The 72,089-nt window shown below is 38.6% G+C and overlaps 2 protein-coding genes and 1 pseudogene across 2 annotated transcripts; 1 reads left to right on the top strand and 2 right to left on the bottom strand.

Annotated features, from left to right (window-relative positions):
- Positions 1–13,674: 13,674 nt before the first annotated feature.
- Positions 13,675–51,083, top strand: LOC141396859 (uncharacterized). The gene is made up of 4 exons (XM_073972537.1): positions 13,675–14,500; positions 46,328–46,726; positions 46,791–47,715; positions 50,235–51,083. Exons 1-4 carry the CDS (start codon positions 14,222–14,224, stop codon positions 50,324–50,326), a joined length of 1,695 nt encoding a protein of 564 aa, XP_073828638.1. The 5' UTR covers positions 13,675–14,221; the 3' UTR covers positions 50,327–51,083.
- LOC141396847 (V-type proton ATPase catalytic subunit A) lies at positions 25,495–43,876 on the bottom strand. Its single transcript, XM_073972526.1, has 6 exons — positions 43,314–43,876; positions 32,288–32,382; positions 31,503–32,200; positions 30,451–31,428; positions 30,131–30,378; positions 25,495–26,093 (listed from the first exon to the last, which is right to left on the bottom strand). The coding sequence occupies exons 2-5, from the start codon at positions 32,361–32,363 to the stop codon at positions 30,286–30,288; spliced, it is 1,845 nt and encodes a 614-aa protein (XP_073828627.1). The 5' UTR covers positions 32,364–32,382; positions 43,314–43,876; the 3' UTR covers positions 25,495–26,093; positions 30,131–30,285.
- A 4,909-nt stretch (positions 51,084–55,992) lies between the features above and the next one.
- On the bottom strand, positions 55,993–70,893 carry LOC141390337 (sodium-coupled monocarboxylate transporter 1-like; annotated as a pseudogene).
- Positions 70,894–72,089: the final 1,196 nt, after the last annotated feature.

Genomic DNA, 72,089 nt, shown 5'->3' with positions numbered 1-72,089 from the left:
AGTATATTATCTGCTATCAATGGAGCAGTACAAGCGTATTTTGCCGCCGTATCCGCACAAACATTTCCGGTTAAACCAACGTGACCTGGGATCCATACCAGCTGGATATTGCTTTTATTTTCCATTAGAATATCACGTATTCTATTTATCGATGTCCATTTGTTGTTGGAAATACTACAAACCGCTTTTACTACAGATAAACTGTCGGTAAAAACCACAGTTTTTTTATTCGATTCCAAAGCAAAGTTAAGGCCATGTAGAATTCCGGCTGCTTCAGCTGTAAAAATTGATGCACTGTTTCTTAAACATTTTGCTCCAATTGTTGTACCATATTCATTAACAACCGCATAAGCAGAAGAAGAATTGTTTTTTGACGCATCTGTATATAAGAACATCCAATCAGGATGATTTGATACATATTCAGCAACAAGCTTAAGATATACCTCATTTGGAGTGTCTTTTTTCGAAAATTGTGTAAAATTAAGTATACAACTTAAATTTGTGTACTTCCATGTTGGGAATTTAGAACTATAATGTGTTAGTTTTTCCTTAAAAACCAAAATGTTGTTATGAACGCAATTATATATTATAGATTCCATTTTAGGGTTTCTTTTCGCAGAAATCACCTTTCTCACTATTTCATCCAAAATTGAAGAATTTGCAGCCATAATTTTCGGTAAGAGCATGTTCCTACATTCTATAAATCGATTTTCAATTGACGGTAATCCAGATTCGATATAGATGATACTTATAGGTGTAGTCCGAAAAGCGTAGATACTAGCTCGGATACTGTTATGATATACAGTTTTTATGTGCCGCAATGTTGATTTTGGACTGTTTCCGAAGAGGAATAACCCATAGTCGATTTTGCTCAACACTAATGTCCTGACAAGGTATTTTAAGGTGCTTACGTGGGTAAAACTGCGCCCGGATAAATATTTAATAATGTTTGACCTGGGGACAAGGTTTCTTTTCAGGTTAAGAATGTGTTCATTCCAGCGATAATTTTTTTCGAAAACAACTCCCAAAATTTTTAATTTGTTGACACGGGGAAAGACTGTGTTGTTAATTGAAAGTTCAGGAAGTATACAATTGTGTTTCCTGCAAATGTGCAATATAGAGGATTTGGAAGGCGATATTTTTGCTCCTGATTTGTTGGCCCAATTATTGATTTCATGTATTATTCTGGAAAAGAGATCATTGGTTTCAATGTTGTTTTTATTTAGACTTATGATATATAAATCGTCTGCGTATAGACAATGGTGAATTTTGTTGTGCTTGTTAACGATAACACTTATTTCGTTAAATGCAATTTGGAAAAGAATCACAGAAAGTGGCGAACCTTGGGGTATTCCGTTGTGTATTTGGAAGTTTTGGGAATATTGATTGTTTATCCTCACTCTAAAACTTCTATTTGTGAGAAAGGATTTTACGTAGTTTAAAATTTTTGATCCGATTCCCCAAGATTTTAGTGCTTCTAAGATAACGTGCATACCTATCCGGTCAAAAGCCTTTTCAAAGTCAATTGCTAAAATTGACGCATGATTTCTTGATGATAACGCTTTCGTAACGAAGTAGTCGATGTATAACAATGCTTCTGTACATCCTTGGTTTTCTTTAAATGCTACTTGGTTTATTGCAATTAATTTTCGGCTTTTTAAAAACCATGAAATTCTTTTGGAGATGATTCGTTCCAATAATTTAGATAAACACGATAACAATGATATCGGTCGATACCCTGAGAAGTCTGTTTTACATTTATTGGGCTTCGGTATTGCTGATACAACAGCAGATTTCCATGAGTGGGGAATTACTCCTGTGTTAAGAGTTAGATTAAATAATTTTTGTAGCACAGATAATCCGTAATCTGACAGATTTTGAATCATTATGTATGAGATACGATCGTGTCCTGGAGTACTTCCCGTAACTTTTTTCAAGACTTGATTAATCTCTATTAGCGAAATATTTTGTTCAATTATAGATGCATGCCGATTTCCAGGTTGATTTGTAAATTCTGCTATAAAATTGTTTTTTGCGTTGCAGAAGTCAGGATGGAAGTTTCTGTCTAGCGAGTCTTCCGACCAACGACGGCCAAAATAGTTTCCAATATCGATTGCATCAGTTAGAATTTCATTGTTTGCTTCTATTGCTGCAATACAATGTTTAGTATTATTGCTAGAGATCCTGTTAATTTTTTGCCAGACAATGGATAGAGGTGTATCTCGACTGATAGTGTTGGTAAATTTTTCAAAACAGATCATTTTTTCCTTTTTGTTCTCATACCTGAATTTGGCGTTACTTATTTTATATGAGAGATAATTTTCCATTGTGGATCGCTTTCGATAAATTCGCCATTTTTTTACTTTATCATTTCGAAGAACTGTAAGTTTATGGTTCCACCAAGGGACAGAAAGCCTTTTTTTGTTGTGTTTTAAGGGAATGCTTTGGTTTGCAGCATTTCGTATGCTTTTAGTTACTATAGCATTGACCTTATTTACATTTCCATCCAAGCACTTGTTTTTGAGTTGTTCATCAACTAATTGTTTATACAAAATCCAATTAGCAGTTTTGTAGTTATATTTAGCAATCTGTTTACCATGAGAGATATTTGTGGGAGTGGTGATATTAGTGATTATGGGGAAGTGGTCACTATGGTATAAGTCTGATAAAGTAAAACAGGATATAAATGGTAGCAGTGATGGCGAACAGCAAGCAATGTCGATGTTGGAAAATGTTTGAAAAGTAGAAAAGTGAGTGGGTTTTCCGTCGTTTAGAATGCACAAATTTTGTGCGTTTAGCGCATTTTCTAAAATAACACCCCTTGTGTTGTTTTTGTTGGAGCCCCACAGAGTGTTCCAACTGTTTACGTCTCCAATCAGAATGGTAGGCGTATTTATGTTTTCGAAGAGGTCAAGTACATCGTTTTCATCAAATGTCTCATTCGGATGGATGTAAATCGATATAATTGTAATTTTAATATGTAAAGTAACTTCTATAACAATATTTAAAATTTTTGATGAATTGAAAATTCGTTTGTGTGCAATACTGTTTTTTAAGAATACAGCTATTCCTCCTTTGGCGATTGTGTTTGCGATGTGGTTGGATGAGTATGAGGTAAAAGTGTTTGGGGATATTGAATTTGAATTGTGTGGTATATGTGTCTCCTGAAGAGATATGAAGTCTGGATTATGGTCTTTTATCAGTAATTGAAGGTCTATGTAATTGTTAATTAAGCCCTTTATATTCCACTGTGCAATCCTAAAATTGGACATGAGAATATAAAAAAAGATATAAAGTTAAGGCCGAAGACACAAACAACGCCTGAGCGAAGTCCCGCGCCACCCCCGGCAGAAGAATATTCTTCTACCAGAAATCATGCAGAACCCCACCCAAGCGTTGATCGTGCCTTCGGCCTAACAGGAAGCTTAATTATTCATCTGACATATCTACGTGGTGTGAATCAATTTCTGATCTTCTTGTTGTTATTCTTGCTGGTAGTGTTTTGCTTTCAGATGTGTTTGAATTGTGTGTGATGTTTTTAGATACATTTGGAGCATTTGAATTACTCCGAGAGAGAGACTCAATTCTTGAGTGAAAATTTTCTAGTAGTTTCTCTCTATCTATTTTGTTTTGCTCTGCTCTTGGAGATGTTGTTCCTTTAGCGTTTGAAGTTGTACTTTGAGTGTTTTGTTCTTTGTTAGTTGTTGTTGTTGTGTTTTGGGTGGCGGTTGTGGGTATTGATGATGAATTGTTATTGGTTTGGTTTTCTGTATTTATTTCTGCTTCTTTGGTTAGGCTTAGATTGTTGCTTGTAGGTGATGATGATTGGTTCTCATTAACGGTATTATGTCTTTGAATTTTGTTAATTCTCATTTTTCGTTCTGCTATTGCATTTTCAAGAGTCTCAGTTGGTATTTCAAATGTGTCTGATTTAGGAGTACATTGGATTGCCTCTTTGAAAGAGCATTTCTTTATTGTTTTGATTTTTAGAATTTCTTTTCTTTGTTGAAAGACTGGACATTTTTTGTTGTTGGATCTATGTGCATGGTTACAATTAGTGCATTCAATTTTTAAGCAAGGTGTTGGATCGTGTACAAGAGCAGAACATACTTCACAAATGGGACTGTTTTTGCAGAATTTTTTAGTGTGACCTAACTTAAAACAATTTTTACATTGTATAGGATCCGGAACATATTCGCGCACTTTGCAATTTATCATGCCAATTTCTATGCTATCTGGTAGATCATAAAGATCAAAACTCAGAATACATGAGGGAGTATTTAAAACTTTTCCATCGCGGTATGAAGTGATTTTCTTACATCCAACTACGCCTTGCATTTTTAATCCATCTACAATTTCTTGTTCAGTGAGTTCTGTTAGTAACTCGCACCTTACGAATCCTTGTATGGTATTTAACTTGGGATGCAAACTGCATTCAATTTGGCATATTCCAGCTAAGTTTTTGGCTTTGACAAATCTGGTAGCCTGTGCTTCATTTTTAGTTAATATCAGTAGATTCCCGTCTCTTGTAAGTGTTGTTTTTAAGGTAGGCTCACTTGAAATTCCTTTTATAGCTTTTGAAATCAAGAATATGTTGTACGATTTAATTGGTTTATCTGGATCTGTTGTTTTTAGTATAACATATTTAGGACACGATTTTCTTAGTCTCGGCTGTGCAAGTTGTGGGTAATCCATCGAATTACCCAAACTGTAGGTTGTCTGGTTCTTAGGTTTTTTCCTTTTGGGGGAAGACCCTCCGGGATCGAGAATCCCATAATAATTTCCTCCGGAGGAGGAAGACATGGTAAACGTATTTATTACCAAAAGATATTAGGTACTCTTTATGATGACAAAAGAGAATAAATGAGAGTTAATAGCAGTCAAATTTATTAGTAGATACGCGCGTAACACAAATCGACCGTTCACAATGAATGCTGAAGGTAGACTCTGAATTGCATTTTAATTTTGATATTTCCACTTATTTCGAATTGTTTTTGCTTAAAAATAGTTTTTCCTCCAAATGGTTTTTTTCAATTGTCTCCGCTGTTGTTTGTTTCTCGACAGAGAAAATAAAATGAAAGAAAATACAAAAACAAATCTGCAGCCAACTTCAGGTTGTATACGAAGAAAAACGAAACAAAACAGAATTTGCCAGTACGGAGGTGTGTGTACCCCCTCTTATTCCTCTCTACTCCCTCGCCCATAAACTCAATTTTCTTTCCCATCAACTTTCCCTGTATAAACAGGGACTAAAATAAATCATACGCAAACGAACTATGGTACTGAACTAGTTCAGTAGATTTAACAACTCTATAGGGCTGGCAAAAAATCGATGGCACTATCGATAATATCGATTATTATTTAAAAATTCAATATCGATAGATAGTTTTGCCTATCGTTAATATCGGAATAAAAACCCCTAACCTGAAATCCATTGAAATAAATAGAAATTTCGCTGCTTTTCGGTTATGTGTGTGTAAGAAAGTAAGTAGGTAGTCACACGTACACATTTTTTTGATAAAATAAAATGTATTTTTTTTACATTTTTTATAAAATAAAAGCAGTCGTTTATTCTCCTTTACATTTCTGTGAACTACTTTTGCATAATTTCAAGAAAATCATTGACATTTCCGCCATTATCATCTCCAAATTAATGGCGATGACAACTTAACGATAATATCGATAGCAATCGATATTTTAAAACATTATATCGAAAATATCTAATGTTGGGAATATCGATGGTTTGCCAGCTCTACTGATGCGTCGGTTGGACTCTCCTCCACACGGTGTGGAGTGTTTAACATAACTCATAACCAAAAATTTCTCTTCAAGTTGGACATAAAATCTTCGTCAACATTCGGCAACTTTATGCTATCAGAAAGGCGCTAGATATTGCGACAGAGGATGGCTATGACAGATGTGTCATATTCACAGACAGCCTTGCGACCTGTAAGGCTCTTGACTCTGCGAAAATGGACTTCTTAGTAGCAGAATGTCACCAGAAAATAAGAGAATCGTGTATAGAGAAGTGTCACGTGGTTTGGACCCCAGGTCATTGTGGCATCAGCTTCAATGAAGAAGTGGATTATTTGGCGAAGCAAGCTGTGGAATTTGGTGCTCCTGTGGATTTTAACCTCACTCCTGCAGAGGCTCTGATTCAAATTGTTTGCAGGATTAAAAGCAGCTGGAATGATGAGTTCGTTAAACTTTCCCAGGACAAGGGAAAGACCTTTTACGAAATTTGTGATAATGTTTTTGATAAACACTGGTTTAAGAACTTTAGGCTAATAGTACGGTTACACTAGAGTTTTTTGCCGGGTTAACCCACTTCGAGAGGATTTATTTGACGTTTGCGCTATGGAATTGACATTTTAAATCCAAACCCACTGGGTTAATCCGGTTAAGTGTAACCGGGGTATAAGCCCGGCCGATACTAAATTGTACAACAGGTTGTTACTCTTATGTTACACGCCAAAACTTTCATACGAAACTTTCCCATTATTTTGGCGTTCATAGATCGAGTTCCATACAAAAGTAATTTTATGAAATTACTGTAATGGGGAACTCGACCTAAGAACGCCAAAATAATGGGAAAGTTCGTATGAAAGTTTTAGCGTGTAACATAAGAGTTAGTGGGGCATACGTATAACAAAGTATTCCTTCATCGTATTGGATTATTAGTTCTGCGAACTAATAATGTCGATTTGATTCGAGACATCATTGGTTTTATTAAAGAAACCAACCTGAATCTATGATCCTTTGAATCCTCTCCTTTCCTGTGATACCCATACAATTTTACCCTATCTGTTATACCTAAATCCTTAACCCATCTGTGATATTAATTTTAAGTTTTAAATCTGATTTGAACATATACTTATTATACTTTCCAATCCCCTTCCCCAGTTTTGGCCTTTTATATTTTCTCAACAGCCACCTGGAAGTACGAGTACTATACATGGATTTTTGTCCCTTCGATTCGAAGTTTGGATCTTTGCCCATTTAAACGTCGTTGGAGCGAACGATTGAAATTTTATCCTGTTCATGGACGGACGTACGATATTTAACCTGCACTTATCAAACTTGCTCAGCGGATGCTCAACCAGTAGTGGGATTCTGTAACTCATTTTTGCTGTTACCGACAAAAATCGGTAAAATTAAATCTCAAAATTATGACTAAAAACATAAAGAAAAGTTGGCATCACTGTTTGTGTCGGTAGAGGCTAGCGACTACTTTTTATTCATCATTAACATACCGAAAAATTTCGTTAATTATCGAAATTATAAGCATTTTAATTTTACCGACAATTATCGATAACAGCAAAAATGAGTTACAGAATCCCACTACAGGAGTTCGTGAGTCGGTTAAAGTTTTTTGTTAATTTTTTATCATGGTAGAATAAGAAAAGGTAGCAGCAATACACAGCTGACTGAACTGGGTTGTAACGTTAGTGTCAAATTTCATATGACATTTTATACATTTATTTTTATTTCGATGTACATTATTTATTTATTTTATTTATTCAATTCATTTTTAATACTAAAGCCTCCAAGGCCATTAACAAACATTTTTACAACCTAAGTAGAAACTTATAATAATTAAGAGCAAATCTCAATAAAAACAGTAATAAATGGTTCCCCAACCAAAACTACAAAAATCATAAGGAATAGAAGACCATAACAAGCAACAATAAGCAAGTTACAAAACTGTCGACAGTAGTATGTCCAAAACCAATCTCCATAAATCAAACATAGAAAAAATAAACATAGCAATTAACTAAAATGCAAGTATCTTTATGAGATATTGCATGCCAGCATCATAACAGAAAGTAAAGACTACAAACTACAGGAAATCGATATGAAAAAGGGATCATAATGTGTGATTATTATTAGGATTCCGAAAATGGTGCAAGAGTTTTAACCTAAAAGCATTATTAGATTGAGAAAAAACCTTCAATTCAATAGGTAGATAGTTCCACAATCTTGCGACGCGTATGACAAATGAGTTTTCAAAGGTAGCATTGTTTATCCTGGGTATAGTTATCTGCGTATTCCTCCTAAACATAGAAAAACTAAACATATTAGCTAAAAAAGCAGGCACACCCTCTTTAATAATCTTATGAAAAGAACACACAATTCTAAGAGAAACATTTTGCTCAAAACTAGATCCCAGAAAACTTACGACATAATCAGAGATATGTTCACGAGTTCTAATACCATAGGTAAAACGAACAATAGAATTAACTATTTGCTTATACCTTAAAAAAATTGCATTAATCGTACCAGACACAAGTTCTAATCCATAATTAACTTGAGGCATCAGAAGAGCATAGGCCATACGTCTTTTAACCCATGACGGAAGAAACAAATTAGTCGAGTAAAGTCTACGAATCACAGAAAACACTTTTCTTTGAATTGAATCAACATGCATTTCAAAGGAAAGTTTGTTGTCTACCAAAACACCCAATATTTTATGGCAGTTTACAAAGCTAATTAGATTACCATCTAGATAAATATTTGGATTATAAACACGGCAGCCGAAGTTAATAGCTTTTGTTTTCGAGGGATTGAAAGTCAAAAAGTTGTCTATAGACCATTGTTTAAAACGTGTAAGACAGCTGTTTATTTCACTTTCAAAAGTAACAGGACTTGCATAAGAGTCCGAAAATACAAGAAACACATCATCAGCAAATAAAAGTGGGGTACAGTCGACACCACGACAACACTCCGTGAGGCTATTAACATACAGGATAAAAAGTAACGGCCCCAATACAGAGCCCTGTGGTACACCACACGTAAGTAAGTCCCAATTTACATTGGGCGAGTTTACTTGCGGCAATTGTCATTTTGTAGGAGAGAGAGGTGAGGCATGTGGTAACCCTTTGCCTCTCAGCACCCTCTCTCACCAACAAACTGACAATTGCCGCAAGTAAACTCGCCTAATGTAAATTGGGACTAAAGTCGTTTCAGAAGAGTTGCCTTTATAAACAACAAACTGAGACCTGCCAGATAGATAAGATAGGATGAGTTTACATGCTGTCGCTGAAAAACTGAATTCATTCATTAGTTTTCTTATTAGTATTGGATGCGAAATAGAATCAAAGGCCTTAGTCAAATCCAATGATACAACTACAGTATTACTATTCCGATTTGCATTATGCCATATATTTTTTGAGAAAAAAAATATATCATTCGGAAAAAACCATTTCCCAGAAAGACTTCTTCATATCAATGATATGTAACCTCCTCCAAGTTCGAACGATAATACCCCGGTTACACTATTGAAGGTTAACCCACTGGGTTTAATAGATCCAGTGGGTTAATCTTTGCTGGTTACACTTAGCTTTTCGAGGATATAAACTGTCAGCTGATGTTTGTTTACGTATACATACAAAATAACTAATAAAGTCGTGTTTAACACTTTTACAATTTCTCGCATGAGATATCGTCCCCTCTTTGCTCATATTGGTATATTTTACACACAGGGATAAATTTTTGTATCAAGGTATCAAGCGTACTTTTTGTTAAAAAAGTGTCTAATGTAAAAAAAATAAATAATTTTATGATTTTCAAATAACTTTAGATTTGTTAACTCCATAAAATCTCATGCGACCAATCGTAAACGTGTAAAACACGACAAACTCTGATGCAAAAACAGTTGCAACTTTTGGTACTTTTTGAGTAGAGTTGGATTTTTTTGCACAAATACCGAATACAACACTGTATTTTTGGTGGATTTATGCCGGATTTAAAATAAACCCAGTCGTGAGAGGATTTAATTTTTGTATGGCAAATCTGGTCAGATTTGACCAGATTAAGCAATAAATCGTCATAAAGTGGGTTAACCCGGCAAAAAACTGTAGTGTAACCGCACTATAAGCCGCGCAGTAAATCACCGCTTGAAGAGGCGATACAACGTTTGTTAATATGTGAGGTATTTTGTTAAAATTTAAAAAAATAAAGCCCTAATAAACATGTGCTTCTTTGATTTCTAAAACAAAACATTGAAACAGCTTCTCCATTTTCTATGAGTTTCCAGCGACCCCAAACTTTTCTGCAAGAATTCTACTTTCTGCGAGAATTTATGCATTTAGTGGAATGATGTGGAACCATAAAAATTGAAAATGTAACGAATTTTCATTCATGTTTTCCAAAATATTCAACCAAATGTGAATAATTATTAGTTTTTTAAATTCCAATAATTTATAGACATTTCCTTGTTTTGTTTACAAATACAACTGGCAGTAACGTTACAAACAAAAACAAATTCCTTTGTGGTTGTTGTTCGAGTTGTATTTGTTGTAGTATTAACTTTACCTTATATTTGTTCTACCATGACGGAGAGTAATGTTTTTCAAAACGAACTAACAGTGTTGCAAAATTTTACTGATCGCTACCAATATCATGATTTCATCCCGTCGAAGGGAATTATCAATTGGCTTTCAGTTTTTCAAATGATGACTTTTTAGCGAAAAACCGAACTCTTTAAGTGTCTAGTATTCTCATATGAATGAGAATCACACTCAATGTTCGGCTTTTCCAAAGAAATACCAAAATCAAAAGGTATCATTTCAAAAATGTTGTAGATGTGAAATTATTGATGTGCCGACGTTGATGAAGTACGAACGAAAAAATGAGAATAAGCGGAGAACAAACTTGGTTTATGCTAAGTTTACATTTCCGAAATCCACTCGATTTCATCTGTCAATTCTATAGCTCAAACGTCAAATGAAATCTTAAGGGTTGTTTACACCATCTATCAATGTCGTATGAGATGCCAAATTTTCTACCTGCGAATGTTGTACACATAGTGTAACCACTATGAAAATTTTCATCTATCAAAATGATTTGGCAACTCATATGTAAATTTTTCATTTAGGGAGCGCTCTATTTGATACGGCATTCTCGTATGTAAACATAAATTTATCAGCTGTTTTCTGACATTCTCAAACAAAAAATGAAAAACAAAATCTTTTAAAAAAGAAAATGGAAAGTTATGTATATTTAAATATAGTATATTTATATATATACAGTAAAGTAAATAAATGGCGTTAATAATGTTATTTTCAGATCGATTGGTCGAAAGAAGCAGTCTTTGAAATGATTGTTTGGTGGCAAAAACATGAATGCCTCTATAACTCCAAACACCAATTCTATCAATTTCAATTTCCTTCAACCAAAATTTAAATTTGCGCAAAATTGCAACTCAACAATAAATGTAAATAATGACAAAAACAGCTGTTTTTATATTTTTAGGTTATGTCATACGAAAATAACACTTGCAGGTATGAACGCACAAATTGAAAGTTGTATGGATGACGTCAATTTTGACAAACATAGAGAATGTCGAATGGGTGAAAGAAATGGCAGCTCATATGACATTGATAGATGGTGTAAACAGCCCTTTATCTGAAATCCATTGGATTTCATTTGACGTTTAACCTATGGATTTGACAGATGAAATCGAGTGGATTTCGTAAATGTAAACATAGCATTATTTTTGCTATGCGTGTTGATGCATGATAGTGTTTAAAGCGGAGTACACACGATCAGTTTTGACTGTCGATTTTTCGCAATTATCGATAACTGTCCAGCAACCACAAAATATTTTGTGGTTGCCTGATGACTAACAAAAATGAAAGGCCACACTGGCAAGCAACCGATTATTGGTCTGTTCCTTTACTTCTGAAAATGGTAAAACCGGCAAAAGTTGAAAAGTGCTCCCATATGAATTGTATTGTGTCTGAAGTAAGGGAACGCCTTTCGAGTAAAAAGTAGTAAAACTTGAAGATTCTTAACGTAAAGGAACAAAACTGACAGTCAAAATTGATCGTGTGTACCCCACATAAAGATCATTCATAAGCTGGGTACACATTGTCAGTTTTGAATGTCGATATTTCACAATTATCGATAACTGTCAAACCGTCCAGCAACCACAAAACATTTTGCGGTTGCATGATGAATGACAAAAATTAACGGCCACACTAGCAAGCAACAACAAAGCTGTCATTCAAAACTGACAATGTGTACCCAGCTTATGAATGATCTTTAAGTGGGGTACACACGATCAGTTTTGACTGTCAAAACTATATATCCATGGTACAATAATTCTTAGGTAGGCCACAGCTAACAGCTGATTACAATTTTTTTTTGTTATGGCTTAATCTGTCAAAACCGTGTTGACATGCAGAGTTGATATTTATTATTGATCAAAAAATTCAACTCTGTTTTGTTTTCAGTTCAACATTTCGTTCTTCTTCTTCTTTGTTTACTCATCCGTTATCATTCATCAAAACAATTTTGACGTTTTACGCCATAGCGACAGGGTTGTATTTTTTGGCGATTCTCATACCTGGCCTACCTATGAATTATTGTACCATGTATATTGGTCTGTTTCAGTACTGCCAGAATCTACTAATTTTTACTATTTTTTCCGATAACATAAAGGAAAAAATGTTATCGTAGTAAAAAATAGTAGCTTCTTGCAGGTTCTGGAACAGAGCATATATCAATATTGAATTTTTAAAAATAATCGATATTATCGATAGTGTCATTGATTTTTTTGCCAGCTCTACTAGGCAGGAGTTTTTGTTGTCCGTTAAAACTGCCATGGCACAATCATACAGGTACCCACATCAGCCCAGCTGATGTACTGTGAGCTGTCAAAAAAGTTGTTGTAATTGAAAACACAAAATTAAAAAACAACTGCTCTGTTCAAGAACCTGCAAGAAGCTACTACTTTTTACTACGATAACATTTTTTCCTTTATGTTATCGAAAGAAATAGTAAAAATTAGTAGATTCTTGCAGTACTGGAACAGACCAAACAATTTAAAAGAAAAATTGTGATTTTTTGATGGATTTTTGTAATAATAGGTCTGTACGATAACCCAAAAGTTTGTGCAAATTTGCACAAACTTTTACAAAATGCTGTTCGATAACAAACTTGCAAAGTAAAAGAGAGAGAATTTGGAGACAATTGTGAGAGAATATTGGAGAGTTTTGGAGACTTTTGTTTACAAGTTTTTGCAAGGGAAATTTTTCTTGTAAGAACTTGCAAGTTTGATCAGCTGATTTAAATTCGAATGTTTTGTGGCGGACGTCTTGCCAAAAACATAAACAAACGTTTGGCTATTAAAATAAATAGATATAAAAAAGGGAACAAATATCAAATAAATTTTGGAAAACGATAATGTAAGTAAAATAACTTATTTTGTAGCTTGTGGTGACTATTTTATTATTTATTTTATTTAATCTTTTTTCGCCAACTTCTTCTTGTTTATCAAATCAGCTGACTTCTTGCAAGTTTTTACAAATTGCTGTTCGATAACAATCTGCAATTTTTTTGCTTCGAGAGAGTAAAAATGGTGGAGAGAGGTTACTGAGAACTTGCTGAGTACTTGCAAGTACTTTTTACTTGCGAAGTTATCGTACACACCTAATGTGTTTATTAATAACTGTCTAACAAAATTTTGTTGAACAAATTGTGTGAATCGCTTTATTTTTGGAAATAATTTTTGACATTTCACAGTACTGAACTGGTTTTTGTTGTAGTTGTTAGCTGATGCATCTACCTGGTAATTGTGCCATGAAAACGGCTTTTTGAATACCAATTTTTAAAAAAATATTGCTGCGTGGCCTTTCCACTTGCATTCGATTCTAAGTAATCGATAACATTCCACACCGATAAGTAACCTGTAATGGGTACAATGTATAGAGTACGAATACCATTTAACTACCGACTACTCTACAGTTTGGCATTAAAACTTTTTAGTTGGCGTTTTGTTCGGCTGTTGTGCATTAACTTCTATTCAAAATAAGAGATTTTTGTTAATTATTTGTTTCAATACCAACAAATACGTATTTATTGATACAAATATCATTGTTATTGAATTAGCAACAAAAACTACGTGACGGGTGACAAGAGTAAAGCAAAAAAGTGAACCAACAACCTAAAACGAGAATAATTCCGTGCCTGTAGTTGTGTTTGTGCATGAGAAGTTTCAATACAATCATACTACCTACATACGTTCTTTTTTTCTTCTCGTCGCGTGAATACTAAAAAAACAGAAGTGTGGTGTAGAGTGAGTGCGCTTTGACTATTGAAAGCAAACGACGACGAAAAAGTAAAGAAAACGACGAAATTGTTATTCTCTGTCGTGTTGTTTGAACAAAGTTTTAAAGAAATTGAGAAATTGTTAGTGAAATAAAAACAAGAAGAAAACATGTCTGAAATTGTTGAAAATATCGATGAACAACAGCAAAATAGCGCGCCATCAACAGAAGCTGCAGCGCAGTCAACAGAGGCGGCGTCATCGCCAGAAGTTACAAAACAAGTTGAAGCTGAGACTCCCGCTCAAAACGAGGAGACCACCACCACGGCCGCCAAGGAGGAGGATGCCACCACAAAATCAGCACCAGATGCTGATGTGGAAACTGCTGCATCCACTGCAAAACCGGCCGAGTCATCATCATCGCCCGTTGTGGAGAACAAAAAGACACCCGTAAGTTTTGTGTTTGTGTGTTTGTATATTTGTTGATGTCGTCGTCGTTGTTCGTTCTTCCTGCGTTTGTGTGTTCAGTTCGATAAGTACGATAGAAAAAAAGCGCATACAAAAAATAATGATTCGTATTGTCCAATTAACAAGGTTGCGCGATAAAGCTTACCTCGTTTTTTTGTATAGGTCTCCTCGTCATTTACTCGTGTTACTTGTTTTTTTATTTCAAAAATATTTTATTTGCAAAGATTGTGCGATTAATATACGAATATGAGGAAAAAAGCAGCAAATTACTGAGCGAGATTAGCCAAGTTCTCAGAGAAGTTATAGAGCAGCCTCCAGCGCTGTCACTGGGGGCAGAATTTTTTCCCGCGTGTTTTTTCCCCAATAGGAATGGAACAGTCTGGAAATGAAAGCATGCAATGGATTTCATTACATATTGACATAATGCCAACCGACGAAATGGGGATTGTGCAAAATTTGTAATAGTTTTGCACAAAAAGATTACCCAATATAAGGCTACAGAGAAGTCATTGCCGTGGCAGCGCAAACACAGTATTGTCATAGTAATTGATTGCCATAATGGGCTTAGCAGCTACTGGCTAATGTTGCCGTTTTTCATTACATATTTTGAAATTTACATTGAATCTTTGCTTGTGGTCTATCTAGCTAGCTTTCCACATGTAACATTTATAACCAATACGTTCGCATCTTTGTATGAAACACCCGCCATAGCAGCAATCCAACCATACCACACATCATTTAGCCATACATCCATCCATCGTGACTGTATTTTTTTCATGTTTCTGGTTTGGTATATTTGAAGTTTGTGTGTTTGTACAACATTATATTTACATTTTTAGTTCGATTCGTCGTTCGTTGCCGGCCCAAATGTGTTCGATTTACGTTTTGTTGTTGTGTTTGTTTTTTATTTTTTCCCTTTTTTATTATTTCTGTTGTTTTATGCCGCCAACGTTGCGGTCCGTCGTTATCAGTCAGAGCGTCAGAGCTAGCCTATTTTTTCAAAGTTATTTGTTTTTATTTCGTTGTTTTGTTCCATTTCTTGTTTCAATTCGTTATATTTTTTCTTCGTCTTCTTTATTATTATATGTGTGTTGCGTGTATTGTTTTCCTATGTGTTTTGTGTTTGCTGTACTTTGTTTTTACATGTTGCTCGTTTTTTGTTGTTGTTATGTTGTTTGTTTTTATTTCATTCGTTGAGGAATACAATTTGAGAGAATGAGAGAAATATGTAATGGTAGCCGTTATAATTTAAAATGCAGTGACAGACACTTTACACAAGAGATGCCACATGCATGGGAGAGTATTTGACATTAACCACCGAATGACACATGACGGGCATGCAATGCAAAATGGCCGGCCTTTGCTAAAAACACTTTTTGCAATGGATTAATTAATTGAAAAATGTAACGAAATATTTGTGGATGAGATAATTGTCGAGTAATTGCATATTTTCAATTGTATTTCTATTTAACCAATAATTTTACTTCACACTGAGAGTGAGAGAGTTAAAATGAACTAATTTCTTGGTGGAGAGAGTTGCCATATGAATGCGCTATCATTCGACATTGGCGCCAAATTTACAACATGCTTGTCAGACAGAGACATGCAGTGCCAAAGTGTGAAATAATAGAAGTTGTAACTTTTTGCAAGTTTTTTTTTGGTTAAACCATAGACAAAACAAAGTATAGACGGCGAAATGTTCTCACCGAGTATTTTCGAATTACATTATTGTGATTTGAGTTTCTTTGTATTTTAAATCACAATGTTTTTGACAACAAACATAATAGTCAGGTGGGCTTAGTGTCCAACTGCATAAACAACCTAAAGGTGTGAAAGTACGAAATTTCCGAAATGTGAAGACCCATATCTCGGGAAGTATAGACTTCCCCCGGAAAATTATATATCGTTATATTCAGGATGCCAAGGGCTATCTACTGCCCGATCCGAGAGGTGCCCCTAATCGACATTTAAGCCTAAACTGTGGTCTATGGTTAAACTTGATTGGAAAATCATAAGAAATGTTTGCGTAGATATTATTGCCGACTAATTGTATTTTAATGCTCATTTTAGTGAAAACATGTTGCCTAGTTTTCTATCAGCAGATCATTGACGTGACATCGTTTAAAATTCCTTTTCAACTTACATCAGAGATGTTGGAACAGAATGTAAGATGATCAACATTCGTGTTGAAAAACTCGTTGAGTAAAGTTGTTCCCGGCTAAGCATTATTAAAAAGCGCATCACAGTGAAAAAATCAACCTCATCAAATCATCAAACATTTACGCATTGATTCATCTCATTAATTATAACATATTTTAACAAATAAAATCAGTTTGGACATAATAAAAATTGTGAAATCTGTGCTAGCGCCCTTTGTGGTGCAAATGCCTAACAAAATACTTTTTTGTGCCTTAGTGGTGTTCCCATATGACAGTGCCTTATCTTAATACAATTGACTAAAACTAATCTGGTGGTTTCTTTGCATTCATAACTTTTTCATACAAATTAAATGATTAAAAACTGATTCCTACTTTTTCCTCTTAATCACAAATAACAAAAAAATTCAATACAAACTGCAGTCGCAGAAAGCGTTATAACGGTACGTCAGTACTACAGTTATCCCCTTCTAGCTTTTCTAGTTTGATCGTGCATAGTTGTGCTGGCGTCGTTTCTCTCTAATCGTTTGTAACCGTCCTCTTCGAAATGGCGGAGGAGGGAGAAAATCCCCCTCCCCAAACCATGCCTGGTATCAGGTCTAGCAGCAGGCCTGAAACTAGGCAAACAAACAACAACAATCGGGACAGGAGTAGAAGCTCCAACAGAAGCTGTAGCAATGCTGGCAAAAAACCAAGAACAAAATGCGAAATAATGAAGCTGAACATGAATACCTCTCTAAACCTACCGGCCTCACAAGAGGTTAACTCAACTCAAGGTACACCTTCAGTACAAATTATTCCTGCTGGTCAACAGGTAAATGAAAAACCAAAAAATAATTATAATTACAAATATGACGCTGATCATAAAGGTCCATATATTGTATATATGGACAAGGTAGATGAAAATGGCAAGATAGAGCCCATAAATACCATAATGTTGGCAATGTTGTTTAAAGAACTAGGAATCCCAGGTGTCTTGGACATCTCCAAAATCGGATTTGGCCGAGCTAAGATCACATGCCGTAGCGCAACCTTCGCAAACATTGTTGCAACATCTCCAGCAATAAAAAATCATGGCTACCTTGGCAAAATATTTGCACACTTTGTCTCCAAGGTTGGCATTATATTTGGAGTCCCCACTGAAATTTCCGATGAAAATTTGTATAAGGCCATCAAGGCAGATACCGAGATTATCAGTATTACAAGAATGATGAGGAAAGACAAAGGACAAATGGTTGCCACTCCAAGAGTGAAAATAATTTTTAAAGGACTCGAATTGCCATCGACTGTCCGGTTTTTCGAGTACACTAAAAGAGAGGTTAAGCACTTTGTTGCATTCGGCCAATGCTATAAATGCTTCCGCTTCAACCACTTTGCGGATCATTGCAAGCAGAGGTTGGAGTCGTGCAGAAATTGTTATACCCCTCATGAGAAATTTGACCATTGTGTGGATAAAATCGTGTGCAGCAACTGTAAAGGTGATCATTCACCACTTGAAAGGAAATGTCCTGCACGTGCTACTGCCTACCAGCTTAAAAAAGTAATGACTATGGAAAACCTAACACAAGGGGAAGCCAGAGCTAAATATCCAAGCATCTTCAACAACAGATTCCAACTACTGGAAGAGAATTTAGACACTGTTTTTCCTCCATTAATAAATAGAAGTCGGAGACACAATAATAACAACAACCAAAACATGCCGGAAACGCTGAACAATATGACTGAATCAGCCAGATCTCTTCATGCGATCAATCCATATGCAAAAAAAATAAAATAAAAACAAAGTTCGTGAGGAAGCAAATACTGCTAGAAATATGCAGGAATATCGAGTTGCGTTGAACTCAGGGGAAACCTTTAAATCCGGAAACGGAACAGCCTTGAATAACATACACAAGGTGACAGAACTTGAAAAATTCTTATCGCAAATAGAAAAAGAAATCCAAGCTGTGGCAGAAGTTGGGGATTCAGCCCTGACTAACAGCCAAACACGTATATTACAAGGTGTCAAGGATAAACTAAACAGACAAATAGTCGATGTACAAACGTACATAATTAGTTCAAGTCTAAAGGACAGGAATGATGATTATCACGCAAGTAGTTAACTCTTTTATTATGAATTTAAATAATATACATATTATAATCAATCATGAAGTTACTTCAATACAATATCCAAAGTGTTAGCAAACGCGAAAACAAAGATGTCCTGGAACTATTCTTGGACAATGAAGATATAGATGTTGCAGCGCTCTCTGAGACGTGGGTAAAAGACAACTCCGTCTCCAGCTTTTATAATTACAACTTCGTCAGCAAAGCTAGAGCTGATGGTTATGGCGGAGTTGGTATTCTACTAAAAAGGAATATCAAGTTTTCCATCATCAGCACTGATCCCAATTACGAAGTTGTGGGTGTCAGCACTCTCAACTTGCGTAAAAACATCAACGTCCTCTCGGTGTACATACCACCCAACCTACGTAGACAGCAATACTCTCAAATCGTAAAAAGTGTTTTTGAAACAGCGGCAAAGCTTGATGGTATCACGCTCATTATGGGAGACTTTAATGCTAAGTCAACGATATGGGGCAATTCAACAACAGATGCCCAGGGTGACATTGTTCAACGCTATGCAAATGATCACGATTTTGCTTGTCTAAATAATGGAGATTCAACATTCACTACTAATAGCTATCAATCGGCGATCGATCTAACTTTCATCAACTCTACAAGACATCTACCTAGTTGGAAAACCAGCAGCATAAGAATTTCAAACAGTAATCATCATCCTATTATTGTGGAGTTTTGCAATGTGTCCAGCGAACCTAAAGTAGCCAAAAGGGTGCAAACGGAAAAAGTTCTCAGTCATATACATAACATGACTGTGGGCAATAAACTCGAAGATTTTTACACCAATATAGACAGCATAGTCCATAAAAATACAATTCGATTGGATCCGCGAAATAAATATGTCCCTAAACCATGGTGGGACGATGAAATTCAAGCGCTTTATAATGAACGTATTGCAGCCCGGAGGAAATACGAAGCGTCAAAATCTTGGCAGGACGCAGTCGACCTTGGTGAAGTTGAGAGGAAGCTTTATAGAAAAATCCAGAAAAAGAAAAGGAAAAACTACAGAAGGTTTTTAAGCCAGCTGAACAATCCATCATCGAGCAAGGAAATGTGGGCTATGGTTAAAAACGTTAAAAAATATGGTAAGGTTAAGCCGATGAATAGTAGTTGGAATGACAACCAAAAGGATGAGTATCTGGATTTTATTACACAACAAGCCTCGTCAAATACTTCGCCAACACCAGTGCTTTTTGGCAACATAACCAGTTCCAAACCAATGCTAGACACTACAATATTCGAACAATTTCTTTCATCTAGAAGTTCCAACTCGGCACCGGGACCGGATGGGGTCTCATATCGTATGATTAACAGCCTGAACAGCGATGAGAAACAGAAATTCTTCAACATTTTACTCGACGTATGGAATAAGGGTGAATTTCCCGAACAATGGAGAAGAATTAAAATATCCCCTATCCCTAAAAAGGGAAAAGATCCCGGGAACGTCCAAAATTTTAGGCCAATAGCCTTAATGTGTGCACCGCAGAAAGTTCTTGAGAGTGCTATTAAATCTAAAATTCTGGAATTCGCTGAAAAAAATCAAGTCTTTCCATCAAGATCCTACGCCTTCAGGCCAGGAAGATCAACATCGATATGCATAAATGATGTCATCAACACTATCGAGTTGTATAAGAAATCCGGCGAGCATGTTGTTGGTGCATGTATAGATGTAGAAAAAGCGTTTGACAACACCAACATCTCTAAACTGGCGATTTCACTCTTTCAGAATGGACTAAACCCACACATTGTAAAATGGATTGTCGACAGCATGAGTTACAGAAAAATAGAAATCGGTGCTAACTCCAGAATCATAACTAACGGACTTCCACAGGGCAGTGGACTCAGTCCAATACTATTCAACATCTATACGGCGCCAATACACAATATTTCTACTTCTGGCATAGACATTTTTCAATTTGCCGATGATTTTTTTGTTATATGCCATGACAAAAACTTCTTCAGGGCAAAAGATTTGTTAGTGGAGGCCATACAGAAGATGCAAACAAGCTGCACTCAACTTGGGTTAAGTTTTAATATGGGTAAAGTCAACACAATTCATTTTTCAAGGAGACAAAAAGTGCTAGATATCGCTGTGAACAGAACTGCAATTAACCAAACATCTGCCATTAAATATCTTGGTCTTACAATTTCTGCCGGTGGCTCCGCAAAGGTGCACATCGATGATACCACAACTACGGTGGATCAAGTCAACAATTTCCTTATGATTCTTGGCGGCTGTAATTTTGGTTTATCACCCGCCAAGGCTATATATAAACTTCTTTAAAGCCTTTGCCAGAGCCAAATTGGAGTATGGAGCATCAGCGTTGTCAAATTTGACAAAAACTTCCCAAAACAAAATTAAGGTCTGTATCAACAAATACCTTCGTAGAGCTCTTGGCCTCCTAAGATCCACGCCGGTTCCTATTCTATATCATCTGGCGGCTGAGTTGCCACCGCAGTATAGGTTTGAGCTCTCAACCGCGAAGGAGCTAGTTAAAGTACAGGCCTTTGGACTACCCGGCCTTACTAACACTAAATTGCTACCAAATAGGACCACAAGCTATGCTGTAGTGTATGACAAATTCAAGGATGTTATCGATAATGTTGCGTCTACTAAAGTGATAACCTCAATACCTAAAAAATTGGTCACCCAAACTGACTTCTTCATGGGTCTGGCCAAGAAAAAAGCGGATGCAAATCAAATCATAATACAACAACTTGCCCAAGAAAAAGTAAATCATCTCTTAGAATCTGGCTTTGATGTTTTCTTCACCGACGGCTCTGTCATCGGTGAAACCTCATGTGCTGCTTTCCTACACATTAACAGCGATTCCATTCAATCATTTTATACCAACAAGAAACTTTCTTCGATGACGGCAGAAATCTTGGCCTTTCTACAAACCGCTATATTTGCCCAGAACCAGGGTCTCACAAGAATTGCAATATTAACGGACAGCCTTAGTGGCATCCAGGCAGTCATGTCAAAGCAACATAGGAACTTCTTGATCGACGAGTTTATTGAAATCACCAACACAGCCTTCATAAACACTGAGATTCACTTCGTCCCAGGTCATACCAACATTGGACCCAACGAACGTGTTGATCAAGCTGCAAAGAATGCTGCAATAGACGGCACCTGTTTGGAAATCAAGTGGCCTATTAAGGATGCCATCAATCATATCAAAAATTCTATCTGGAAAGACTGGTCTAATGAGTATAAGTCCATCGCGGAGCAAGGTAACTCTCACTTCTTCAAAATCTTCGGTGAAACAAACAAAACACCATGGTATAAAAAAACAAACCTGCATCCGGATGATCAAAAAGTCATGAATCGTATTCTCAGCAACCATACATTCAGTAACAGCACCTTAGCCAAAATGAAAGTTGTTGAATCAGGAGACTGTGAAGTTTGTAATGTGGAGGATTCCATCTCACATATACTGTTTGAATGCACAAAACACTCAACCACCAGAACAAAATTCAATACATTTAGTGAAATTCTCACCGTCGAGGATTTCATGGTGAAACATAAATGGGAACATCTATATGATTTGGTAAAATTTATTAAAGAAATTAATGTAAAAATTTAAATAAGGCACGCAGACAAAGTCTACACAATTGGTGTTGGCGCTTTAAAACTCGCTTAGCCGGGAGGGGGGCCAATAACTTAAAGAGGAAAAAAAAAAAATGTAAGATGATGAATGCACTGCAACTTTTGAAGTTATTACAATTAATTGCAAAGTGGGAAGACATTATTATGGTGGTCATAATTGCCGACTAATAGTATTTGATGAGACAGAATAAGGAGATGTATTTGTTTTCTCTTTAAGCTGGCTATGTTTCTTCATCTCCAAGTCTAAAAATATTGTTCGATTCCACACCTAGTTGAAAAAGTATGCTGTTTGCTGTGCAGACTGTACTCCACGGTGGACATATGTATATTTTATATTTTCTTTTCTTCCCCACTATGACTGCATCGTGTAAAACGTAGTTAGCGGAGCAAGTCAGATTTAAGGCCAGAACAGAATCAATCGTCGCTTGCTTTGCTTGCTTCCCCAAATGTCAAATTATAAAGGAATGCCAGAGCCTCTTTGCAAATCCGCCTGCGTTTTCCTTTAGGAGGCTCTGGCATTCCTTTATAATTTGACATTTGGGAAGCAAGCAAAGCAAGTGACGATTGATTCTGTTCTTATGATTGACGAATGTCCAAAAAATCCAAACACCGTAAAGTGAAACAGGAAGATTCCCAAGGTGGGGTGATATCTCCGGAACTGTTTAACCTCTACCTCTCCTGTATTCCGCCCCCTCAAGACGGCATCGAGATCGTAACGTATGCGGATGATTGCACGATCCTGGCGTCGGATACCTATCCTGATGACATCTGTGAGAGACTGAACAACTATTTAACCGATCTTACCACCTTTTTCCATTCGAGGAATATGCAGATTTCCGCTACAAAACCAACAGCCACTCTGTTCACCACATGGACAGCGCAGTTTGGAAGAGAATTGAATGTCGTGGTAGACGGTAGCAGTATTCCGACCGCAAATTGCCCCAAAATTTTAGGGGTCACATTCGACACAACTTTCACGGCGTGTGCGCACGCCACAGCTATTTGCGACAAACTGAAAAGTAGGATCGAGGCCCTGAAGTCCCTAGCCGGCAGCACTTGGGGTGCAGATAAAGAAACATTGTTGACCACATATAACGCGATAGGTCGGTCTGTGGTAAGCTGTGTGGCGCCAGTCTGGTCCCCGAGATTATGTGATACGAATTGGAAAAAGATTCAAACTTGCCAGAATGCCGCCCTGAGAACAGCAACAGGGTGCCTCCTCAAATCTTCAGTGAACCATCTACATGAGGAGGCAAAGATTCAACACAATGAGATGCTTTCGTTGCAGTACCTGCTTGGATGTTACCGTGTGAGCCATTCCAATCACCATCTTGTGGGTAGGCCCGACACATTCAGGCAGATTAGGAAGGATATCCATGCTCTAGAGGGAGAGGTCCAACGATAAAGGAGAGAACCCCTAGATCAACAAGCATATCAAGCAGGTTTAAATAGTATTCACACGGATGCAGTTGCCAAGGCCTTAAGCAATTATAGTGTGAATAAAGTCCTTGAAATACATCCCCCATCTATTGCAGCTGAGGAGCGTCAGCTGCCACGACAAACTAGAGTAGTTTTGGCTCAACTTCGCTCGAGATATTGCAGTCGCCTAAATTCTTATTGGGCGGAAATTGACCGCGCCGTGCTAGACATCTGCCCAGTATGTGGCAAGGGCCCGCACGACACAAAACACCTTTTCAACTGCCCAGCCAAACCTACTCATCTAACTCCTGTGGATCTGTGGTTACATCCCATCGAAGCAGCCACTTTCCTGGAACTGGAGATAGACCCAGAGCCAGATTGAACAGAAGAATGAACAAACATATTAATGAACCCCATGCCAATTTTCCACATTCCAGATCGATGAGGGCTGCTATTAATATATTGGTGACTTTGACACTTACGGCAGAATATTTCCTTTTAGTCCTTACTAAATTTATTATCAAATAAGTCCGTACTGCCTCGGGTAATGACTCGAAAGCATGTAAACGGTGTAAGATCTGTCAGTGGAACAATGATGTTCACATTTTCTGATATTTCACCCACAAACGTTTATGAATTTGCACATAAATCAACTTTTGTACCTGTACTTGTCGTTCTACGTCCATGTTTTGATATAGTCGCCATACAACTTTGCCGTTACGAATAAACCTTCTTGCAGGATTTGGTCGACATAGCTCCACATTTTGGTATGTTTCCTACAGGACGCTATTAACGAATTTTCCAATTATATTACAACTTGGGTTTTCCTAGCTATTGGAAAAATCTATTAGAAGAAATTTGCTGAGATAGGGGCAACTTTTGTTATGTGCCCAAAGAACGTTGCCGCACGATATTATCATTTGTATTTGCTCGTTCCTAGTCCCTTTTAAATATAATTACAATTATTTATTGGTTGTCTTCTTCGCATTTTCGGGTCGATTCTTTTTATGGCACTATACTGGCACTACACTACTCCTGATATTTGTTCTTTTTCATAGCCTAAGCTGTCAGCAATACCCGAGTGACATTTTTAATCCTTGCGGAGTACTTATAATCGAGATATATGCGCGTTTTTATATAACCTCTATAAGACGTATACACCCGATATTTTGTATTTTAAACAGGTTAGATAGCTCCATTATTCAGTTAAAATGGCAGAAATTTTGTATTCGATTTTTCCTTAGGGTTGGAAGCTCTTTCTGCAGAAAGTTGTGATTAAAGGTACACATTTTATATATATTGTACAGATAACGGTACATCTCGTAATTGTTGTTGTTGTTGTTGTAGCAGCATAAAAACCTACGTAGAAGCATAGGTTTGATGGTGGGTTGGAAGCCGCTGGCCGAAACGCTATGGTTTCGGGTCAATCCGGTACGAAAGAACCCGCTGCCGTGGTATTTTGATCTCGTAATTATATGCATTTTGTATGTTTCAATCACTTTGTAAGCAAAATTGTTTGTAATTGCTTAGTTGGACACGGTGTAACAATTTCAACCCGGTCATTTTTATTTATTTCAATAGCTTTATAGGTACTATGTTATATTTTTATCTATGTCTGTGCTCATTCTATTCCAATTTACCTTTCATTTGAAAAAAAGACCCATAACTAGTTTCAATGTAACTTGAATATACATAATGTACGCTTTTATTATTATTGTTTAAATTTGTTTGAAATATGTATGTTAGTATGTACATTCACATAGTCACATACATATCCATACATTGTTGATACATAATGTTTTTTTAATAACAGTTGCTTTTATACGATTATTAATATTGAATATTTAACTAATCGTCGTTGGATGTTTGTCTGGCTTTAATAATGACAAAAAAGGTATACATATATTTTTGTTGTTGTTGTCTTTAATGATAGTTGATTATAGTACTTTTTGTTTGTTAACTGGTATGGATTATACATACATATGAGATTTTAATGTTTTTAGTTTTTTTTGTTTCAATTAAATATACAATAAAAATAGAATTATAATAGTAACACATATAACATTTTTGTTTTTGGTAAAGAGAGAGATTTTTAATTTGTCAATATTTTGATAGAGGAGGGATTTTGTTTTTTTTAAAAACCATTTTTTATGCAATAAATTATTTAAAACATAGTTTATTTTAGTTTATTTCCTCCATGGGTTATATTAATATCGCTTGGTTGTATAGAATATCGCCTTTTAATAACATTCTCTAAATATGTAAACTGTAAGAGAAAAGGAGAGAAGGGAGAAATAGGTTATTATCAATGATATGTCAATTATGTGTGACAGAAATTGTTGAGATAAGTCATTTGTATGTCTTGGCTTAATAACGGCTGTCATAGAGAAATCTCATTGTTATCAAGAGGTGAGAGTAATACAAGTCCGTTAAGAGAATATATGACAAACAGCTGTTTTCTGTGATTTGTAGTTCTTCTTTTATTTTTTTAATGGCTAAAGTTATCAAATTAAATGAAAAATAGTGCAAATTGCAATTTAATTAGAAGGGAATATAAAAAACAAATGCACAAAGTTGCCTTTGTGGGTGTTTTCATCATTGGCTGTGAGTAAAATGAAAGGCAAAATGGAGATGAGCTAAACAGACACTTTACAGACTACCATTGTTGTAGCAGCATAGGTTTGATGCTGGATTGGCAGCCGTTGGCCGAAGTAGTAGTAGGGTTAGTTGGTATGTATTTTAAGCTAAAAATTCCTAATGGTATTTTGATATGTTTTATACTTTTTGTAGAGTCTAATGGGACACGGTAGTACAGTACATAAAGCAAATTACATTTTGAAGTTAGTGAACTTGCGCCGCAGCATGCACGAATCCTGCCATCAATGTTGTATGTATAAAAGCCTCTATAATAATAATTGTTCCACAAACATCCCACAAGGGACAAGGAAGACTTCTCTCATATCAATGAGTGCACCCCGATTCATATTAGCTCAATGATAATGGACCTACTGTTTATCGCCGAGTCCGAACGGCATGCCTTACGACACCATTTTTATAGAGAAGTTTTACATGGCTGAAAAATGTTTGATGTTGCCTGGCCGGGGAATCCAACCCATGACCTTCATCGTGCAAGGCGGGTGTGCATACCATTGCACCACGGTGGCACCTCTATTAGTATTGGCATTTATATTCAGCCAAATGAATTAAGAAATCTCAGATGGTCTCCAAGACATAGTTCGATTGTCTTAGCGAGATTATGAAGAAACGGTGCCTTAAATCTTCCTTGTACATGGCACGAACAGAGGAGATGCTCGTCCTCTTTGTGTCCGCAGCTGATGTAGTGGTAGATTTAGTAGAGTTAGTAGATTTAGATGCTTTGTATGGTTACCAATAGCCAATTGACCGGTTAACACCGCAATAAGTCTTGCCAGTTTCCGCCGGGTATAAGGGTATATTAATACTTGTTCATGTTCATATTATTATACCCTCAGCATTTATGCCTCATCGAAATAATGGTTTAAGACCCCAAGTATGTTTGGACGAAATGTGTTTCAGACAATTTGGAGTTGATTTTGCCATGTCCGTCCGTCTGTCTGGCTGGCTGGAGCGCACGATAACTCTCGAACGGATCAACCGATTCGGTTCAAATTTTGGCTTTTGTAATATTTTGCCCAAACTTAGTTTAAGATCGAAGATAGGTTATATCGGTCCACTCCTTCCGGTACCTCCCCACAAAAGTTCGAAAATGTTCGGAAAATTTGTGCGCACGATAACTCTTGAAGGGAGTAACCGATTTGTCCCATACTTTGTACATCGTGAAATTTCTACCAGACTTAGATGAGGACTCAATATGGACTCAATCGGTCCACTCATTCGGGTACCTCCCACACAAAATTTCGGGAAAGTTCAGTTTAGGGCCTTCTCTCAAATCGCTTTGATTTTTGCTTTAGTAACATGTATTCACTGCCCCCCATACAACGGTTTAAGTTTCATCCATACTTCCTGAGAAAATAACCAACCTGAAACTTGCAAAAAACCCCTATGACACCGTGTGAGGTGGTTGGAGCGCAAGATAACTCTCGAACGGATCCTGCCGATTCGATCCAAAATTTGGCCTTCATAATATTTTTTCCAAACTTAGTTTAAGTTGGAAGATAAGCCATATCGGTTCACTCCTTCAGGTACCTCCCCCACAAAAATTCAAAAATATTCGGTAAATTGTTCGTACGGTAACTCTTGAAGGGAGTGGCAGAATTGATCCATACTTAACACATCCTAATATATCTGCCAGATATAGATCAGATTCAAATATGGACTATATTTGTCCACTCCGTCCGGTACCTCTCACAAAAAATTTCGGATAAGTTCACTTTAAGACCTGCTCTCGAATCTCTTTGATTTTTGTTGAAGCGATTTGCATTCGCTACCTCCATTACGACGGTTAACGTTTTTTCAGGGGCAAGTCCATATTTCTTAGGAAAACATCCCGAAAAGTGTAAAAAATTCTTATGTCACCATATGTGGCTGTCGGACTGTTCAACCGATTTGATTCAACATTTGGTCTTCGTCATATTATATCCAAACTTAGTTTCATGGGTTCCACAACTTCCGGTACTTCTCCCCAATATTTAAAAAATGTCACTAAAATGCTAGGACGGTATAACTTGAATGCGGCAACCAATTTGGTCCAAACTTTGGATCTCCAAATATCTTGTCAAAATTTAGTTTAACTTCTAAAATGGCCCATATCGGTCCTCCTTAAGGGTACCTCCCCCACAAAAGTTCAACATTTGTGTCTTAGTGCAGTTAATTCCTAATCCACATTTTTGTCGGCAAGTTCAAATGTCCAAAAAGGGCCACAAAATTCTGAAGAGACCTTAAATACATTCGATCTGTCCGTAGGTGAAAGTTTCACTTCACATTGGCTGAGGGTATATATCTGTCGGCAAAGCCGACTGAAGCTTTTTTACTTGTTTGAGTTACCGAAAAAATCGGTAAAATTAAAACGCAAAATTATCAATTAAAAGTTGTCAACACTCGTGCTACCGGTAGAACTTTACGACTGCTTTTTATTCGTCGCTAACCTACCGAAAAACATCGGTAATTACCGAAATTGTAAGCATTTTAATTTTACCGACAATTGTCGGTAACTCAAAAAATGAGTTAGAGACTAGCACTACAGGTCCAAGTTTAGTTAAAGCCTCCCATAGGACGGCAGCGGGTTCTTTCTTACAGGATTGTCCCGAAACCATAGTGTTTCGGCCAGCGGTTGCCAACCCAGCATCAAACCTGTGCTTCACGTAGGTTTCTATGCTGCTACAACACCAACTGCATAGGACGGTAACGTCCGATTTGCGGTATTTTCAAGGTTTTTGCCGCATTCGCCTGCCGAAATGTCTAAAATTTAGAATGTAGTGTTTGTTGTGGGTATAAATTCTGCGTCTGAGAATAGTCGGTGTACGGTCCATCTTTTTATGTAGCCTTACTTTTTAGTCCTGTTCGCTAGGTCTTGGGAAACCCTTGCAGGTGATTGTTGGTCTATGTTTTGACATGTGTGAAATTTAAATGTTGATCTTTTCTTGGTGTAATAAACCTGCTTGCGGGATTTGGTCCACATAGCTTCACGTTTTGATATGGTTCCCATAGGACTTAACTCCCGATTTTTGGTAATTTTAGAATTTGGTCTCCTCGATTTCCTTTCAAATTGGATATTTTGTTTAGAATTTAGTGTTCCCTAGGTGTTGGAAAAATCTTCAAGCAGAACTTTACCGATATAATTCCAAATTTTGCTATTAACCCCATTGAACCGTGCCCGCCCGACATTGTTCTTTTGAAGATTTTAGTCATTCAGACCAGAACCAAATGGCTTCAAGTGTTAATTTGGTCTTCCCAAGACATACATATGTAGCCCCTTAGGACGGCCTTAAGACGCAAACGTCTGATTTTTGTTTTTTTTAAGTTTTTTTCCACATTTTCCAATCGCATTGGACAAATTTCCCTTTAAAGAAAGCTATCCATAGGTCCGCGTTTTTATATAAAGCCCATATACCCGATGCATTCGATTCCTTTCATTTTGATTATTTAGGTCCACAGCTTTTGATAATTCCCGCACTAACTTTTTAACATTTTAGTGTAGTTTAGGAGCTGTTCACCTATCATTTTGAAGTATTTACCAAAAGTGGTCTGTCTTTTTTGAGTCTTTCAGTGGTATATTTACATTTTGGTCCACTATCCCCTGTATTCCTTTTTTGTCATTAAGTCATAAGCTTTTTTACTTGTTTTGTTTTGGTTTATTATATTTACCTTTTGTTTGTTCTTTCTCCAGCTACAATTATTGTTCAGGTTTCTGTTTTTTTGGTTTTGTTTAGTAGGTATTTTCTTAAATAGGTTAGCTAATGTTGTCTTTAAAATTTCTCTATATATTTTTGTTAGATTAGCTGTCTTCTTTCCTCATCTCCTTAATCTTCAAGATTTCGGAAGGCCTGTTGCATATCTTCGTGCAATTGTTCAAAATCGGCCTTGATTTTTGCCTCACCATCCTTGACGGGGTCCTGCAATTATAAAAATAAATATTAGATTTCTCTTCTTCTCCACACCTCCATCCATCTCTCTGTGGAACCTACCTTAAATTTCATCGAAGACAGCTGATACATAATATTGCCCATAGATTCCCTAATGGTAGTCCATGTCACCTTATTATCTGATTGGGCTGTTGATTCCACAGCATGCCGGGCCAATTCGTAGAAGGCAATCATGTTCCTTAGCATGCCCACTGTTTTATAGAAGGGACACACTCGATCATAGGGAGAATAGGAATTTTGTTGTAAGAAATCATCCTTTAACAACTTTGCCACTTCCAATGTTATCTTATCTGTCTCCGCCAAAGAGGCCTTGCCAACCAGCTGGACAATTTCCGATAAATCCTCCTCCTCCTGGAGAATTTCCTTAACCTTAGTTCTTAGGGGTACAAATTCGGGGAAATTCTTGTCATAATATTCATCCAATGCTCTCATGTACTTGGAATAGGAAATCAACCAATTGATGGAGGGGAAATGTTTACGTTGAGCCAATTTCTTGTCCAAACCCCAGAATACTTGTACAATACCCAAGGTGGCAGAAGTAACAGGGTCTGAGAAATCACCACCAGGTGGTGAGACAGCGCCAACAATTGATACAGAACCCTCACGTTCGGGATTACCCAAGCAGCGTACACGGCCAGCTCGTTCATAGAAGGTGGCCAAACGGGCACCCAAATAGGCTGGGTAACCAGAATCGGCAGGCATTTCAGCCAAACGGCCAGAAATTTCACGCAAAGCCTCAGCCCAACGGGAGGTGGAATCAGCCATCATGGCCACATTGTAGCCCATATCACGGAAATATTCAGACAAGGTGATGCCGGTGTAAATGGAGGCTTCACGGGCAGCCACAGGCATGTTGGAGGTGTTGGCCACCAAGGCGGTACGTTTCATAATGGATTCCACTACACCATCAATTTCACAGGTCAATTCAGGGAAATCTCTAAGGACCTCAGACATTTCATTGCCACGTTCTCCGCAGCCCACATAGATAATGACATCCGAATTGGAGTATTTGGAAAGGGACTGGAAAAGAAAAAACCGCAAATTTATTTACTTACTCTCTCATCATTGTATCCATCGTCCTCTCAAACACTCACCTGTGAAATAACAGTCTTACCACAACCAAAGGCTCCGGGAATGGCAGTGGTACCACCCTGGACACAGGGGAACAACGAATCCAACACCCTTTGGCCCGTAAACAAGGGATGATTGGCTGGCAATTTTTCAATTACCGGTCTGGGTTGACGCACTGGCCACACTTGTAACATGGTATGTTTGGTAACCTCACCATCAAACTCTGTCTCCAATATCACATCTTCCATTGTATAATTTCCAGGAGGTGCAATATAACGCACTGTACCCTTGCTACGTGGACTAACCATCATGCGATGCTTCACCAAAGTATTTTCCACAACAACACCATACAAATCACCGCCAGTTATGTGCGAGCCAACCTTAACATTAACTGGACTAAAATCCCAGGCCACACTACGCGATAGGGCATGAACATTAACACCCTTTGGTATATAAATGGAGCCGGTCATTTCACCAATGTCACGCAAAGGTCTTTGAATACCATCAAAAATACTACCCATAATACCGGGACCCAACTCCACAGACAATGGTTTGCCGGTACGCAACACAGGATCGCCCACCGTTACACCTGACGTTTCCTCATACACCTGTATGGTGGCCATATCACCTTCCAAACGGATAATTTCACCCACCAGTTCATAGTAGCCGACACGTACCAATTCGTACATAGCAGAACCCGACATGCATTCGGCGGTGACAACTGAAATAAAGAGGGGAAAAGGAAAAAGGAGGGAAATTTGTTATGAAGTTGTTGAACTTGTTTCGATGCTGTTATTATTTGACATACCTGGTCCAGACACCGCAAATACTCGTCCATATTTGGATTCTCGCTCCTCATCGGCGAAACGTTTCAACAAAGACATTGTGGCAGGGTGCTGGGGTCTCTTGGAAAGATAGAAAACAATTATTATTTGTTGGAAAATTGCATTTAAAGGCCTTTGGAGGCCCTCCTTAAGGACATAAGGACCTAATTGTGTGTTTAAAAATGGACATTGAAAAAGAAGGAACTGCGTATAACTTTTCCCATATCAAAGAATTCAGCTAAATTCTGCTTCAGCAGAGGTAGGAGGTTCAGTTTCTAATAATCCAAAGAATTCAGCTAAATTCTGCTTCTGCAGAAGTAGGAGGTTCAGTTTCTAATAAGCCAGTCTGAGTATAGTGAACTATCACTTCGGCCTCTCGAAGTTTCTTAACTAAAATTTTCTAAAAGGTGTATAGTTTTAGGGCTTCTCTTGAATTGTTTTGAAATTTGTGCAGAAGGTAGTTCTTGCGCACCTCATTACAGCGCTTTAATTTTTTTCTTGTGGAAATAACCGAATTTCTGAAGATAATGGGAGTTATTCTGAACGAAAACGCCCCGTGATTTCTCTCACTTTCTCAAATAAGTTGAAACAGCAGAGAGACAAAACTCACGGGGAGTTTTCGTTCAGTATAACCCCCAATAAGTTGAAAATTTTAGCTTTTATACTTCATAAAATTGTCTCATAGAAGGTCATCGAAGTGTCCTTAAACCTAATAGAAGGCCACTAAAGTGGTTTTCTGCCTCATAGAAGTCCGCTGAAGTGGTCCTCTGCCTTATAGGAGGTCATTGAAGACGTTTTTTCACATCAAAGAAGGTCACTGAAGTGGTCTTCTGCCTTATAGAATACCATTGAAGAGGTCTTTTGTCATGCAGAAGGTCACTGAAGTGGTCTTCGGCCTCATAGAAGACACTAATGTGGTCTTTTGCCTTACAAAAGACCACTGAAGTGGTCATCTATCTCATAGAAGACCACTAAAGTCGTCCTCTGCCTTATAGGAGGTCACTGAAGAGGTCTTATGCATCAAAGAAGGCCATTGAAGTGATCTTCTGCTAAGATGGATTTATCAGTCTTGCCTCATAGGTCATTGAAGTGGTCTTCAGTCTCATATAAGGCAATCGAAGTGGCCTTGAACCTAATAGAAGGCCACTAAAGTGGTTTTCTGCCTCATAGAAATCCACTGAAGTGGTTTTCTGCCTCATAGGAGGTCATTGAAGACGTTTTTTCACATCAAAGAAGGTCACTGAAGTGGTCTTCGGCCTCATAGAAGCCACTAATGTGGTCTTTTGCCTTACTAAAGTCAGTGGTCTTTAGTGGCCATCTGTCTCATAGAAGACCACTAAAGTCGTCCTCTGCCTTATAGGAAGTCACTGAAGAGGTCTTCTGCATCAAAGAAGGCCATTGAAGTGATCTTTTGCTAAAATGGATTTATCAGTCTTGCCTCATAGGTCATTGAAGTGGTCTTCAGTCTCATAGAAGGCAAACGAAATGATCTCCAGCCCCTCTTGAAATGGTCTTCTGACTCATAGAAGACCACTGAAGAGGTGTTGTACGTCATGCCTCACATTTAGTCCAATTTTTGTACATCGATATACATATTTCCTATAAATTTAGATCAAGTTCGACGATGGACTGTATCCCTTCTTTTCTTTTGGTACTTTCCCACAAAACGTTGAAATTGTTCGCTAAAGTCTAATTTAAGGCCACTTATTCAATTGTTTTCAAATTTTTACGGCAAGTAGTGCGCTTGTGGTCCTAATCACAACGGCACTCTTTTTATTCCAGGGAAGTCAATACTTCTTGAGATAACCTCACAAAATTTATTTTCTTGCTTATGTACAGTTTAAGGACTGTTGGAGGATTGTTTTGAAACCTTCACCGAAGGTAGTCCTTGCGTTCCTGATTACAACGATAATATTTTTCTCGGGGGCAAGTCTATACTCCCTGGCATAATGGCCTGAAAGCCCTATAAAATCCTAGGAGGACCAACGAAAGGAGCGACCTTTGCTTATGGTTATGTACTTCATGCTTCAGGTGTTGTACTTCATGTCTCAAATTTATTCCAATCTTTGTACATTGATATATTTCCTATAAATTTAGATCAAGTTAGATGATGGACTTTATCCCTTCTTTTTTTTCTGGTACTTCCCCACAAAGCGTTGAAATTGTTCGCTAAAGTCTAATTTAAGGCCACTTATCCAATTGTTTTCAAATTTTTACGGCAAGTAGTGATTGTGGTCCTAATCACAACGGCACTCTTTTTATTCCAGGGAAGTCAATACTTCTTGAGATAACCTCACAAAATTTATTTTTTTTTTGCTTATGTGCAGTTTAAGGACTGTTCGAGGATTTTTTTGAAATCTTCACCGAAGGTAGTACTTGTGTTCCTGATTACAACGATATCATTTTTTTTTCGGGGGCAAGTCCATACTCCCTGGCATAGTGGCCTGAAAGCCCTATAAAATCCTACGAGGACCAACGAAAGGAGGTGTTGTACTTCATGCCTCAAATTTAGTCCAATCTTTGTACATCGATATATTTCCTATAAATTTAGATCAAGTTCGATGATGGACTGTATCCCTTCTTTACTTCTGGTACTTCCCACAAAACGTTGAAATTGTTCGCTGAAGTCTAATTTAAGTCCACTTATCCAATTGTTTTCAAATTTTCACGGCAAGTAGTGCTTGTGGTCCTAATCACAACGACACTCTTTTTATTCCAGGGAAGTCAATACTTCTTGAGATAACCTCACAAAATTTATTTTTTTTTTGCTTATGTGCAGTTTAAGGACTGTTCGAGGATTTTTTTGAAATCTTCACCGAAGGTAGTCCTTGTGTTCCCGATTACACCGATATCATTTTTTTCGGGGGCAAGTCTATACTCCCTGGCATATTGGCCTGAAAGCCCTATAAAATCCTACGAGGACCAACGAAAGGAGAGACCTTTGCTTATAATTTTTCTCAAACTTAAATCTAGCCCTCTTCCAGCTGGATTATACTATATCGGACAACTTCTTCGAGAATCTCTCCCATAAAAGTTTAACATTTTCACTTAAGTCCACTATATATTAAAAAAATCCACTTTAATTGGTCTGAGGAACTGTGAAAAAAAATGAAATTTAAATCAGGTTACTTGAACATTTTTCGCTAAAAATCCACCGCTAAAAATGTTATGTATTGCTGGACAATCCAACCCAAAACCTGCATGGTAAGCATTGCACAAAGGAATCACACATGTTAAAATTTCATAGCACCGTTTGTGACCAGTATGCTTTCTCTTTACGGAAGCGACAACACGTTCCCTTTGATATGCAATAGAACTTTCTACTCAATGGAAAATTGGTCAACGTTTGTCCTTGGCTCTGATGGCATTAAATTCCAAAAACTTGTCACCAATGGGAATTTTGCTATTCACACTCATTTAAATCAACCTATTTTGTTACTTTAAATTTTATTTATTTATTTTTTTTATTTATTTATTTTCATTACTTTGCAATCGAAGCCATATGGATAACTCAATGGCCAATTCAGATATAATTACAAAGATTCCACCTTACTTCATAGCTACTCTATAAATAAAATATTAAACATTATTGTTCTTACAAACTATACATAAAAATTAAAAAATAATGATTGCATTGATTATAATTTGCCTCCTTTACATCATAACTACTCATATGTATATTATCAACATATAAAATAGGTAAGAATTAATATAGAATTTTCAAAAATATCATCGGTACAACCAATATTTTCTTCTTTATGCCATAGCTACTCGAATAAAAGTTATGTTTTTGTATTTTTTTTTTTGTTTTGTTTTGTGAGGTTTAATAACAATGAGTATATATGCTATAAAATTTTAAGAATTAAATTTAATGATAACCTGTTTTTTGAAAGGCGAAATAGATAAAAATTAATATAGAATTTTCAAAAATATCATCGGTACAACCAATATTTTCTTCTTTATGCCATAGCTACTCGAATAAAAATTATGTTTTTTGTATTTTTTGTTCTGTGAAGATTAATAACAATAAATATATATGCTATAAAATTTTAACTATTTAATTTAAAAATAACCAGTTTTTTGACAAGAAACTCCAAACAGCTTACGGAGCCATAAAATCAAAGAGAATATCAATCCATTGTGATTCCTGAAAAGTGAGTAAAGAGCTTTTTTTTATATAGACCATTGGAATAGCAGAAAACTTTAAGGTCATCAGGAAGCACATTAAATAGCCTTGCTACTCTAACAGTGAATGATTCATTCATATGGGTTCCAACTCTAGGCAATATTATTTGGTTTAGGCGAACTGAATGCATGAATGAGAAGAACTTTGTTAAAAACAGAGGTGATTGTTGTTTGAAAACTTTGTAAAATAACAATAGCAGTCTAAAACTTATAAATGAAGAAAAAGAAAAACCAAGAAAGCGTTGTACGTATGAGGATATATGCTCAAAAAGCCGAAGAGAATAAAGGTAACGAACAACTCTATTAAACGCAAGTTCTAGCTTTGACAAGTATCTTGCATGTGTTCCTGAATATACCTCTAAGCAATACAAAATATTAGGCATAATGAGAGCATGAATAAGTTTTTTCTTTATAGGCTGAGGCAAAGCTGAGTCAGTGTTAAAGAATTGTCTAAGAGCATAATTTGTATGAGCGACAACTGTATCAATATGTGGTTCAAATGTCAGTTCGTCATCTAATATAACACCCAGGCATTTCATGCTGTGAACCATACGTATATCTACTCCACGATACTTTAGTTGCAAATCTGGAATAGCCCTATTAGAAAACATCATCGCCTTAGTTTTCGACGGATTCACAGAAAGACGGTTTACTAACATCCAGTCGCTAAGATTTTTCAACACCAGATCTATTTTTGATTGCAATACTGCAACATGTTGATAATCACCGGCAAACAACAGTTGCACGTCGTCTGCATAGGCATATGGAACACACCAGTTCTCTACAGCAGCATAAAGGTCATTTAAAAACATGATAAATAAAAGGGGTCCCAAGACAGAGCCTTGAGGAACTCCGCTTTTTACAGGGAGAATATCAGAAGATAGCCTTTTGAAATAAACAAATTGCTTCCTACCATGTACGTAAGAATATAACAATTTACATGCACTTTGGTTGAACTTATATATGTTGCAGAGCTTTTGTATCAGGCAGAAATAATCGAGCTGGTCAAAGGCTTTTTCTAAATCAAGAGATATTAATACACATAATTTGTTATTGGAGAGATAACTTCTTACCGTATCAGTTAAACCTGTCATCAACATAGAGGTACTCCTACCATTACGGAAACCACATTGACAGTCATTCAGCATGGAATTGCTATGGATGTGTAGAATTATTTGCCGTCGCAAAATATATTCAACCATTTTGGATAAAACTGGCAACAATGCAATCGGACGGAATTCGCACAAAGAAATATCACCATTGGATTTCTTTTTAATAGGATTGATTTTTGCTGTTTTCCAATTACTTGGGAATGTTGATGTACTGATAACAGTATTGATTATGTGCAAGAGGAAAATCGATGTATGGGGGAGAACCAACTTTAAAAACTTTTTTGTAAAACAATCACTACCGGCAACATTAGATTTGACACTTGCAAATGCCTCCAACACATCATTTTGTGTAACACATGAAAAAGAAAACCCACCCTCATGATCTGGGAAATTTAAAAGTTCCTCTATTTGACCTTGAGGGTCTAATTGATTATTAATAAATTGCAGATTCATTTCGTTTACATTAACCTCATTTTCTTCATCATAGGGACTGCCCTTGTTGATTAAACCGAAATTTCTGATGGTATTCCACATATGTTTCGGACTATTGCACGCATTGAACATTTCAAAATGTGCCTTTCTTTTTAGCTTCCTCTTGAGTTTTTTAGTTCGATTTCTTAGTTTGCAATACGTTAGCCATCTGGCATCAGATCTATCCTCAAGGAATGCTTTGTAAGCCAAATCCGTCAAGGACTGACTGTTACGGATGGTAGGGCTATTTATCCAATTTTCGGAATTGTAATCAACTTTCCTTTTTTTCACGGGAAACATGGCGTGAATATAATTTAGACATTCCATAAAAACGTTCAATTGATCATCCACAGCGTACTCAGAAAACACTCTGTTTAATCCTGACTGATTTACCCTTTCTTCTAATTCCTCAGAAGAAAAGTCACTGTAATCAATGAATTCGAAAAAATTTTCGGTTCGTCTAGGAAAATACCTGAGAGAAACAAAAATAAGAGCATGTTTCGATATATTTGGATTCATGACTTGGCCTGATAGCTGCACAGAGTCCCGGAATGGTACAAGGAAATAATCAATGAGAGAAGTAGACTGGTGAAAAGTGTCAAAATGGGTCGGACAATTATTATGAACGATTGACATATTCATTCTTGAACATGCCTGCCGTATAGAAGAGGCCAAGAAAACATTGAAAAGATTGTTATTAAAATCACCCATAATGACAAAGTTATTATAACGTACGAGAAGATCAGAAATTTCATCTTCAAAGGCGTGGAAATTTCCATTAGGCAAATATACCACTCCAACCAATAGTGGGCCACTGTTCACAAAGACTTCAGCAAACAAACATTCTACGCAACCAAAATTATTGCCAATATAGACCACTTTGTATTTAATTTTCTTTGATATGAGAAGACCCACTCCACCACCTCTACAGTTGGGCCTGTCGCTCCTACATAACGAATAACCACAAATGTTCACCATGGCGGAGGGTATAGATGGTTTCAACCAAGTCTCGGATATACCAATGATGTCTAAGCAACTACCTTCAACAATATTTTTTATTTCTGAAAGCTTTGACGAATTTGGATTGATGTTCAAGCTTTGGGAATTAAAATGCATTACATTTAAATTGTGCTTCAAATTGAAAAAACGGGAATGAAAAAACTGGTTATCATGAACAATTTCACCTATGTTGTTTAAATCCATAATGCAAAAAAAAATATATATATATATAATTTGGCATGGTGCTCAGAAAAATATTAAAGAATTACGAATAATATTTGCATTTGTAAAAACTACTCCCACATTAAGACGTAATTAAACATCTGCTGAACGAGGCACGATTGTGACAGAACCAGACTGATCTAGTAAATCAGCGCATTGAACCATATCGAGCGTACTATTAGTACCATTAGGATAGGTAACAAAAACTTTCGGAATATCTGCATTATTAAGTTTATACTTGACTATCTTATTTTCTCTCCTAAGTTTGCGGCACAAAAACAACAACTTTGAGGCAGCTTGATGCAAGTGATCGTTAAGATACACTTTATTCCTTACTTCGCCACCGATAATATCAGACAGAATTAAGTGGTTACCGCTGTGATAATTGGCCATGATTGTGTCCCTCATATACACGGAATTGAATTTGACCAAAACAGATTTGCCCTTTGCCATATAGCAACAATGCTGAATGTCTGTTGGTCCGATGACTACATTGCACAGATTGCCAATCTTCATAATTGGCTCTCGAAGATCGGGAATGGCATCAGGAAGTCCATTAATAACAATATCCGCCCTATTTAACCGTCTACGCTGTATGTCATGTTGCAACTCAAGGTCTTGTATTTTCCTCGCATACATGGCTTCAAACTGTTTCGTAACGGCAAAACAATTTCGAATGTCTTCCTCCATTTTAGTCATTTTTGTATTAAATTCAGATTTAACAGTTTCGAAAAGGTCATCCATTTTCGTTTTTAAATGAATCATCTGCTCTTGGATGTCATTTGTTAACGCAGAATGCTGCTTTTCCAAAGACGATGAAAATTCTGAAAAACGAATGCGCAATTCCTCACGCAGGTCGACAGTGCTGGATCCAGCTTGGGAACTATTAAGACTGGAGTTAAGGACAACTTTATTGTTCGCGCACTTGGTACATCTATATAAAAACATTTTACTTTTGTGCAAAAACGTGTGCTGTTCTTTAGTTATCTTTGCACAAGCAATGTGGACATATTCATCACATAAGAAGCAGCCAATACTATTTTCGTTTTCCTTAACCCGTTTATGACATTTGGGGCATGTGTATATTTTGGCTGGCATTATTATCAATAAATGTATACTATTTTAATGGGTGTATAAAATCAGTACCAACGGTTAAAAGCCAATAATTAAAGCAAGATGTAAAATGTTTGCAACAACAATATCAGAAAACAAAACAGCAGCACACCACAGTGCTAAGTATAAATTGTAAGATACTTCTCCAATAACAGCAACAACAGCAAATGCACCAACGCCGAATAAGTATTCAGTATAGATGGATGTTGGCTTACTACAACAACAAGTGTTCCTCAGTAAACAAACAAGCAGATGGGCAATCCAGTAGAGTAAGCAACAAACGTATGACCATATGTTCTGTATAAATGCAGCGCAACAATAATTTCTAGCTTCAGTTGTTATTTACACTCCTTATAGTGTTCAGCAAAACAGATGGCGGTGAATAATTCTTTTGTAGTTTCTTTCTCTTCTTTCTTCTTCTATTTTCACGCAGACAGCATAGCAGAAAAGTTCTCCTCAAAAATTTAATGCCATAAAAGCAATAAACAACTCGGATTTCAGTTTATTTTGACAACAATTTACTTAATTATTCGACTTTACTGTACTTTTAGACAGTAAGTGCTACTTTTAATTAATATTTTTCGAATTTTCTTTAATATTTTACGGAGCGCGAGATTTTTACTTGTTGCTCATTTTAGTGTTGCCAGATTTTATTATATATTAAATTTTATTTATACAGTGCTGCTCAAAACATTTGCAACTGGAATGACTAGTTCATATTTTATGTAGTTCTGAGGTAGTTTGTGGATTTGAAATGCAAATATTTTTGTAGATTGATTGTTTATTGGATCCTTTTTAAAGATTTAAAAATTAATTTGCAAAAATTGCACTTATTTTACAAAAAATATACAAAACAATGATCGAACTCACTTTTGGTTCTGCTCAAAACATTTGCAACTGAGAAAATTTGATTCAAAATCTGAAGAAATCTGAAAAAATATTTTTGTTTTGATAATATATTGTGAATTAAATATTTTATTTATTATCTGGAGACTTCGTAAAGTAAACCAGTTAACTAAATAAATTAATATATCCTTTGGAATCCTGTGCTCTAAGGATAATTGTTAAATACCAAGGTTTTATTCGATATTTAATAGTCTAGAGTCCAAAGTAGAGTCCCGGGACCTCCTATATGAATTAAGATTACTTAAGTTGATCGGGTCCTATAAGAACATAAGCATATTTGCAAAAAATTACTAGTTTTACGTATTTATATATACGTTTAGAAGCGGTATTATGTCAAAACATCCTGTTATACGACAGTTCTGGAGTGTACATGTTGCGATTTTGACATGCTATCTTTCCGGTTAGTTCTTGGATCTGTTAAATATCTCGACCTCATGCATCCTGTGCCATTTCTGTCCATAAAAATACCTCCAGGGCAATATAAAACACCTACTACATTTTGGGTCAACTTGTTCGTATACGGGGACAAATTTTATTGTCCTTCCTTCTGGTGATCAATCAAATTTGTTCAAGTCATATAACTTAAATATTGATTTAAATCGAAGAGAAGTACTCGGTTTTTTAATCCAAAAACATAACCACACATTTTTTGCATAATTTCTATGAAAAATTCAATTTTTCCTGGAAATTACTGTTTTCCCAAAATTTGCCTATTTTGGTATACCGGTATCCTTGGTATGTATCGGAGGTGTTTGTATAGGTTTATCGGTGCCAAGTCTTTTTTTAACATTTGTTGATGACCTCTGAGAGATCTGCTTAATAATCTGCTTAATAATATATAATTATTTGATCATCCCCTGCAGTAGATGTTGTTGTCCTCGCATCTCCTTCCCATCTTATGGCGATTTTAGTTCTTTTTACGCGGTATCCAGATCTGTTTTAGATATTGTGATGTTCATATGTTTATTTTTGGACCTCGTTGGCTCCACAATTTTCAAGAAATACCATTTTACCAAAGCGTTGATAAAAATTTCTGGTCATAATTTAAGTTTTTCTTAAAAAAATAGACATGTCTTGTTTTCGGCATGCTTGTCTATCAGTAGTAAACATATGTTGGATAAAATGTACTCCTCATGAAAGCTTTTTGCCCCCTTCTTCTGATTAAAAACAATTTGATGCCAATCAATACAAAAAAACTCGTCAAAAAAACTAATAAGATATTCGTAACACGGAGTTGCAAATGTTTTGAGCAGGCAGAAACATGTGTCCCTCCGATATTTCACACATTTTTCAAACAAAAGTGTTCATAACTGAATAATCCTTTTTAAATCTTGAAAATAGGGTCAATAAATAATCAAATAACAAAAACAAACATATTTCAAAACTCAAAATGTCCCTAAAAATAGACTGAATGTGATATAGGCATCTGAGTTGCAAATGTTTTGAGCAGCACTGTAGGTCCGAAAACTTTGTTATCGTCCTTAGGACAACACATTTTATCTTTTTTACAACCACCATTTCCTCAATGTTCTTTTCATGTCGTAGTTGTCATTTAAGGCAAATGTTTGTCTCTGTGTGCGCTTTTCTTGCTTGCCATGAAAAAAATCTATACTGCTTCTTTACAACAACAACAACAACACCTACACTTGAAGGATTATGACATGCAGGAAAAATTGAAGGAAGATTTGCAAAGGAATTTTCAAGATTTTTGGGGGAAATTTATAAACAAAACACAGTTCTATTTCAAATAATATTTTCAAATATTTTATAAAGATAGAAGCCAGAAAACACTTTTTTTCATTGCTCTTTCATTGCACCCCAACACAAAAATTCTTTTAAGGGATTTTACAAGAGTTTTCTTTTTTTTTTTGATTTTTGGCAACTTTGCAAATTTCGTAATTTCCTCTAGTTGCAAGTGAATATTTTGCTAAAATTGCCATTATTTTACAATTTAAACAAATGTTTTAACCAAATTTTCCTTAATTTTTTCCATTTTACTTACTTTTTTTCTTCTAAATTTTATAGATTTTTCTTTCTATTCTTCGGTTCTGCTGCTGTTGGCTGGCGTACCGTTCGATACGATTTGATGTTCTCAAATGAAAATTTTTACTCCTCCGTAGACGAAAAAATTTTCTATAGACTTTTTGCAAAAAAAAAAGTAGCTATATCTTTCAGCCGCGAGAGTGGCTAGAGAAGAGATAGCACAACAACTGGCATGTCCACAAACTTTTTTTTTTGATAAGAGATTTTTTCCATTTCAATTCTATGTCCAATATAAAAACCCTGAGAATACATGTGCTTGATGGCCACGAAATAGTTCTCGCCTGAGCATCACTGAGGTGTTCATACTCATCAAGTGTTTTTGTTTTGTGGCGAGTCCATCCACCATTGAGTATTGCGCACCACAAAATCATGCGCCAAATTTTGAATTTGTCACACACAAATGTTGGCTAAAGGGAAACAGCGGAGTACAACTAAAAATCAATTGCGTTTTTCGCTGTTTGCTTTTTGTAGTCTATTCGTCGTTTAGAAATGGTGGCCAGATTTTGTCACATTGCGTTAAGTGACCTGACAGATGATAGAACGAACGGGGTAGTTTAAATGGAAACGTTTGACGACATGACGTAAAACGTGCTATGTGGCGAGACAAACAATTTAAAAAGCCCACATTTATTAGTCTGATGGTCCTTTGGAAAAATCTTCTATAGGTAGAAGAAGACCTCAAGGTGTCTTCTTTACACAATAAGTGACCTCAAAGGCTCTTCTATAGATAATAGAAGTACTCAAGGAGTCTTCTGTAGTTAATACAAGAGATCAAGGGGCCTTCTATAGAGTATAGAAGACATAAAGAGGTCTTCTATAGACAACAGAAGATATCAAGGTGTCTTCTATAGAGAATAAAAAACCTCAATGGGTCTTCTAAAGACAACATAAGACCTCAAGGGGTCCTCTATAGACAATAGAAGACCTCAAATGGTCCTCTACAGACAATAGAAGACCTCAAGGGTCTTCTATAGACAATAGGAGACCTCAATGGGTCTTCTATAGAGAATAGGAGACCTCAATGGGTCTTCTATAGAGAATAGAAGACTTCAAAGGACTTTCCATAGATAATAGAAGACTTCAAGTGTTCTTCTATGGACAATAGAAGACCTCAAGTGGGTCTCTATAGACAATAAGAGACCTCAAGGGGGTCTTCTATAGACAATAGAAGACCTCAAGGGGTCTTCTATAGACAATAGAAGTCCTCAAGGGGTCTTCTAGGAGACTTCTGTAGACAATAAGAGACCTCAAGGGGTCTTCTATAGACAATAGGATACCTTAAGGAATCTTCTATAGGCAATAGAAGACCTCAAGGAGTCTTTTATAGACAATAGAAGTCCTCAAGGGGTCTTCTAGGAGACTTCTGTAGACAATAGGAGACTTCAAGGGGTCTTCTGTAGACAATCGAAGTCCTCAAGGGGTCTTCTAGGAGACTTCTGTAGACAATAGGAGACTTCGAGGGTCTTCTGTAGACAATAGGATACCTTAAGGAATCTTCTGTAGACAATAGGAGACTTCAAGGGGTCTTCTATAGACAATAGAAGTCCTCAAGGGGTCTTCTAGGAGACTTCTGTAGACAATAGGAGACTTCAAGGGGTCTTCTGTAGACAATAAGATACCTTAAGGAATCTTCTATAGGCAATAGAAGACCTCAAGGGGTCATCTATAGACAATATAAGTCCTCAAGGGGTCTTCTAGGAGACTTCTGTAGACAATAAGAGACCTCAAGGGGTCTTCTATAGACAATAGAAGACCTCAAGGGGTCTTCTAGAAGACTTCTGTAGACAATAGGAGACTTCAAGGGGTCTTCTGTAGACAATAGGATACCTTAAGGAATCTTCTATATGCAATAGAAGACCTCAAGGGCAATAGAAGACCTCTGTAGACAATAGGATACCTTAAGGAATCTTATATAGGCAATAGAAGAACTCAAGGGGTCATCTATAGACAATAGGAGACCTCAAGGGGTCTTCTAGGAGACTTCTGTAGACAATAGGAAACCTTAAGGAATCTTCTATAGGCAATAGAAGACCTCAAGGGGTCTTTTATAGACAATAAAAAACCTCAATCGGTCTTCTAGAGACAACATAAGACCTCAAGTGGTCCTCTATAGACAATAGAAGACCTCAAATGGTCCTCTACAGACAATAGAAGACCTCAAGGGATCTGTTATAGACAATAGGAGACCTCAATGGGTCTTCCATAGAGAATAGAAGACTTCAAAGGATTTTCCATAGATAATAGAAGACTTCAAGTGTTCTTCTATGGACAATAAAAGACCTCAAGTGGGTCTCTATAGACAATAAGAGACCTCAATGGGTCTTACACATATAATATGAGACCTCAATGGGACATCTACACTCAGTAGGAGACGTCAAGAGGTCTTCTATAGACAATGGACATAAGAAGAGGTCAAGGTGTCTTCTGTAGAGAATAGAAGACCTCAAGGTGTATTCTAGAGACAATGGGAGACCTGAAGGTCTACTAGAAGACAATAGGAGACCTCAAGGGGTCTTCTAGGAGACTTCTGTAGACAATAGGAGACTTCAAGGGGTCTTCTGTAGACAATAGGATACCTTAACGAATCTTCTATAGCCAATAGAAGACCTCAAGGGGTCTTCTATAGGCAAGAGAAGACCTCAAGGGGTCTTCTATAGGCAATAGAAGACCTCAAGGGGTCTTCTATAGGCAATAGAAGACCTCAATGGATCTTTTATAGACAACAGAAGACCTCAATGGGTCCTCGAGGAGACTAAAAGGGTCGTATATAGACAATAAAACCTTTAAGAGGTCCTTGAAAAGTGTACTTAAGATTTGCTTTAAATAATACCCCTTTATTGGTCTCTTTCTCTACCCCCGTCCAAAAACGACTTTTTGCAAACTACCAAAGTTTTAACCCATTTTATTGATATTTCCCGTTTTAACCATTTTCATTCCCCCCCCCCCCCCCCCCCCTCTTTTTCTTATTTGCAGGCCAAACGTACACCATCCAAACGTTTATCCTATGTCGAACGTGCCCGCATTGAAAGTGAAGAATTAGTCAAAAATATGGGTGGATCATTGGATGTGGAGGGTGGTAGACGAACACGTTCCAGTACAAGAGGTACACCAACCAGGGCAGCAGCTGCTGCAACACCACCACCTGCCAAAAAGGCCCGTACCTCACCGGCCAGTGGTGCCAGTACACCGACACGGGCACGTGGGCGTGGTCGTAAATTAGACACCTCTGTCGATGGTGCTGGAGGAGAGGAAGAAGAGGAGGAAGTTAAGGCTACACCAAGTAAAAAGAAAACACCAGCCAAGGGCAGAGGTAAGGCTGCCGCTGCCAAGAAAGAAGAAAAAGAAGAAATGGAAACAGAAGAGGAAGAGAAGGTAAGTCCTAAAAATTGTTTCAAATGTATAAAATTACTAATGCTGCTCCCATTTGTTGTTACAGAAACCCGAAGAAAGCAAAAAACCTGAGGCCGAAGAAGTCGTAGATGCAGCCAAGGAAGCTGAAGAAAAATCAAAACCAGAAGAAGAAAAGGTGCAAACAGAAGAAGCAACTGAGTCTCAAACTGCAGAAGCAACAAATAAAACTAACGAAGACGAAAAGCCATCAGCAGAAGAAGCGGCTAAAGAAACCTCCACTCCGGCAGCAGTGGAAGAAGCCGTCCCTAAAACAACAGAAACCCCTGAGGAAAAAGCAACAGAACCTGCTGCAGCTAAAGATGTAACAGACACACCACTGGAACCTGTTAGCGAAGAAACCCAAAGCCAAGTTGCAGCCGCCGCTGAGGACACTGTTGCGGAAGAAACATCATCCGGTAAGGGTGATGAAGTGGTTGTCTTACAATCAGATTCCAATGATAGCCCCAGTTCAGATGATGTTGAATTGGTGGAAAATGTTGCAGAAAAACCAACATCCAGTGAAGGCGGTGAGGAACAAACAAAGGAAACAGCGGCCGGCGATGCTGATGCTACAGCTACTGCCCCTGCTCCAGCTGAATCAAGTGAAACAGTAGTTATTGAATCTAAGGATACAACACCTGAACCCATGGAAGTTGATTCAAGTTCATCCAGCAATGATGTTGTTGAAAAAATGGATGATGATGTGACCATAGTTGAGTCACAAACCACAACTGAGGCTGCCACCAGCTCCCAGCTGGCGGATGAAACAAATGATAAGCACGAAACTGAGGTTGTTGCAACAACAACAACAACAGAATTGGTTGCTGAAGTTACACCCCATTGCAATTCAGTGAATGCTACCACCACCACCAATTCTGTGGAATCGGTTCCAGCTGCCAATGTTGCTGTAAATAATAATGCTGAAGAATCAACCACACCTGCTATTAATAAAACAAGTGAAAATGATTTGTGTAAGTAGTCTTTTGGGAAAACCGTCCATGATTATTATCCTTAAAGGTCTCAAGCAGCATTCTAGATGCCCTAGATGACCTCAAGGGGCCTTCTATAGATAGTAGAATACCTGCAGAGGTCTTCTATATACAGTAGATGACCTCAAGGTGTCTTCTATAGACAGTTTAAGTCCTCCAAGGGTCTTCTATTGACAGTAGGAGACCTAAAGGTGTCTTCTAGAGATAGTAGAAGATCTCTATAGAAGACCGTAAAAGGTGTTCTATAGAGGGCTCAAGGTAACCTTTAGGTCTTCTGTTGTCTATGGAAGACCGCTGGAGGTCTTCTGTTGCCTTTAGAAGACCCCATAGAAGACCCCTTGAGGTCTTCTATTGTCCATAAAAGAACCCTTGAGATCTTCTTTGTCTATGGAAGACTTCTTGAGGTCCTCTATTGTCCATAGCAGACCTCTTGAGGTTTCTATTGTCCATAGAAGACCCTTTGAGGTCTTCTATTGTCCATAGAAGCTCCTTGAGGTCTTCCATTGTCCATTGAAGACCTCTTGAGGTCTTCCATTGTCCATAGAAGACCCCTTGAGGTCTTCTATTGTCCATAGAAGAACCCTTGAGATCTTTTATTGTCCATAAAAGAACCCTTGAGATCTTCTTTGTCTATGGAAGACTTCTTGAGGTCCTCTATTGTCCATAGCAGACCTCTTGAGGTTTCTATTGTCCATAGAAGACCCTTTGAGGTCTTCTATTGTCCATAGAAGCTCCTTGAGGTCTTCCATTGTCCATAGAAGACCCCTTGAGGTCTTCCATTGTCCATAGAAGACCCCTTGAGGTCTTCCATTGTCCATAGAAGACCCCTTGAGGTCTTCTATTGTCCATAGAAGACCCCTTGAGGTCTTTTATTGTCCATAAAAGAACCCTTGAGATCTTCTTTGTCTATGGAAGACTTCTTGAGGTCCTCTATTGTCCATAGCAGACCTCTTGAGGTTTCTATTGTCCATAGAAGACCCTTTGAGGTCTTCTATTGTCCATAAAAGAACCCTTGAGATCTTCTTTGTCTATGGAAGACTTCTTGAGGTCCTCTATTGTCCATAGCAGACCTCTTGAGGTTTCTATTGTCCATAGAAGACCCCTTGAGGTCTTCTATTGTCCATAAAAGAACCCTTGAGATCTTCTTTGTCTATGGAAGACTTCTTGGGGTCCTCTATTGTCCTCTTAAGGTTTCTATTGTCCATAGAAGACCCTTTGAGGTCTTCTATTGTCCATAGAAGCTCCTTGAGGTCTTCCATTGTCCATAGAAGACCCCTTGAGGTCTTCCATTGTCCATAGAAGACCCCTTGAGGTCTTCTATTGTCCATAGAAGACCCCTTGAGGTCTTTTATTGTCCGTAAAAGAACCCTTGAGATCTTTGTCTATGGAAGACTTCTTGAGGTCCTCTATTGTCCATAGCAGACCTCTTGAGGTTTCTATTGTCCATAGAAGACCCTTTGAGGTCTTCTATTGTCCATAGAAGCTCCTTGAGGTCTTCCATTGTCCATAGAAGACCCCTTGAGGTCTTCCATTGTCCATAGAAGACCCCTTGAGGTCTTCCATTGTCCATAGAAGACCCCTTGAGGTCTTCTATTGTCCAAAAAACCCTTGAGATCTTCTTTGTCTATGGAAGACTTCTTGAGGTCCTCTATTGTCCATAGCACCCTCTTGAGGTTTCTATTGTCCATAGAAGACCCTTTGAGGTCTTCTATTGTCCATAGAAGCTCCTTGAGGTCTTCCATTGTCCATAGAAGACCCCTTGAGGTCTTCCATTGTCCATAGAAGACCCCTTGAGGTCTTCTATTGTCCATAGAAGACCCCTTGAGGTCTTTTATTGTCCATAAAAGAACCCTTGAGATCTTTGTCTATGGAAGACTTCTTGAGGTCCTCTATTGTCCATAGCAGACCTCTTGAGGTTTCTATTGTCCATAGAAGACCCTTTGAGGTCTTCTATTGTCCATAGAAGCTCCTTGAGGTCTTCCATTGTCCATAGAAGACCCCCTGAGGTCTTCCATTGTCCATTGAAGACCCCTTGAGGTCTTCCATTGTCCATTGAAGACCCCTTGAGATCTTCTTTGTCTATGGAAGACTTCTTGAGGTCCATAGCAGACCTCTTGAGTTTTCTATTGTCCATAGAAGACCCTTTGAGGTCCTCTATTGTCCATAGAAAACCCCTTGAGGTCTTCCATTGTACACAGAAGACCCCTTAAGGTCTTCTATTGTCCATAAAAGAACCCTTGAGATCTTCTTTGTCTATGGAAGACTTCTTGAGGTCCTCTATTGTCCATAGCAGACCTCTTGAGGTTTCTATTGTCCATATAAGCCCCTTGAGGTTCTTATATATTCCGTAAAAATCAACGATTATTTTCCCAAAAAACTCTCCAAACTTGACCCTTAAAAATCTTCGATTCTAGGACTGTTGATCCTTCGAACAATAATCCTTAAAACCAACTTTTATTATATCAAACTTACATCAAACTTTCCTTATTTTTCTTTTGTAGGTGAACCAAAAATTGCCACCTCTCCACCAATTACGGCGGCCAATGACAACAGCACCACTACCACAACAACGACGCCGCAGACTTGTAATTAAACCTTTGGAAATTGGAGCTTTAACTCTAGCAATAATGCCGCCGCCTCTTCTCTAATGTGCTGCTGCTGTGCAACAACGGCAATATCACACACAAACAAACAAAACAACCACCCACACACACATAAATTACCTTTCGTTTACATAATATCATAGAAGGACAAAACAATGTTATAGGATAGTGTTAAATCACGTTTTTACCGTATATATAAAATAATACAAAAACATAAAAAACACCTGAAAATCATAAGTTCGTCCTCCCCCCTGCAAAAATATGCCCCTTATTCTTCCCAGCACAGTTCAAAAAAAATTGTATCTCCTTTTTTGTTTTTCTTTTTTTTTTAATCTTAGTTTTTAGTAATGACCTTAAAAAATTTTTTATATAATTTTGTATACCGTTTTTTTGACATGAATTTTTCTTAAAAAAACCCCCCAACTTTTTTAACTTTCTCCTAAACACCCCGCCCCCAACCACCCACCTTTATAAATCGTCATACATTGTTTTGAAAATGTATAAAATAATATTTTTAAAATACAACAACAAAACTCTAATGAATGATACCACAACAAAAACCATTTAATTCTTTATATATACATATGTATGTAGTTATATAAAATGGATTAATAGTTTTAATGTCTTTTTAAAGTTAAAAATTAATAATAAACAAAATAATTAATAATACAATACAAAACAAAACAACAAACATGTTCAACAACAACAAAAAAATAATAAATAAAACAAAAAAGTAAAAAAACTACATACACTTAAGTATTTTCAATTGCCAGTCTGGGGGTCAAATACTTGAAAATATTGGGGGTTATCATGAATGAAATTTCCCCGTAAGGTTTGTCTTTTCGCCGTTGCAACTTAAGGGAGGAAGTGAAAAAATTCACGGGGAATTGCCGTTCGTGATAACCCCTATAATGCCTTCCATAGATAATAGAATACGTCCAGGTTTTCTATGGACAGTTGGAGGCCTCAAGGTGTATTCAAGGTGTCTTCTACAGAAAGTAGGGGTCCGCAAGAAATCTTCTATGGGCAATAGAAAACATCAAAGGGTCCTTTATAGACAGTAGAAGACATCAAGGGTTCTTCTATGAACCGTAGACGACCTCCAGGAGTCTTCTGTAGACAGTAGTAGACCTCAAGGGGTCTTGTATAGACAATAAGGTACCTCAAGGGGACTTCTATAGATGGTAGAAGACAATAGAAGACCTCAAGGGCTTTTCTGTAGACGGTGGAAGACCTCAAGGGGCCTTTTATGAACAGCAGGATATCTCAAGTAGCCTTCTATAGACAGTAGAAGACCTCAAGGGGTCTTTTATGGACATTACAAGACCCCAGTAAGTCTTCTATAGAACGTAGAAGACCTTAACGGGTCTTCTATAGACCGTAGACGACCTTAACGGGTCTTCCATAGAGAGTAGAAGACCTCAGACGTGTTTTCTATACAGAAAATGATCTCAAGATGTATTCTTTAAAACGTAGCAGGCCTCAAAACCCCTCAAGGTGTTTTCTATGGACAATAGTAGATCTCAAGTGGTCTTCTATAGACAACAGAAAACCTCAGGGTTTCTTATATAGTCCATAGAAGATCTCAAGGGGTCTTCCGTAGGCAGTAGAAGACCTCACGGGACCTTCTAAAGACAGTAAAAGTCCTCAAGGGGTCTTCGATAGGCAGAAGAAGACTTCAAGAGGCCTTCGATAGTCAGTAGTAGACCTCAAGTAGCATTCTATAGACAGTAGAAGACCTCAAGGGGTTTTATGTGGACAATAGAATACCTCAAGGGCTCTTTTATGAACAGCAGGATATCTCAAGTAGCCTTCTATAGACAGTAGAAGACCTCAAGGGGTCTTTTATGGACATTACAAGACCCCAGTAAGTCTTCTATAGAACGTAGAAGACCTTAACGGGTCTTCTATAGACCGTAGACGACCTTAACGGGTCTTCCATAGAGAGTAGAAGACCTCAGACGTGTTTTCTATACAGAAAATGATCTCAAGATGTATTCTTTAAAACGTAGCAGGCCTCAAAACCCCTCAAGGTGTTTTCTATGGACAATAGTAGATCTCAAGTGGTCTTCTATAGACAACAGAAAACCTCAGGGTTTCTTATATAGTCCATAGAAGATCTCAAGGGGTCTTCCGTAGACAGTAGAAGACTTCAAGGGGCCTTCTAAAGACAGTAAAAGTCGTCAAGGGGTCTTCGATAGGCAGAAGAAGACATCAAGAGGCCTTCGATAGTCAGTAGTATACCTCAAGTAGCCTTCTATAGACAGTAGAAGACCTCAAGGGCTCTTTTATGGACAGTAGGATATCTCAAAAGCTCTTCTATAGGCATTAGAAGGCCTCAACGGGACTTCTATGGACAGTAGACAATAGAATACCTCTATGGATAATAGAACACATGTACACTGAGGTGACAGCCCGGGTCAATCCGGTACAGAGAACCCGCTGCTGTGGGATTTCATCACCTCTGAACGCCGCACATTCGTCAATCATGGGAAAGCTGATTGGCCGAGTTTCAGAGAGTTCACCAATCACCGCTTCAGAGAATTGCCCAATCCTTCTGATGTTCGGGTAGCGGAAAGGACGTTCCGAGACAGCCGCTGCCATATACCTGCCGGTCGTATACCCGAAGTAAGACCAAATTTCCTAGCAGAGGTGACGGGGTTAGCAATTGAGCGTGATGAGCTTCGTCGTATCAACCCCAATGACCACAGAGTCATGGAGCTGACACTGGAAGTTAACAGGCTGGTCGGCGAGCATAAGCGGAACAAATGGTTAAATCATGTGAAAAGCTGAAACATTGGAGCCGGTATAGGTGAATTGTGGGCAACGGTTAAGTCACTCTCGAACCCCGGAAGGAGGGATGACAGGACCTCAGTCACATTTGGCGACGTTACGTTGACTGACCTGAAGAGGTGCGCAAGTAATTTCAATCGACTGTTAGTTGAGCATCGCGAGAGTGACAGGGCGAAGAGAGTCGCATCAGATCTCTTCCTGCCGAGGATGAACCACCACAATTTACAATTTACAGGGCGTTGGGCCCTGACGGAATTTCCATGGTAATGTTGAAACAGCTGGATGAGCCGCTAGCCACCCTTATTGTTCCCGAAGTCTAGAAAATGGGCAGGGTGGTCCCGCTACTGAAGCCAGGCAAGGATGCCAGCAAAGGTGAATCGTACATGCCGATTTCGCTTTTGTCACCTGTAGCGAAGACTCTTGAGACTTTAGTCCTCCCCAGCATTAGAAATAGCTATCAAGTTGCCGATCATCAACATGGATTCCGTAAGCAGCACAGAACGACAACACCGCTGCACGCCATCTCCACACATATTTGTCGAGGACTCAACCAGGAACGGCAGTGTGATAGAACAGTGATGGTGGCGCTTGACTTATCAAAAGCCTTTGATACTGTCGAGCACTCCACGCTATTCGAGGACATCGAGCAGACAACCCTCCGGCCAAGTCTGAAACGTTGGATTATCAACTATATGTGTGGTCGCCAGTCGTATGTGGAATTCAGGAACAAGAAATCCAAGCCCCGTAGAGTGAAACAGGGAGTTCCCCAAGAAGGGGTGATATCTCCGGAACTGTTTAACCTCTACCTCTCCTGTATTCCACCCCCTCCAGACGGCATTGAGATCGTGACGTATGCGGATGATTGCACGATCCTGGCGTCGGGTACCTATCCTGATGACATCTGTGAGAGACTCAACTCCTATTTAATCGATCTTACCACCTTTTCCACGCGAGGAATATGCAGATATCCGCCACTAAATCGACGGCCACTCTGTTCACCACATGGACGGCGCAGTATAGAAGAGAGTTGAATATCAGGGTCGATGGTAACAGAATTCCGACCACAAACTGCCCCAAAATTCTAGGGGTCACATTCGACACCACTTTCACGTCGTCCGCGCATGCCACAGCTATCTGCGATAAACTGAAATGTAGGAACAAGGTCCTTAAGTCCCTAGCCGGCAGCACTTGGGGTGCAGGTAGAAGAAACCTTGTTGACCACGTATAAAGCGATAGGTCGGTCTATGGTAAGCTATGCGGCGCCAGTTTGGTCCCCGAATTTATGTGACACGCAGTGGGATAAGATTCAAATTTGTCAGAACGCCGCCCTGAGAACAGCAACAGGGTGCCTCCTCAAATCTACAGTGGACCATCTACATGAGGAGGCAAAGATTCTTCCAGTACGACAACATAAGGAGATGCTATCGTTGCAGTACTTGCTCGGGTGTTACCGTGAGATCCATCCCAATCACCATCTGCTGGCCACCGATATACCCAGGCATATCAAGAAGGATATTCATGCTCTAGAGACGACGGTCCAACAATATAGGAGAGAAGCTCTAGATCAATAGGCATATCAGGCAGGTTTGAACAGCATTCACACGGACACAGTTGCTAAGGCCATAGGCAATTATTGTGTGAATGCAGTCATCGGAGTACATTCCCCATCTATCGCAGCTGAAGAGCGTCAGCTGCCACGACAAACCAGAGTAGTTTTGGCTCAATTACGCTCGGGATATTGCAGTCGCCTAAATTCTTATTGGGCGGAAATTGACCGCGCCGTGCTAAACATCTGCCCAGTATGTGGCAAGGGCCCGCACGACACAAAACACCTTTTCAACTGCCCAGCCAAACCTACTCATCCAACTCCAGTGGATCTGTGGTTACATCCCATCGAAGTAGCCAACTTCCTGGAACTGGAGATAGACCCAGAGCCAGATTGAACAGGAGGACGAACATACAAACATAATAATAAAACACTGTTACAACAACAACAACATGGACAATAGAAGATCTCAAGTGGTCTTCTATAGACAAGAGAAGACCTCAGGGTTTCTTCTATAGACCATGGAATACCTCAAGGGGCCCTCAAGGGGTCTTCTATAGACAATAGAAAACCTCTAGTGGTCTTCTATAAACGGCAGAACATCTCAAAATGTCTTCCATAGACAGTAGATATGTCTTCTATAGGCCGTAGGATTGTTCTATCGACATCAGAAGACCTCCAGCGGTCTTTTGTAGACAGTAGAAGACCTCGAAGTGCCTTCTTAAGACAATTGAAGATCCCAGGGGATATCCTTCAGACAGTTGAAGACCTCAATTGGTCTTCTTTAGACAAAAGAAGACATCTATAAAGAGATGACTTCTGTAGGAGGTCTTCTACGGAGAGAATATCTCTCTGTAGAACCTCTTTAGAACGTCTTCCACGGAGAGAAGACCTTTTTAGAAGATCTTCTATAAGGAGAAGAATTCATAGAAGGTATTAAATAGAGAGATGGCCTCTATATGAGGTTTTCTATAAAAACACGACCTATGTACGAGGCCAGTTGTAGACCTCAAGTGGCCTTCTATAGACAGTAGAAGACCTAATGTGGTATTCTATAAACGGCAGAACATCTCAAAATATCTTCTATAGACAGTAGGATTGTTCTATCGACATTAGAAGACCTCCAGTGGTCTTCTGTAGACAGTAGAAGACCTCAAAGTGCCTTCTTAAGAAGACCTCAATTGGCCTTCTTTAGACAGAAGAAGACATCAAGGCCCTGCCATATCCCTTGAGGATTTCTCTATAAAAACACATTTATTTTTAATTTATTGAGAACATCATTTATTCTACATAACCTCAATTTTTTGTCGAAACATTTTATTCGCTTATTTTCATGGTTATCTTAAGATTTTCACCTGCCAACGAAGGATATGGCGTTCTCAATGGCATACGTTCTGCTTGCCTTGGTTCTAGCTTCAAAAATCTGCTTATAATTGGTGAATATAATTTGGGATCTAATTTTTCATCTTCTTCCGGTTTCCAAATGTAACTCAATGGAATGGCTGTTAGCCATATAAGAAGTACTCCAAGCGAATGATACCAATAGAAGGATATTTCAAATATTGAAAATGGCCGGTTGCTACCAAATGCTGTTGTCACCAAGGGAGTTGGTGTTGATGCCAGATGAGGGGTGGAGGTGGTATTTGTGTTGCTGCAAATAGGCAAGGAAAGATATTATCTATAAGGTCTATGGAAATTATTTACTCACCTATCTTTTATTAATCCATAGAAATTGTAATTTTCACATTCATCAATTCGGGTCGGAAGAGGATCGTATTTGATAGCACCGGATTTAAAACGCATCTGGGCATTGCCAATAATCCACAACATTATAGACATGCTAACACCAATGGAAACTATGACCACCTGGAAAAAAGTGTCTAGATATTATAAAGGATCTTGAGGTCTTCCAAAAGGGGATTGAAAATCTCAGGGTAATAAATATTACATTGAGGTCTCCTCAAAAGAATGGAAGGTAAGCCTCTATGTCCAAATGTGTTCTATAAATCACCGAGGTTTCTTGAATAGAAACTCTGTCTTAGTTTCCTAAAGATAATAGAAGGCCTCCACCTCCTCCTAATGTCTATCGAAGTCATTCGAAGTCATTAGCAACTTCTCTTACCTTCCCCTTAACTCTTGGCACCAGCATGCCCAAGAGAAAAACGCCCAACACTATACCAATATTTAAGGCAACAATTGTCAACATCGATTGAAGAATGGAGCTGAATTTTTCCACCAAAAAACCTCCCGCAATACAATAGCAACCCATGGCCACAACAAATATTTTCATTATGGCATTGGCTCGAGCATCGGTGTGACGAATAAACGGTTTGACATAATCGAAATATGCCACCCCGGCCAGGGAATTCAGGGTGGCCGACATGGTGCTGAGAGATGCACTGAAGACACAGGAAACAAAAATGCCCGGCATACCGCGCAAGTGGCCCACAACATCTTGTATGAAAAAGGGCACCAATTTGTCGGGTTTCTCAACCACGCCGGCCAATATGGGATCACAGCCAGCATAACGGGCATACATGATTACGCCCGTAAAACAATTCAGGAACATTATGATGAGAATACCAACGCCGGTAATTTGTAATGATCTGAGGCGAAAGGAGAATCAGCTGGGGTGTGTTATGATGTACTACTTTGAACTTACCTTTTGGCATTTTCCAAAGATGGCAGCGAAACAATGCGCTGTACACAGCTTTGATTGAGACCAATGTGTCCCACCCAGAAACAAAAACCTGCGCTCACCATTCCCATAAACGAATTTCGTACGCGAGGATCTAATCCATAACTGTAAGTCAATACAATGACAATAAGATAAGTTCCATATTAGTAAAAGTGTTTAACACATTCTCCCTTACTATAGGTCTAAGCGTCCACCCTCTTCGGCAAGATTCAAAACTTTATCCAAACCACCAACTTTAGCAACACCCAAGACCGCTACCAATACCACAGAGGTTATCATTATTCCAGCTTGCACCACATCGGTCCAAACGACAGCCTTTATACCTCCCTGGAGGAAGACGAGAAATGAAAAATATTGAGAAGAACGAGAAGAAGAAAACCGATGAACTTACCAACATTGTATAGAATATGCAGATGGAACACACAATCGCATTTATCAGATGAATATTTACACCGGTAACTGTAAGATAAGTGAACAGATGTATTAGAATCTGACCTCAAGGTATACAGAAGAACTTAACTCAAGATCTTCTATAGACAATGACTGCTGAAGTCAATAGAAGACATTAAGGCATTCATTCGATAATAGAGTACCTCAAGATCATGCGAAGACAAGGTCTTTCATTGACAAAATCAGATCCTAGGCAATAAAATAACTCAGTCTTCTAGGGACAACAGTAGATCTCAGGCCACCAACAGGCAATAACAGACGTAAATGGCTTTAGAGGCAATAGAAGACTGCAAAGTCTTCAATTCAGAATAGAAGACCTCAAGAAAACCTTATCGAAGGCCTATGAAAGAGCTCTTCTTTCTATAGAAGAACTTTTAAAGAGTAAAGAGTATAAGGAGAATACCCCTTTAAGAGGCCCCTGCAAGTAGAAGAGGTATTACGTAAGGAGTAGAGCCCTTTAAAAATCCCTATATAGAGAGAAGACCCATTTTCAGAGGTCTTCCATAAGAAGAAGAGCATTTTTAAGGTCTTCTATCGAAAGAAGATCCGTTTTAGAAGACCTTCTGAAGAGAGAAGACACCTTTAGGATGTTTACCACAGACAACTGACCCCATTAGGAGGTCTTCTCTGGAGAGAGGATCTCTTAGGGGGTGGGGGACTTCTGTAAAAAGAAATCCCTATGGAGTGAATACTTCAACGCAAAGTCTTCTATGGAGAAAAGTCCTCTTTAGGAGATCTTCTATACATAGAAGTTCCTTTAAGCAGGTCTTCCTTAGAGAGACGACCGATTTAAGAGGTCTTCCATCGAGAAAAAAACCATTTCGGTTTTTTATAGAGTGAAGACCCTCTTATGAGGTCTTCCATGGCGAAAAGGACAATTTCGGAGATCTTCCATAGAGAGATTATCACTTTAGGAGTTCTTTCTTAGATAGACTATCGATTTATGAGAAATCACAACTTTGGCAAGCCTTCTACAGAGCGTAGACTTCTTTAGAAAGCCCTCTTTTGTAGGTCTCCTATAGATAGAAGTCCCCTTTAGAGGGTCTTTCTTACAGAGAAGACCCATTTATGAGGTCTACTATAGAGAGAAGACCTCTTAAGGGGGTATTCTCTACAAAGAATATCTCTTAAGGAGGTCTCCCATAGAAAAAGGGTCCCCTTTAGAAGGTTTTCTCTGGAGGGATTATCTGTTTAGAAGGTCTTCTATGAAGAGAAGAACTCTTAAGGAGGTATTCTGTAGAAAGAACACCTCTTAACGTTGTCTCCCATGGAAATCTATTTAAGAGGTTTTCTACGAAAGAAGACCTCTTTAGGAAGAAAATATACCCCATATTCTATGAAAAATGAAAAATGTTGAGGTATTTTTATGGACAATGGAAGACCTCCTGGCTCTATGGACAATAAAACATGAATATCTTCTACAGACAATAGAAGTATTGTGCTGTATTCCCAGCCCATCCCACATCTTATAGCCAATAGCATGCCTCAGTCAATCGGCAGTCACATTGTACATTGTTATTCCTTAAGACATTCTTTAGGCAATAACAGATCAGGGTCTTCAATAGACTTTTGCAGCCAATAGCAGGTCTCAAGGTCTTCCACAAACAATTACAGACCTCAATGTCTTCTATGACATCTGGCGGTCCTCAGTTGGGTCTCGCAATAGATATGAAACCCATTAACGATGTCATCTATAGAAAGAATACCCACTTTCGAGGCCTTATATAGAGAGAAGATCCTTTTAGGAGGTTTCCTAAAAAAGAGAAGACCCCATTAGGAAGACTTCTATTGATGGTCAACCTAATTGAGAGGTCTTCAATAAAGAGAAGACTGACTTCTTTAGTTGTTATTGTTGTAACAGTGTTTTATTATTATGTTTGTGTGTTCGTTCTCCTGTTCAATCTGGCTCTGGGTCTATCTCCAGTTCCAGGAAGGTGGCTACTTCGATGGGATGTAACCACTGATCCACTGGAGTCAGATGAGTAGGCTTGGCGGGGCAGTTGAATAGGTGCTTAGTATCGTGCGGGCCCATGCCGCATACTGAGCAGATGTCTTGCACGGTGCGATCGATTCCCGCCCAATAGTAATTTAGGCGACTGCAATATCCCGAGCGTAATTGAACCAAAACTACTCTGGTTTGTCGTGGCAGCTGATGCTCTTCAGCTGCGATAGATGGGGGATGTACTCCGATGACTGCATTCACACAATAATTGCTTATGGCCTTAGCAACTGTGTCCGTGTGAATGCTGTTCAAACCTGCCTGATATGCCTGTTGATCTAGAGGTTCTCTCCTATATTGTTGGACCTCCGTCTCGAGACCATGAATATCCTTTTTGATATGCCTGGGTGGATCTGTGGCCAGCAGATGATGATTGGGATGGCTCATGGTAACACCCGAGCAAGTACTGCAACGATAGCATGTTGTCGTACTGGAAGAATCTTTGCCTCCTCATGTAGATGGTCCACTGTAGATTTGAGGAGGCACCCTGTTGCTGTTCTCATGGCGGCGTTCTGACAAATTTGAATCTTATCCCACTGCGTGTCATATAAATTCGGGGACCAAACTGGCGCCGCATAGCTTACCACAGACCGACCTATCGCGTTATATGTGGTCAACAAGGTTTCTTTATCTACATCCCAAGTGCTGCCGGCTAGGGACTTGAGGACCTTGTTCCTACATTTCAGTTTATCGCAGATAGCTGTGGCATGCGAGGACGACGTGAAAGTGATGTCGAATGTGACCCCTAGTATTTTGGGGCAGTTTGTGGTCGGAATTCTGCTACCATCGACCCTGATATTCAACTCTCTTCTATACTGCGCCGTTCATCTTGTGAACAGAGTGGCCGTCGATTTAGTGGCGGATATCTGCATATTGCTCGCGTGAAAAAAAGGTGGTAAGATCGGTTAAATAGGAGTTCAGTCTCTCACAGATGTCATCAGGATAGGTACCTGATCGTACAATCATCCTCATACGTTACGAGAGGTTAAACAGTTCCGGAGATATCACCCCTTCTTGGGGAACTCCCTCTTTCACTCTAGGGGCTTGAATTTCTTATTCCTGAATTCCACATACGACTGGCGACCACACATATAGTTGATTATCCAACGTTTCAGACTTAGCCGGAGGGTTGTCTGCTCAATGTTCTCGAAGTGCTTGAATGGAGTGCTTGACAGTATCAACGGCTTTTGATAAGTCAAGCGCCACCATCACTGTTCTATCACACGGCCGATCCTGGTTGAGTCCTTGACAAATATGTGTGGAGATGGCATGCAACGCTGTTGTCGTGCTGTGCTGCTTACGGAACCCATGCTGATGATCGGCAACTTGATACCTATTTCTAATGCTGGGGAGGACTAAGGCCTCAAAACAAAGACAAAGACAAAAGCGAACTCGGCCTGAACGATTCACCTTTGCTGGCATCCTTGCCTGGCTTCAGTAGCGGGACCACCCTGCCCATTTTACAAACTTCGGGAACAATAAGAGTGGCTAGCGACAGGTTGAGAACTTTAGTGAGATACTCCACTCCCGGCTCATCCAGCTGCTTCAGCATTACCATGGAGACTCCATCAGGGCCCAACGCTTTGGATGATTTATCGTTCCTGATGGCATTCGCAACATCATCCATTGTAAACTGTGGTGATTCATCCTCGGCAGGAAGAGATCTGATGCGACGTAATACTCTCCTCTTCGCCCTGTCACTCTCGGGGTGCTCGACAAACTGTCGATTGAAGTAACTTGCACACCTCTTCGGGTCAGTCAACGTAACGTCGCCAAACGTGACTGAGGTCCTGTCATCCCTCCTTCCGGGGTTCGAGAGTGACTTAACCGTTGCCCACAATTTACTTACGATGATTTAGCCACTTCTTCCGCTTATGTTCGCCGACCAGCCTGTTAACTTCCAGTGTCAGCTCCCTGACTCTGGGGTCGTCGGGGTTGGTTCGACGAAGCTCATCACGCTCATTTCCTAATCCCGTCGCCTCTCCTGGGAAATTTGGTCTTACTTCGGGTATTCGACCAGCAGGTATATGGCGAGCGGCTGCAGCATAGATGTCTCGGAACGTCCTTTCCGCTACCCGAATATCAGAAGGATTGGGCAATTCTCTGAAGCGGTGATTGGTGAACTCTCTGAAACTCGGTCAATCAGCTTTCCCATGATTGACGAATGTGCGGCGTTCAGAGGTGATGAAATCGGGTGGTCTGCTGATGGAGACAATTATGGGGACATGTTGCCAGGTAACGTCATTTGTCAGACCAGGTGACACGATGGTTATACCTGGCGAACTGTGACACTCTCCTCTAATTCTGGTAGGGGCGTCCTCATTGACCGTGCAAAACGTAGTGCTATCAATCTGCTCAGCCAGCGCTGTACCTCTCTGGTCGTTTCCGAGGGCCGAATGCCACATCTCATGATGCGCATTAAAATCCCCCAGGACCAGACGATTATGACCTTCCAAAAAAGGCTAATGTCAGGCTTATAATTTGACATACATATATTTTTCGGCGGGATGTATACGTTTAGCAACTCTATCTCGGCAGTTCCACACCTGACTGCTACCCCCATGCATTCCATGTACGGGTGGTTAGAGGCAGGCTCAAGCCAGATAGGTCTGTATTAACAGACTGGTGCAAAAGGAAAGCTAATCCCCCACCTCCACATCTGGTGCGATCCTTCCTTATTACGTTGTAACCATCACAACGTACTGAGCTGTGGTCGTTCAGCATGGTTTCCTGCACCGCCGCGACCTTGATCTTCTTCCGATTCATAAAGTCCACTATTTCATCGATCTTACCTCTGAGCCCATTGCAATTAAATTGAAAAAAGGATGCATTTTCTGGGATTGGAACAACAACGGCTGGTGTTAAATGCTGCGCGTGCGGCTGCTGTTGGGGGGACTGCGGGGGAGTTTCGTAATCCGACGACGAAGGAGTTTCGTAATCTGACGACGACTCACTGGGGGCTGTGGTCGCTCAGCATGCAGCAACATAGTCCTTATCGTAGTCCCTCGCGTGGGCAAGTCCAGAGCAACCCCTTAAATGCACCCACACCTATTGCATCTTACCGAAGGTTGGGTATGGGTGAAGATGCGGATGTGACAAACCGAGCACAAATATATTGGAGCACAAATATATTGGTCCGGAGCAGACATTCCGGGATATGCCGCTCCCGGCACAGAAAAACGAAACAAATACAAACACATGTACACTGAGGTGGCAGCCGCTGGCCGGAACGTTGATGTTGTGTGGCCCCGAGTCAATCCGGTACAGAGAACCCGCTGCCGTGTGATTGTAGGTCTTTTATAGTCTTTAGTAGGTCTTTTATAGAGAGAATACCTCTTTAGGAGGTATTCTATAGAGAGACGAACACGATAGGGACCTCTTGTATAAAAGATATGGATAGATGGATTTCTTTAAGAAGAATTTTTCTATAGAGAGAGAATTCCTCTTATGTAGTTCTTCTATGGGGAGAATACCCCTTTATAAAGATTATGACCTCATCTATATAGAGATGACCTTGCTAGGAGGTGTTCTATAGGGAGAAGACCACTATATAAGAGATGAACTCTTTAGGAAGTCTTCTATGGAGGGAAGACCTCTTTAAGATGTAGCCTTCTATAGAGATAAGACCCCTTATAATGGTCTTCCATGGAGGTCTTCTATATAGATACTACCTCTGTAGGAAGACTTCTGTAGAGCGAAGATATTTAAATCGAAGAAATCTATAAGGAGATGATCGCTTTAGGAGGTATTCTATGAAGAGATGACCTCTGTATGAAGTCTCCTATAGGAAAAAGAACTCTTAGAAGGTATTCTATAGATAGAAGACCTCTGAAGGAGATCTATATAGAAGATATCTATAATGAGATGACTTCTTTAGGAGGTCTTCTATGGAGAGAAGACCAAATTAGGTGTTATTCCATAGAGAGAAGGCCTCTGTAGAAGGTCTTCTATGAAGAGGCGATCTTCCATGGAGAGAAGACTTCCTTAGAATGTATTCTATAGAGAGAATACCTCTTAGAAAGTATTTTATAGAAAGATGACCTCTGTGGGGGGATGTATTCTATAGAGAGAATACCTCTTAGAAAGTAATCTATAGAAAGAAGACCTCTGTGGGGGGAGGTATTCTATATAGAAGATATCTTTTAAAGGTCTTCTATAGGGAGAAGACCCCTTTAGGAGGTTTTCTATAGAGAGAAAACCTCTTTAGGAGGTCTTCTATAGAGAGAAAACCTCTTTAGGAGGTCTTCTATCGAGAGAAGACCTCTGTAGGAGGCTTTCTTTGTAAAAAAAACCTCTGTAGGAGGTCTTTTTCATAAAGAAAACCTCTGTAGCAGGTCTTCTATAAAGAGATGACCTCGTTAGGAGATCTTTCATGGAGAAATGAGGTTTTCTATAGAGAGAAGACCTCTGTAGGAGGTTTTCTATAAAGAAAAGACTTCTGTAGGAGGTCTTCTACGGAGAGAATATCTCTTAAGGATCTCTATAGGACCTCTTTAGGAGGTCTTCTAGAGGGAGAAGACTTCTTAGAAGGTATAACAACACGACCTATGTACGAGGTCTTCTATAAGACAACAACCTATGCATGGGGTCTTCTATAAACAGACGACCTCCGTAGGAAGTCTTCTATAGAGAGAAGACCACTTATAGAAGTTTTCTATGGAGAGAAATCCTCTTTAGGAGGTCTTCTATAGAGAGAAGACCTCATAGAAGGTATTCTATAGAGAGAAGACCTCTGTGAGAGGTCTTCCATGAAGAGATGATCTCTGCAGGGAAGATATCTGTAGGAGGTCCTCTATAGAGAGAAGATATCTTTAAAGACCTAGTATTCTATATAGAGGAGACCTCTGAAGCAAGCGTTCTATGGAAAGAAAACCTATTTAGGAGGTCTTCTATAGAGAGGTATTCTATGGAGAGAAGAACTCTTGGAAGGTATTCTAAGGAGCGAAGATCTCTTTGTGAGGTCTTCTATAAGGATATGACCTCTGTAGGAGGTCTTCCATAGGCAGAAGACCACTTTAGGAGGTCTTCCATGGAGAGAAGGCTTCTTCGAAGGCATTCTATGGCTTTCTATAGAATCTTTGTAGGAGGTCTTTAATAAAGACACGACTTCTTTAGGAGGTTTTTTTATAGAGAGAAGGCTTCTGTAAGAGGGAAAGTTATTCTATAGAGGGGATCTCTTAAGGAGGTCTTCTATACAGAGAAGGCCCTATGAAGAGGGAAACTTTTTAGGTGGCCTTTTATAGAGAGAAGACATTTCAATGAGTTCGTATATACGTAGAAGACCACTTAAGGATGTCTTCTATAGAGAAGACCACTTGAGAAGTTCTTCTATACAGAGGACCACTTAAGGAGATCTTTTATACAGAGAAGGCCCCTTAAGAAAGTCTTCTATGCAGGGAAGAACCCCTTTAAGAAGTTCTTCTCCACAGAGAAGGCCCTTAAGGAACTTTTCTACACAGAAAACACCCCTTAGAAGACCTCATCTGTACACAGAAGACCTTTAAGGAAGTCTTCTATACAGAGGATACCCCTTAAGTAAGTCTTCTACACAGAGAAGCCCCCTTGAGAGAGTCGTCTGTTACGAGAAAAAACTCTTAACTTATTCTATACAAATAAATCCACTTAAGAAGGTTTTCTATACAGAGAATACGCCTTAAGGAACTCTTTTATACAGAGAAGTCCTATTAGGGGTTTCTTTTAGACATTAGACATCTTTATTAGGTATTCCATGGAGAGGAGATCCGTTTAAGTTTTCTTCTGTAAAGAAAAAAGCTTCTAACGAAGGTAATCATTAGTAAGAAAACCCTGTCGGAGGTTTTCTATAGAGAGAATACACCTTTAGGATGTAAAGAGTAGGCCTCTTAGGAAGGTCTTCCATAAAGACTCCAGGTACTCTTAGAGAGAAGACCTCTGAAGGAGATCTATATAGAAGATATCTATAAAGAGATAACTTCTTTAGGAGGTCTTCTATGGAGAGAAGACCAATTTAGGTGTTATTCCATACAGAGAAGGCCTCTGTAGAAGGTCTTCTATAAAGAGGCGACCCCTATAGGAGGTCTTCCATGGAGAGAAGACCTCCTTAGAATGTATTCTATAGAGAGAATACCTCTTAGAAAGTATTTTATAGAAAGAAGACCTCTGTGGGAGGAGGTATAGAGAGAAAACCCTCTTAGAAAGTAATCTATAGAAAGAAGACCTCTGCGGGAGGCGGTATTCTATATAGAAGATATCTTTAAGAGGTCTTCTATAGGGAGAAGACCCCTTTAAGAGGTTTTCTATATAGGGACAACCTCTTTAGGAGGTCTTATATTGAGAGAAGACCTCTGTAGGAGGTTTTCTGTATAAAGAAAACCTCTGTAGGAGGTCTTCTATAAAGAGATGACCTCGTTAGGAGATCTTTGATGGAGAAAAGACCCCTTTATGAGGTCTTTTATAGAGGGAAGATGACTTCTGTAGGAGGTCTTCTACGGATAGAAGATTTCTTTAGAAGGTCTTCTACGGAGAGAATATCTCTTAAGGATCTCTATAGGACCTCTTTAGGAGGTCTTCCACGGAGAGAAGACCTTTTTAGAATATCTTCTATAGGGAGAAGACTTCTTAGAAGGTATTAAATAGAGAGAAGACATCTGTATGAAGTTTTCTATAAAAACACGACCTATGTACGAGGTCTTCTATAAGAAGACGAACTATGTATGGGGTATTTAGGAGGCCTTCTATAGAGAGAAGACCACTTATCGAGAATTTCTATGGAGAGAAGTCCTCTTTAGGAGGTCTTCTATGGAGAGAAGACCTCATAGAAGGGATTCTATAGAAGGAAGGCCTCTGTGGGAGGTCCTCCATGATGAGATGATCTCTGTAGAGAAGACATCTGTGGGAGGTCCTCTATAGAGAGAAGATATTTTTAAAGACCTAGTATTCTATAAAGAGGAGACCTCTGAAGGAGGCATTCTATGGAGAGAAGACCTATTTAGGAGGTCTTCTATAGAGAGAAGAAGACAATTTGGAAGGTATTCTATTGAGAGAAGAACTCTTGGAAGGTAATCTAAGGAGGGAAGATCTCTGTAGGAGGTATTCTATAAGGATATGGCCTCTGTAGGAGGTCTTCTATAGACAGAAGACCTCTTTAGGATGTCTTCCATGGAGAGAAGGCTGCTTGGAAGGCATTCTATAGAGAGAAGACCTCTTAGAAAGTATTTTTTAGAAAGAAGACATCTGTGGGAGGAGGTATTCTATAGAGAGAATACCTCATAGAAGGTAATCTATAGATAGAAGACCACTGTGGTAGGAGGTATCTTATATTGACGATATCTTCAAGAGGTCTTCTATAGGGAGATGACTCCTTTAGTAGGTTTTCTATAGAGAAGAAACCTCTTCAGGAGGTCTTCTATCGAGAGAAGACCTCTGTAGGAGGTTTTCTTTATAAAGAAAACCTCTGCAGGAGGTCTTCTATAAAGAGATGACCTAGTTAGGAGATCATTCGTGGAGAAAAGACCCCTTTATGAGGTATTCTATAGAGAGAAGGCCTCTTTAGGTTTTCTTTAAAGAGATGACTTCTGTAGGAGGTCTTGTACAGAGAGAAGATTTCTTTAGGAGGTCTTCTACGGTGAGAATATCTCTTAAGGATCTCTATAGGACCTCTGTATGAGGTTTTCTATAAAAACACGACCTATGTACGAGGCCTTCTATAAGAAAACGACCTATGTATGGGGTCTTATATAAAAAGACGACCTCTGCAGGAGGTCTTCTATAGAGAGAAGACTACTTATAGAGGTTTTCTATGGAGAGAAGTCCTCTTTAGGAGGTCTTCTATAGACAGAAGACCTCATGGAAGGAATTATATAGAGAGAAAACCTCTGTGGGAGGCTTCTGTAGGAGGAAAAATTCTTCTATAGAGGGGATCTCTTAAGGAGGTCTTCTGTACAGAGAAGGCCCTATGAGGAGGGAAAATTTTTAGGTGGTCTTTTATAGAGAGAAGACATTTTAAAGACTTCCTTAAGGAATGTCTTTTATACAGAGAAGACCACTTGAGGAGTTCTTTTATACAGAGAAGGTCACTTTAGGAGTTATTCTATACAGAGAAGGTATTCTATAGAGACAGAATCTTTGTAGGAGGTCTTTAATAAAGAGACGACTTCTTTATGAGGTTTTCTATAGAGAGAAGGCTTCTGTAGGAAAGAAAGTTCTTCCATAGAGGGTATCCCTTAAGGAGGTCTTCTATATAGATAAGGCCCTATGAGGAGGGAAACTTTTTAGGTGGTCTTTTATAGAGAGAAGGCATTTTAATGAGTTCGTATATATGAAGAAGACTCCTTAAAGAAAGTCTTCTATACAGAGAAGACCACTTAAGGAGTTCTTTTATACAGAGAAGGTCACTTTAGGAGTTCTTCTATAAAGGGAAGACCACTCAAGAAGATCTTTAATACAGAGAAGGCCCCTTAAGGAAGTCTTCTATACAGGGAAGACCCCCTTTAAGGAGTTCTTCTCTACAGAGAAGACCCTTAAGGAAGTTTTCTATACACAGAAGACCTTTAATGAAGTCTTCTATACAGAGGATACCCCTTAAGGAAGTCTTCTACACAGAGAAGACCCCTTAAGGAAGTCTTCTAAACACAGAAGACCCCTTGAGGAAGTCATCTATTACGAGAAAACCCCTTAAGGAGTTATTCTATACAAAGAAATCCACTTAAGAAGGTTTTCTATACAGAGAAGACGGCTTAAAGAATTCTTTTACGCAGAGAAGATCTGTTAGGGGTTTTTATAGACATTATAATAATTGTTCCAAAAACATCCCAGGCGGGACAGGGGAGCCTTCTCTCATATCAATGAGTGCACCCCGATTCATATTAGCTCAATGATATGGGACCTACTGTTTATCGCCGAGTCCGAACGGCGTGTCTAAGACACCACTTGTAGAGAAGTTGTACAAGGCTGAAATACTCAGAAAATGTCGCCAACATTACTGAGGGGTATTTTGCGAACCCACGACCTTCAGCGTGCAAGGCGGGTGTGCATACCATTGCACCACGGTGGCACCCTTTTTATAGACATTAGACATCTTTATAAGCTCTTCCATAGAGAGGAGATACGTTTAAGATGTCTTCTGTAAAGAAAAAAACTTCTAAAGAAGGTAATCATTAGTAAGAAAACCCTATTGGAGGTTTTCTATAGTGAGAATACACCTTTAGGATGTAGAGAGTAGGCCTCTTAAGAAGGTCTACCATAAAGACTCCAGACTGCAAAGTCTACTATATGCAATAGTCGACCTCTAGGTCTTCGATGATCAGATGAAGTCTTCTTGATCTCCTGTAGTCACAAGAAGTCTTCAATTTCTTCTAGAAATAAAAGAAACCCCCATTGTCCTCTATAGTCATTAGAACAACCGAATGTCCGATGTCAAAAGGCTTCACAAGGTCTCCTCTAATGCTCTGATTTTTTCATCTTACTGAACGTTTAATTTAAATCTTACCTTGAGCAAAGGCCAACGAGGGAACAAACATAAGAACCGGCAGCATAAGAGATGCGCTCATAACAAACGTTCCAGTAATCAGCTTACGAGTCCATCGATTAAAACGTAGCTGAAGATACTGCAAAGTAAGGAAATGTAGTTCAATTGGATTCTTGGATGCTTTGGACCGAGCTTTAAACTGTATCTTACCTCATAACAATTTGTTAAGTTGTTGTTGTAGAAGACTGGAACAATGATGTGAGTTAAGATTGGAACAATACAGATAACGGAAACCATCATAACCATGTAACCAATGCCAAAGGAATAGTTTTCGGAGGGCACCGACATGATGGCTATACCGGAAAGTTGACTGAAAGAAAAAGAAATAAAGAATCAAATGTTAGACCGCCGTTTCACCTAAAAGGCACATTGATTTCGACTTAGTAAGAGAACCATGAAGTGCGGTTCCTGATGCCGGGTCTCTGATTATGGTTTTAATAATCGTTATTGGGGGTCTCATCAAAATTAGGAAACTCTATGTGGTGAGTTAATAATTCGACGCCTTGGCCTAACCTTTGTTTCCTTGTTATGAGAACATTTATTGTCATTTCAGAGATAGAAGAAATCACAGACAGGAGGACAGGACTGTGCTTGGAATGTCTAGAGGAACTTGCAACCTATTATTGGAATCCGATCCATCTATGTCCCGTTCACAAAAGAAGAAAGCAAGACAGTGTGCTGCAAGCATAGTGAAATAACACGACTAAATCCCAAGGCCATTGAAGTACTTGGTCCATGTCAGCACGGCTAAAGACGTGGCAAATTTTCCTACCGCATCGACCACATATTCATCTTACCACAAATTGTGGAGAAAATTCAAGAGAAGCACACCGAACCCTATGATATTTTGTCTGCTTTGTCCATGTCGAGCTTGATGACCTTCTACTGTCAAAGGTGTTGCAAGCTGTGCTGAAGTTTTGTATTCCTGCGAGACATGTTAGGGTGTTTCTACTAAGTGCATCGGAAGACTCTCTCTATATTAGTCAAAGTACTGTGTGTACGACAACAGACTTAAGTCCTAAATCCTAGATTTTTTGCCATGTTTAAGCCGATCAGGATCATTCCATTCTTGAAATAATAAGCAGGTATCTATAAGAAACTATAGAGGTTATGTTCTCTGAAGAAGATCATGGAAAGTTAAGACCTTTCGGTTCTTTAACAATCTAATTCCAAATCAACAAAAGAAGCCAACATTTGTCTTTTATCTTTGCACAACCTAAGGCTCTTCTCATCTTTATTGCCGTATTGTAAAACTTATCCCAACCGATCTTATCTTCTTTTCACTTTCATTGCATTCAGTGTACGCTTTGTGTCTTACCTTGCTATCAGTGATATGGCTATGGGTAGGGTTTTCATTTTCTTGCCACCCATTAAATACTCCTCGGTGGTGTTTTTCGATTTCGAAAAGAAACCAAAATAGACACCAATTCCGGCAGATACCATTAGCATAACGGTGAATACGATATAGTCCACGGTGCCAAAGGAAAACATTTTGCCCACATTTTCCATTACGTTGGCGCCGGGTGTTTCTGCAGCTTCTGGATGGATGCTGGGCGAAGGGGACATTTTGCCAGCCGATATTCTAAACACTTTTCGCTTTTTCGAATTTCTTCTTGGCGGCTACCTTGTGAAGATCTCAACATCTAAAACAACTCTGAAGGTGAAAATCTTGGCGGGCACAAGAAGAAAGATGTTACTTGTTGTCTCTTATCAAATGCCACCTTAAAGCCTCTGGGATCTTGCTAATTTTATTTATATATTAGACTTTATTACTAGCAGCTACCTAGATTGTTCGGACAGTGGAACATGACTACCATGTATAGCTAGTGTTTGTTATCATCGTCATAATGGTTATCCGGAATTTGACAATAAACATTCAGGGCAATCATGAATATTTCCCTGTGAATTTTCCGCACGGAAAATAATTTTAAAAAGTGAAACTCTTTTAAAATCGATATTTGTTAAAAGTTGAAAACTACTAGATTCGCTTCATTATGGCGTATTCTATTCGAATCGTCGAAAATATTCGCTTTTTGGACATAAATTTGGAAATAAAAAATTGCGAAATTGGGGAAAGGGAACAAATTCCGCACGGAATTTGTATTCGTGATTGCACTGATTACCTGCAGAAATCATGTCCAACTGTAGTTTGTACAAACATCGTTTTTGTGCCTCCGGTATCTGCAGTAGGTATTATGATATCTTTATAGTAGCATTTATATGACAATGATGCTGTGGGGATTATAAATTCTCGTTTGTTGTTGTAGCAGCATAGGTTTGATGCTGGGTTGGCAGTCGCTGGCCGAAACGCTTTGACTTGTAAATCAATCCGGTACAAAGAACCCACTGCCGTTGTTGTGTTGTGCTCCACTTTCTACAACAACTACTTCCAGGGATCAGAGCGGAATGAAGTTTCTACGGTCATTTTTTCCATTTCTCTTACATCAGAAACCCGAATCTGTGACCTAGAAGACCTTCAAAGATCCCTTTAAGAGAACTTCTATAGTAAGACGATGCCTTTAGAAATATTTCTATATTTAAAAGCCCCCTTTAGCAAGGATTCTATAGAGAGAAGTCACCTTTAGGAGGACTTCTGTAGATAGAAGAGACTTTTAGAAGGTCCGCTATAGATGGAAGAACCCGTAAGGAGAATTTCTGTTTTAGAAGCCCCCTTGGGAGGGACTTCGGTCTATGGAATACAAAATAGGGGGTTGGTCTATTGTACAGAGAAGTCTCCTGTAGAATGTCTACTATAGTTAGAC

The sequence above is a fragment of the Musca autumnalis genome, unplaced genomic scaffold (assembly GCF_047663935.1).
Source record: "Musca autumnalis isolate F117 unplaced genomic scaffold, ASM4766393v1 scaffold_1, whole genome shotgun sequence".
In the NCBI taxonomy this organism is placed as follows: Eukaryota; Metazoa; Arthropoda; class Insecta; order Diptera; family Muscidae; genus Musca; species Musca autumnalis.
Note: the sequence above shows the minus strand (reverse complement) of the source record. Positions and strands in the feature narration are given on the sequence as shown.

What these genes read in the sequence shown, in the direction of transcription:
- LOC141396859 (XM_073972537.1), top strand. Translation starts at nt 14,222, where the DNA reads ATGTCTGAAATTGTTGAAAATATCGATGAACAACAGCAAAATAGCGCG. An exon ending in AAACAGAAGAGGAAGAGAAG is followed by an intron (nt 46,727 to 46,790) that starts GTAAGTCCTAAA and finishes TTGTTGTTACAG; the next exon opens with AAACCCGAAGAAAGCAAAAA. An exon ending in AACAAGTGAAAATGATTTGT is followed by an intron (nt 47,716 to 50,234) that starts GTAAGTAGTCTT and finishes TTTCTTTTGTAG; the next exon opens with GTGAACCAAAAATTGCCACC.
- LOC141396847 (XM_073972526.1), bottom strand. Translation starts at nt 32,363, where the DNA reads ATGTCTTTGTTGAAACGTTTCGCCGATGAGGAGCGAGAATCCAAATAT. An exon ending in ATTTGCGGTGTCTGGACCAG is followed by an intron (nt 32,201 to 32,287) that starts GTATGTCAAATA and finishes TCTTTATTTCAG; the next exon opens with TTGTCACCGCCGAATGCATG. An exon ending in GTAAGACTGTTATTTCACAG is followed by an intron (nt 31,429 to 31,502) that starts GTGAGTGTTTGA and finishes TTTCTTTTCCAG; the next exon opens with TCCCTTTCCAAATACTCCAA.